Source organism: Triticum aestivum, chromosome 5A (assembly GCF_018294505.1).
Source record: "Triticum aestivum cultivar Chinese Spring chromosome 5A, IWGSC CS RefSeq v2.1, whole genome shotgun sequence".
In the NCBI taxonomy this organism is placed as follows: Eukaryota; Viridiplantae; Streptophyta; class Magnoliopsida; order Poales; family Poaceae; genus Triticum; species Triticum aestivum.
The window spans coordinates 633290448-633362536 of NC_057806.1; the positions used below are offsets into that span (position 1 = coordinate 633290448).

A 72089-nucleotide genomic window follows, 5' to 3' on the forward strand; every position below is an offset into this window, starting at 1 on the left:
AATCTGGGCTCACCATCGCTTCTTCATAGTTCGTAGGTTCATCATGATCTAGTAGCATGACTTCCAGAACAGGATTACCGTACCACTCTGGCGCGGATCTCACTCTGGTTGATCTACAAGGTTCAGTAGTATCTTGTTCTGAAGTTTCATGATCATCATCATTAGCTTCCTCACTAACTGGTGTAGGTGTCACTGAAACAGTTTTCTGTGATGCACTACTTTCCAATAAGGGAGCAGGTACAATTACCTCGTCAAGTTCTACTTTCCTCCCACTCACTTCTTCCGAGAGAAACTCCTTCTCCAGAAAGTTTCCGAATTTAGCAACAAAAGTCTTGCCTTCGGATTTATGATAGAAGGTGTATCCAATAATCTCCTTTGGATATCCTATGAAGACACATTTCTCCGATTTGGGTTCGAGCTTATCAGGTTGAAGTTTTTTCACATAAGCATCGCAGCCCCAAACTTTCAGAAACGACAACTTTGGTTTCTTGCCAAACCACAGTTCATAAGGCGTCGTCTCAATGGATTTTGATGGTGCCCTATTTAACGTGAATGCGGCTGTCTCTAGAGCGTATCCCCAAAACGATAGCGGTAAATCAGTAAGAGACATCATAGATCGCACCATATCTAGTAAAGTACGATTACGACGTTCAGACACACCATTGCGCTGTGGTGTTCCGGGTGGCGTGAGTTGCGAAACTATTCCACATTGTTTCAAATGTACACCAAACTTGTAACTCAAATATTCTCCTCCACGATCAGATCGTAGAAATTTTATTTTCATGTTACGATGATTTTCAACTTCACTCTGAAATTCTTTGAACTTTTCAAACGTTTCAGACTTATGTTTCATTAAGTAGATATACCCATATCTGCTTAAGTCATCTGTGAAGGTGAGAAAATAACGATATCCGCCACGAGCCTCAATATTCATCGGGCCACATACATCTGTATGTATGATTTCCAACAAATCTGTTGCTCTCTCCATAGTACCGGAGAACGGTGTTTTAGTCATCTTGCCCATGAGGCACGGTTCGCAAGTACCAAGTGATTCATAATCAAGTGGTTCCAAAAGTCCATCAGTATGGAGTTTCTTCATGCGCTTTACACCGATATGACCTAAACGGCAGTGCCACAAATAAGTTGCACTATCATTATCAACTCTGCATCTTTTGGCTTCAACACTATGAATATGTGTGTCACTACTATCGAGATTTAATAAAAATAGACCACTCTTTAAGGGTGCATGACCATAAAAGATATTACTCATATAAATAGAACAACTATTATTCTCAGATTTAAATGAATAACCGTCTCGCATCAAACAAGACCCAGATATAATGTTCATGCTTAACGCTGGCACCAAATAACAATTATTTAGGTCTAATATTAATCCCGAAGTTAGATGTAGAGGTAGCGTGCCGACTGCGATCACATCGACTTTGGAACCGTTTCCCACGCGCATCGTCACCTCGTCCTTAGCCAATCTTCGCTTAATCCGTAGTCCCTGTTTCGAGTTGCAAATATTAGCAACATAACCAGTATCAAATACCCAGGTGCTACTGCGAGCATTAGTAAGGTACACATCAATAACATGTATATCACATATACCTTTGTTCACCTTGCCATCCTTCTTATCTGCTAAATACTTGGGGCAGTTCCGCTTCCAGTGACCAGTCTGCTTGCAGTAGAAGCACTCAGTTTCAGGCTTAGGTCCAGGTTTGGGTTTCTTCTCTTGAGTAGCAACTTACTTGCCGTTCTTTTTGAAGTTCCCCTTCTTCTTCCCTTTGCCCTTTTTCTTGAAACTAGTGGTCTTGTTGACCATCAACACTTGATGCTCCTTCTTGATTTCTACCTCCGCAGCTTTTAGCATTGCGAAGAGCTCGGGAATAGTTTTATTCATCCCTTGCATATTATAGTTCATCACGAAGCTCTTGTAGCTTGGTGGCAGTGATTGGAGAATTCTGTCAATGACGCAATCATCTGGAAGATTAACTCCCAATTGAATCAAGTGATTATTATACCCAGACATTTTGAGTATATGCTCACTGACAGAACTTTTCTCCTCCATCTTGCAGCTATAGAACTTATTGGAGACTTCATATCTCTCAATCTGGGCATTTGCTTGAAATATTAACTTCAACTCCTGGAACATCTCATATGCTCCATGACGTTCAAAACGTCGTTGAAGTCCCGATTCTAAGCCGTAAAGCATGGCACACTGAACTATTGAGTAGTCATCAGCTTTGCTCTGCCAGACGTTCATAACATCCGGCGTTGCTCCAGCAGTAGGCCTGGCACCCAGCGGTGCTTCCAGGGCGTAATTCTTCTGTGCAGCAATGAGGATAATCCTCAAGTTACGGACCCAGTCCGTGTAATTGCTACCATCATCTTTCAACTTTGCTTTCTCAAGGAACGCATTAAAATTCAACGGAACAACAGCACGAGCCATCTATCTACAAACAAGTATAAACAAGCAAGATACTTATCAGGTACTAAGTTTCATGATAAATTTAAGTTCAGACAATTTACTTAAAGAACTCCCACTTAGATAGACATCCCTCTAATCCTCTAAGTGATTACGTGATCCAAATCAACTAAACCATGTCCGATCATCACGTGAGATGGAGTAGTTTCATTGGTGAACATTACTATGTTGATCATATCTACTATATGATTCACGCTCGACCTTTCGGTCTCCGTGTTCCGAGGCCATATCTGTATATGCTTGGCTCGTCAAGTTTAACCTGAGTATTCCGCGTGTGCAACTGTTTTGCACCCGTTGTATTTCAACGTAGAGCCTATCACACCAGATCATCACGTGGTGTCTCAGCACGAAGAACTTTCGCAATGGTGCATACTCAGGGAGAACACTTCTTGATAATTAGTGAGAGATCATCTTATAATGCTACCGTCAATCAAAGCAAGATAAGATGCATAAAAGATAAACATCACATGCAATCAATATAAGTGATATGATATGGTCATCATCATCTTGTGCTTGTGATCTCCATCTCCGAAGCACCGTCGTGATCACCATCGTCACCGGCGCGACACCTTGATCTCCATCGTAGCATCATTGTCGTCTCGCCAAGCTTGTGCTTCCACGACTATCACTACCTCTTAGTGATAAAGTAAAGCATTACAGCGCGATTGCATTGCATACAATAAAGCGACAACCATATGGCTCCTGCCAGTTGCCGATAACTTGGTTACAAAACATGATCATCTCATACAATAAAATTTAGCATCATGTCTTGACCATATCACATCACAACATGCCCTGCAAAAACAAGTTAGACGTCCTCTACTTTGTTGTTGCAAGTTTTACGTGGCTGCTACGGGCTTAAGCAAGAACCAATCTTACCTACGCATCAAAACCACAACGATAGTTTGTCAAGTTGGTGATGTTTTAACCTTCGCAAGGACCGGGTGTAGCCACACTCGATTCAACTAAAGTTGGAGAAACTGTCACCCGCAAGCCACCTATGTGCAAAGCACGTCGGGAGAACCGGTCTCGCGTAAGCGTACGCATAATGTCGGTCCGGGCCGCTTCGTCCAACAATACCGCCGAACCAAAGTATGACATGCTGGTAAGCAGTATGACTTATATCGCCCACAACTCACTTGTGTTCTACTCGTGCATATAACATCAACATATAAAACCTAGGCTCGGATGCCACTGTTGGGGAACGTAGTAATTTCAAAAAATTTCCTACGCACACGCAAGATCATGGTGATGCATAGCAACGAGAGGGGAGAGTATGATCTACGTACCCTTGTAGATCGACAACGGAAGCGTTTGGTTGATGTAGTCGTACGTCTCCACGGCCCGACCGATCAAGCACCGAAACTACGACACCTCCGAGTTCTAGCACACGTTCAGCTCGATGACGATCCCCGGACTCCGATCCAGCAAAGTGTCGGGGAAGAGTTCCGTCAGCACGACGGCGTGGTGACGATATTGATGTACTACCGTCGCAGGGCTTCGCCTAAGCACCGCTACAATATTATCGAGGACTATGGTGGAAGAGGGCACCGCACACGGCTAAGAGTAAGATCACGTGGATCAACTTGTGTGTCTAGGGGTGCCCCTGCCTCCATATATAAAGGTTCAAGAGGGGGAGGCCGACCGGCCATCATAGGGCGCGCCAGGAGGAGTCCTACTCCCTCCGGGAGTAGGACTTCTCCCCCAATCCTAGTTGGAATAGGATTCGCGAGGTGGGAAAAGAGAGAGAGAGAAGGAAGGGGGCGCCGGCCCCCTCTCTCCTTGTCCTATTCGGACTAGGGGGGAGGGGCGCGCGGCCCAACCCTGGCTGCCTCTCCTCTTCTTCCACTAAGGCCCATTAAGGCCCATGTACCTCCCGGGGGGTTCCGGTAACCTCCCGGTACTCCGGTAAAATCCCGATTTCACCCGGAACACTTCCGATATCCAAATATAGGCTTCCAATATATCAATCTTTATGTCTCAATCATTTCGAGACTCCTCGTCATGTCCGTGATCACATCCGTGACTCCGAACAAACTTCGGTACATCAAAATGCATAAACTCATAATATAACTGTCATCGTAACCTTAAGCGTGCGGACCCTATGGGTTCGAGAATAATGTAGACATGACCGAGACACGTCTCCGGTCAATAACCAATAGTGGAACCTGGATGCTCATATTGGATCCTACATATTCTACGAAGATCTTTATCGGTCAGACTGCATAACAACATACGTTGTTCCCTTTGTCATCGGTATGTTACTTGCCCGAGATTCGATCGTCGGTATCTCAATACCTAGTTCAATCTCGTTACCGGCAAGTCTCTTTACTCGTTCCGTAATACATCATCCGGCAACTAACTCATTAGTTGCAATGCTTGCAAGGCTTAAGTGATGTGCATTACCGAGAGGGCCCAGAGATACCTCTCCGACAATCGGAGTGACAAATCCTAATCTCGAAATACGCCAACCCAACAAGTACCTTCGGAGACACCTGTAGAGCACCTTTATAATCACCCAGTTATGTTGTGACGTTTGGTAGCACACAAAGTGTTCCTCCGGTAAACGGGAGTTGCATAATCTCATAGTCATAGGAACATGTATAAGTCATGAAGAAAGCAATAGCAACATACTAAACGATCGAGTGCTAAGCTAACGGAATGGGTCATGTCAATCACATCATTCTCCTAATGATGTGATCCCGTTAATCAAATGACAACCCATGTCAATGGCTAGGAAACTTAACCATCTTTGATCGACGAGCTAGTCAAGTAGAGGCATACTATTGACACTCTGTTTGTCTATGTATTCACACATGTATTATGTTTCCGGTTAATACAATTCTAGCATGAATAATAAATATTTATCATGATATAAGGAAATAAATAATAACTTTATTATTGCCTCTAGGGCATATTTCCTTCAGTTCTTTCCCTTGGGCTTGTGGGAATTGGAGTTCTTCTGATGCACCATGTTGGCCACAGAAGTTCCTTCGACCCCTTTTCCGTGCGAGTCCTTTGCCCTTGAATTCTGCTCAACACTCAGATGGCCAATGACATCCTCCACGGAGAATTCACGCCTCTGATGTTTCAGAGTGGTGGCAAAGTTCCTCCAGGAATTGGGAAGCTTAGCGATTATGCAGCCCGCGACAAACTTGCCCGGTAACTCGCACTTAAGAAGCTCAAGCTCCTTAACAATGCATATTATCTCATGAGCCTGCTCCAATACAGGACGGTTTTCAACCATCTTGTAATCATGGAACTGCTCTATAATATACATCTCGCTCCCTGCATCGGCAGCCCCGAACTTAGATTCGAGCGCCTCCCACAAGTCCTTGGCAGACCGCACATGCAAATATGCGTCAACCAACTTATCTCCAATCACGCTCAGAACTCCCCGAGGAACACGACAGTGGCCTCCTTGAACGCCTTCTCCTGATCAGGAGCGATCGTTCTTGTGGGAGTCACACCGGCGACCCAGAACATGTTCATGGCAGTGAGCCATAAGGTGGTTTTAGTCTGCCAACGCTTAAAGTACGTCCCCGTAAATGGCGACGGTTTCAGTGCAGCAGCAAAACCAGAATTTGAAAAACTCCTACACATATTAGGTTTTTGGATTGATAAGTAAATAGGCAATTTTCTGATTAAATTAATCCATGAATAAATCATGAGCATGACATTGTTAGTACTGCTACAACAGAAAGAAACATGAGAGGGATATGCGCGAGGGCCTCATCTCTTCTCAAGCTCCAATGGCATGAGGAAGAGAATCCCTTATAAACCACTCCAACTCTCCTTCCATTTCCGGGGTGGGACTAAACTTCCCACCACCTTGTCATGCCACCTACATGGGCCCTTAGAGATCAAATCTAAAATTGTCATATAGGCTCTAGGCCCATCTCATAGTTCAACAAATTTGTCATCATGGCGCCGATATAAATTACGATGAAATACTTCAGATTGTCTGGGAAAAAAAGATTTTTGACGTTTCTGAAGAAAAAGTGTGGCCTTGCGCTGATGCATGAATCGGGACCAGTTTCCCTTTCACTAGCTAGCACGTGCTCGTGTGATAGAATGCCGAGAAAGAACACGTGGTTCAATGAATTTTACCAGGGAGGTCGAGCTAGATCCATTCACCTGGGAAAATGGCGTCAAATCCACAAGGAAAATAAAAAGATTGCCCGGGCGAGGCCCAAAGACAGTGTATTTTTGTTTGCGTGTTTGGACGGTAGTTCGATGCTATGTACTGCCTACTGTGGACCTACTGTGTTGATTTCGCGGACCTGGGCACGTTGCAGCGTTGTACTGTAGCTGCACACATATGTGGGACCAGCAAGGCCTCTTTTGCGGTTGGACTAAAGAGACGCTACACACAAAGAGCAGATCACGCAAGATTTACCCGTGCTCGGGGCAGTGAATGATATGGCAGCAATGGCGGCACCTTGAAAAGATGATTCATCATCAGACCTTATCACACTTGTTTTGCAACACGAGTGCGCGTGAGAAGCTGTAGACGATGTCCGTCCCTCCATGTTGTGTGACAGTTCTTGTTCACAGGCATAGCTTACGTGTGTGATGACGTCCACGCCAGGGTTAAGCACGTGAGCGGCTGTCTCCAGGTATGAATGCCATGAAATGGCTTGAATCTCAATTTTTCGTGACTATGGCATGTAGGTGTACCCCTCCTTGCAGCATCGTCTTCCTCGACAAGTGGTGCCATAACACATGATGATTATGATTTGGTGGTGTTGTCCAGAATACCATAATTGATTTTTTTGGGTCAAAACCTTCGGTTTGGTCTTCAATGGTTGCACCTGGCAATGAGGGTGTTTACACATCGTGTCCTTGTTAAAGGCATTGCATTGGAGATTTCTCATACGCGCTTTTACATGGTGAAAACTCAAGATCTAACCATCAGTGTCTACCGGCGGCGGCAATTGTGTGTTGCTCCCTTTCTAGAGGCGTTGCTTTCGGAGAATCTTTCTCGTATTCGTAAGTTGTCGATGATGGTTGATGGTGTGGCTGCTTGTATGTTGCGCGTTATTGTCTAGTTGGCTCAACTTGTTTTTTCTTCTTCTTATGTCTATGTGCGACAAGTAATTCGTCGCGAAGTGAGCATTTATGTCTTGCCCTTTCCAATAAAAGTGTACAACCAAGATCGCTTGTTTCTTAGGCTAGTCATAGTGGGAGTAACTTAGGTAGTAACATAGCGCACTTCAAATTTTTTTGCTTATGTGGCATGTAGTTAATGAGAAGAAGGATGTTTAGAGTACATTAGCTCGTTTCGAGAGAAACTGACAGTTACATCCTATCAAAGGACTGGGTGTGTATTCAGTGCTCTGCCATCATAGCATCGCCATCACACGACGCTTCTTGCTGACTAAGGGGGTGTTTGTTTCCAGGGACTTTTTTATGTAGGGATTAGAAAAAATCCCTCTTAGAGACTTTTTTACCAAACGGGTGGGACTTTTTAGGGACTAAACTAGGCATTTGGGACTAAATGAAGAAGACTCTCAAGGAGAGTCTTTTTGGGACTTTTTCAACAATGCCCCTCCATGCACCCATTGGCCCGCCACCCCATGGTGTTGTTTGATTGTTATTTTTCTATATACTAGGGGCAACATAGTCATTTAATAACCTCTAGGAAGGGATTAGGGACTTTTTAGTCTCTGGAAACAAACAGTGAGGGACTTTTTAGGGACTAGGGAGTGCATGCCTACGGAGATTAGATTGAAACGAGACCGGCGGAACAACTTTAGATGGTGTTTGGTTCTCTAGTCCTAGGACTTTTTAGTCTCTAGAAACAAACGGTGTAGAGTGCCGTGGATGGGACGGCGGAGGCGGCCGACGCGGTGCGCTTGGCGAAGTGCCGCATGACGGGGAGGATGCGCGATGAGAGGGACAGCGGCTGGAACATCGTGACCGTGTGCTGTGCTGCCTCCCGCCACCGTTGGCGGTAGCTGCGGCAGAGAGGAGGTGGCACCGGAGGAATGCCGAGGCGTGTGCACACAACTTGTTCTGACATAATGCTAAAGAGAGGTGAGAGAGAGAGAGGAGGAAGAGTCAACACGCCTATGTGGCATTTTTTGCCAAGTCAGCTCGTGACGAGTGAGCCCCATCTGTCATAAACACGTTCATACGACCCTAATCTGCCAATCGGTGTTATTTGCAAAAAGATTACGCTAGGCATGATGTTTTCTGCCAAAAAAATGTATAGTAGTGTTTTCTGCTGTCCTAGCCTTCAATTCAATGTAGTGGTTTCTTGCAATTTACTCCAGCCAAGTTGAAGATTGATCCGCACGCAGAGGCAGTGCATTCTCGGAGGCCGGAGGGGACAAGCATGAGCGCTACAGTCATCCACCGGGAAAGAAGAAGAAAAAGAATGTCAAAGCACGAGCGAGGCCAAAATATAGTGTAGAGTGGTGTCGTAGGTCCATCCATCCAGGCAGCTTCCGTCGATCCACTTGAGCAAGACGAGACGAGGCGACCTACCGTAGCGACTCCACAAGCGTCGCTGTGTGGCCGGAGTCTTTCGCCGGCCTACGGCTAGCCGCCCACTCCACACCTCGTGGCCAATCGATCCACCCATCAGCCGCGCACCGCCATGCCACCGCGGCCTCACGTAGTACCACGGACGACGCCCCGTCATCTGATCGCGACGCCGATCGCATGACGGCACTGCGCTCGTCGCACGCACGCTCCTTCACGGGCAAGCCAAGCCAGCCCCAGATCGACGCACCAAGACAAATCGCCGTGTCGACCCCCCGTCCGATCACCTTCGCCGCCAAGAAACCGACGGTGAGTCCGTCCGTCCACCATAAGTAGGGCCGAGGTCTCGCCTCGATCACCACCAGACATTAATTTGCTTCCATCTCGTTTCGGTTCTGGGTTCTGGCCGGCACGGAGAGAAGAGAGAAGAGGAGAAGAGTTCGAGCTAGCCCGCCGGAGATGCGAGGGGTGGACGGGGCGGCGGCGGCGGCGGGGGTGTGGGGCGGGCTCAACTCCGGGGTGGTGCTCAGCATCATCGCGGTGCTGTGGACGGTGGTGTGGCAGAACCTGCAGCACCTGCAGCTGCAGCACTTCGTCAAGCGCAACCTCGGCCGCCACGCGCGCCGCCTCGCCGCGCTCGTCGACCCCTACCTCTCCGTCACCATCGCCGAGTACGACGGCGGGAGGATGCGCCGCGCCGAGGCCTTCGAGGAGGTCAAGGCCTACCTCGCCGCGGCCACCTCGCGCAGCGCGCGCCACCTCCGCGCCGAGGGAGCCCCGGACGCCGACCGCCTCGTGCTCAGCATGGTCGACGGCGAGGAGGTCCCCGACCAGCTGTTGCCCGAGGAGGGCGGCGGCGCGGTCTTCTGGTGGGCCTCCTCACGCCCGGCGCCGCCGCAGGACCGGCGCTGGGGCGGCGGCTGGGGAGGCGGGGACGAGGAGAACCGCCGCTTCTACCGCCTCTCCTTCCTCGACCGCCACCGCGAGCAGGTCCTCAACGCCTACCTCCCGCGCGTCCGCCGCCAGGGCCGCGCCGTCATGGTCCAGAACCGCCGCCGCAAGCTCTTCACCAACATCTCCTCCCACCAGTTCGGCGACGGCGGCTACGCCCGCTCCGCCTGGACGCACGTGCCGTTCCAGCACCCCAAGACGTTCGCCACGCTCGCCATGGACCCGGCCAGCAAGAAGGAGGTCATCGACGACCTCGACGCCTTCAAGGCCGGCAAGGAGTGGTACGAGCGCGTCGGCAAGGCGTGGAAGCGCGGCTACCTGCTACACGGCCCTCCCGGGACGGGCAAGTCGGCCATGATCGCCGCCATGGCGAACCACCTCGACTACGACGTGTACGACATCGAGCTCACCTCCGTGCACTCCAACACGGACCTCCGCAAGCTCTTCATCGGCACCACCAGCAAGTCCATCATCGTCATCGAGGACATCGACTGCTCCCTCGACCTCACCGGCGCGCGCGAAAAGAAGAAGGACGCCGCCCCCGAGGAGGTCGACAAGGCCAGCAAGGGCGACAAGAAGGGCGCGGCGGACGCGAGCAGCAAGGTGACGCTGTCGGGCCTGCTCAACTTCATCGACGGGCTGTGGTCGGCGTGCGGCGGCGAGCGGGTGATCGTGTTCACCACCAACCACCTGGAGAAGCTGGACCCGGCGCTCATCCGGAGGGGCCGCATGGACAAGCACATCGAGATGTCCTACTGCCGCGGGCCGGCGTTCGAGTTCCTCGCCAAGGCCTACCTGGGCGTGGACGAGCACGAGCTGTTCGGCGCCGTGGGCGCGCTGCTGCGGGAGGTGGACATGACGCCGGCGGACGTGGCCGAGAACCTGACGCCCAAGAGCGCGGAGGACGACGCGGGGTCGTGCCTCAGGGGGCTGGTGGCGGCGCTGGAGAAGGCCAGGGACGACAAGGCCAGCGGCGGCGGCGGCGGCAAGGAGGAGAAGCGGCCGGAGGAAGAAGACGGGGGAGCGGTTGCCGCCGTTGACAAGGAGTGATGGATCGGGCGAGTGAGTCAGAGTAGCTCAGGATGAGAATATCATGATGTCAGGCACATTATTGGAGATGACGTTTATTTCTACTACTCCAGCAAGTAATGATGACGCTTAGAATAATCAGACCCAGATTTGGATGTTGGCGGGAATGGAAAGGCTGGCGGCCACGTCTTCTATACCTGCTCATTTGGCATTGTTAAGCTTCGAAAATGCCAAATGGAGGCCGAATTTAAAAACTTCAAAATCAAACTTTCCAGTTTCAATTATTATTATTTTGAAAAAATACACATATGCCTGAAGATATAATATACATGTGTGTAAATTTTCAGGTCGAAATACCTTAAAAAGCTACATACAAAAGAAACAAATATGTGCCTTTTTAGCATATGTATTGTTCATCCTCAAAGTACTGGATTTTTTTTATGCAGCTCGCAATTCAAAGTATTTCATTCTAAAATTTTACACACATACACATTGCTTCCTTGTGTACTTGTGTATTTTTCAAAACTTTTGGAAACCGAAAAGGTTGAGTGTTGAATTTTTTGAAAATAAGGCCTCCATGGGCTCGGTCTCAAAGATGGCCTACTATGTAAGAAACTCCCAAAACTAGCAGCGGAGTGGGACGCGACTATCCGGCGAACCGACCTATACACTATGCTCAGTAATCAAATGTGTGTGTGTGGGGGGGGGGGGGGGGGCTGAGTATGTGCCCACTCGAATGGCCGTGTGAGCGACAACAAGAAGAACACACTCGCGCCAACATCGCCAATTCCAACTTGACACGACAAGAACAAGGATTTTCATGCTAAAATGCCATATCGAACCAATCTAAGTCCAGACCAGCAATTCAAAGAGAACATATCTAACATGAAGGCAACGATGAAAGTGTGTCACCGTTGGGTCCAACCTGTAAAGGTCATAGCACAAACTTTCACCTCGGACGTGTACTGTTGTTCCATGTAGGAGGAGAAGTGACCCTGTTGCCTACATCCGCCAAGTGGGCTTTGCTCATCGGTATCTTCTAATGGAACGAACAAATCTGGGTGGAGGAGGAGGCGGCAGTGGCGGCGGCTAGGGTTTCTTATAACTATACAGCTGACAACGGGCCATGAGCTGACACGTTCACCCACTGCAGGTCACATGTTCCGCAATAATTAAGTTCCGGTAAGAACATCTTCCCGTCGGAGAAGGCCAATTTGGCTCCCAGGCTTAGCTGCACCAGCTCCGATGAAACAAATTAAAACAAATATTAAAAAATTCTAAAAGTTTCAAATTTTTTTGTATGGTAGATAATTTGATTCGTGAGGTTCGCTGCAAATTTCAACTAGTTTGGACATTTGAGCATCTCACTGCAAAAAAGACAAAATCGGGGTCTGTAAAAAAGTTTATTGTTCACGAACTTATTTGACCCGATTTGTCTTTTTTGCCGAGAGCTACTTAGATATCCAAATAAGTTGAAATTTAGAGCGGACCTTACACATCAAATTATCTACCACAAAAAAAAATTAGATCTTTTTTTAATTTTTTTAGTATTTATTTTGAATTGTTTTCTAAGCGGAGCATCTGAGCCCGGGCTCAGATGCGGATTTTCCTTCCTGTCGTTAATAATGTACACAAAGAACTGCGGTGGCAGATCCAACGGATGTACACGGACCACCACTCTGTTTTTGGAGCAAATTTACAAGTAATAAGTATATATGAATCAAGGTAACAAAAGAAAAACAGTGTTTTTGAAATTATTATTTCACAGGCGCGCAAAAATTGATCCTCACCCCAACATTCTGCCAGCAGAATGCAGGTAGTATACACTACTAGGATGTGTGTTTGATGCTTCAGCCGCAGTTGGCGAGCCGCACGATGAGGTCGCGGAAGTACTTGGCGACGGCGGCCTTGTGCCACCGGAGCCGCTTCCACTTGCCGCCGAGCAGCACCGGGTGCAGCCCCAGGATGTGCTCCGGCATGAAGTCGTGCCTCGTCAGGATCCCCACCACCGGCGACCTCTGCATGCAAGCAATTATTTGTTTCATCATCAATTAACCCGACGGCACAATGAGCAAATTCCATGGCTGCTGCGCGAGGAAATGAAGAGCACTTACATCGCAGGCCTTGGGCACGACGAGGAGGTGGCGGAGGCCGACCTCGCGGAAGAGGATGAGCGCCTTGGCCAGCGACATGGTCTCCACGACGGTGTATGGCGACGCGTTGGTGAACGGGTGCAGGTCCACGTACATCCCCATCTCCTCCGGCGACAGCTCCACGCCGTCCACCGTGTCCTGCTTGCCGGAGCCGCGCTTGTCGAAGTCCTGCGCCTCGAACCTCGCCGCGATGCTGTACTCCTTGGGGTACCGCTCCTGCGCCGGCAGGAACTCCCGCTTCCGGAGGAGCACGAGCAGGTGCGCCCTGAGCACGAGGCCGTAGAGCACCGGCGCGGTGGAGAAGGGCGGCTCGTCGATCACCGGGAACGCGTGGTGGCCCGTGGTGCGGAGGACGTGCATGATGTGGCCCACCTTCTCCACGCCGTTGAAGCTCCGCAGCGGGCCGACCACCACGTCGCCCACGCTGAGCTGCCGCATGTAGGGCTCGGCGTGGCCGTCGAGGTACGGCAGCCCCTTGAGGCGCACGATGAGGTCGTAGATGCTGGCGTTGAAGGAGTCGGCGACGGTCTTGGAGATGAGCAGCACGAGCATCACCAGCGGCAGGAGGAGCAGGTTGTTGGTGAGCTCCACGATGATGACGCACACGGACACCGTCATGCGGAGCGTGCCGCCGAGGAAGGACGCCGAGCCGAGGATGGCCACCAGGCCGTGGTCGAGGCCGGAGTGCCTGCCCAGCAGCATGGCCACCAGGCGGCCGTAGGTGGCGCCGGTGAGGATGATGGGGACGAAGAGCCCCGACGGCGCCACCACGCCGTAGCTGAGCACGCCCAGCGCGTAGGAGGCCACGAAGAAGGCGAGCATGGAGCCCCGGTGGTAGACGTCGTTGGTGCCGGTGGCGTAGAGGTTGCGGATGGCGTCGTCGTTGATGTTGAGCATCAGGCTGGCCAGGTCGTTGTAGTGGTCCGGCGGGCAGTGGAACCGCCGGAACTTGTTGAGGGAGCCGCAGGCGCCGTTGGGCCCCGCGACGGGGCAGGGCCGGCACGGCGCGAACCATGGCATGCCGAACACGCAGCACGACGTGAGCACGGACACGGCCGCCGCCAGCAGCAGCTTGTGCGCGCGCCCGCGCTCGTTGACGACGCTGTAGACGCGGAGGACCTGCATCATGAGGAAGTTGTAGAAGGCGCCGAGGACGGCGCCGATGACGCCGATGAGAACGACGATGGGGATGTCCTTGAGGTGGTACGTCATGAGGTCCTCGAACAGCGTGCTCACGTCGTACATGATGAGCCCGCCCTTGCCGAACAGCCCGCACCGCCCCGACCCGCACAGCTCCACGAACAGCCTCAGCACCACGGCCACCACCGCCGTCGTGAAGAAGGAGCGCCAGATCAGCGCGCTCCGCCACCACGAGGAGAGGGACTCGAGAGCGAAGAGGACGCCGCCGACGGGTGCGCGGAACGCGGCGGAGACACCGGCGCCGGCGCCGATGGTGACGAGGTCGCGGCGGTCGCGGTCGTTCTTGAAGTAGCGTAGCCAGCGCCAGGTGAGGCCGTACCTGCGCGAGCCGCCCTGGCCGAAGATGGCAGCTATGCACGCGCCCGTGTGCACCATTGGCCCGGCCTTGCCGACGTGCAGCGACGATGACACGGCGGCTATGTTGCCGATGACCTGCACGCATGATACGATCGGAGTTCAGTTCAAGAGGTAAAAATCGTACATGCACGCACTTAGTTATTACTATTAGAAGCATAAGGCGAAATTCGAAAAAAAATGTAATATTGTGGGAGCAGAGTTTTTTTTAGCGTAAAAAATAGTTTTTTTTGTGCCAGAAAGAGAAGTGTTGTTTCCGGTTATTATTTTTGTGACTACTGTTGTTCTATGAAAGGTGGGTAATGGAATTTTTTGGACTCTCTGTACGCTCCAATTCAAAGTGTCAAACACAAATCGACAATCTTACATTGTGGGGATCAATTATATGTCAAATTCCATGACATATATCAACTAATCGCCACCAGTGGAATGGGTTAGAACGAGTGTATTTCTTCTTCTTGTTGGCCGTGACATATATGGGGATCAACTATATGTCAAGTTCCCCGCAAAAAAAAAACACTATATGTCAAGTTGCGTAAACACCGATTGGGCATTGATCTATTCATCTTCTTACTTTAGTCAATAGCTTTTTCCCATTGCTCTCAATTCAAAACCGGCCAAATTGACTGTTGACGCCACCTGTGGCCGGCGGTGCTCCCGTTCGGACATCGCCGCCTCATGTTGCGGTATCATCGCCCCGACCTTGCTTCTAAGCCCCCTTTTGAACCATTCTTCTCGGTATGGCAGCCCATCCCAAATCGTCGCCTCAAACTCCCCTTCATCGATGACGCATCTTCAGAGTCTTCCTCGCCTCCAGGTCGCTCCTGGCTCAGCCTCGCTGGCGCTCCCGCGCCTCGGTGTTGCTCGCTGCGATGCCCCCATCTCTGTCTTCGAGCTCTTCTCCTCTCATTTTTTTTTGAATCAAAATTGATTGTGTGTGCTATATTATAATAATAATAATAATAATAATAATAATAATAATAATAATAATAATAATAAGATTTGCACTGAAATGTCCAATTAGGTGGTCGGGGTGACTAACAAGTGTACTACTCCGACTGCTCCACTAAAGGGGACCCTGGGTCGGCGCCAGTGGTGGCGTCGGCCTCACGCGCGGCAACGGCTTCTACTACCTCAGGTGTGATTTGGACCCGTCAATCATTGGAGAGTACATGGGCTCGCGAAATGCCATCTCGTTGACGGCTGTTACTCGATGGGGGTCGGGGCAACACCTATCAGGGGAATTTGGGGGAGAAATGGATGTCAACGGCTAGGTTTATGGTTGATGAGGGCTGTTTGGGGTGCTTTTATAGTTGGGGAGAGGCGAATAGGTGGTGTGTCAATGGCTATGCCATGAATATGGGGAAATAAGAGCTTGGGTGTTTTTCTACTCTTGATCTGAAGGGCTAACTTTTTAGGGGTAACTCTCCAAATATTTGAGGGATTACATCCTGGGAAAAGGACTAGTTGGTAATTCTCTAAACAATATTTATGGCAGTAAATAACTAAGAATGCTCTTAGAATGAGGTTTTTTCGCCATGAGATATAATAATATAAGATCATCTAAAGCCGGACCCCTTATACTACCCCTACACATTCACGCGGATGGCCTGGTCAGTGACCGACCAAGAAATCACGACCCGGTCGCACCCATCATACCGGTCCTATAGGTCCAGGCTGACCAACACCCCTCATATCTAGCCCATATCTTGGTGTCGGGTACGGCCCACGCTGGCATATCGATATGGCCCACGTCGAATACGAACCTTGCTGGCCCAGCAAGACCCCACAAACATCCCCACCCTATCCACATCCAAACGAAACCCTAGCCACTTGCCACTCCACACCACTTCGAGTCCGCATCGCGCCATCCCCTATCTCCTCTCTGACGATGTCCGGCCTCCTTCGACATGTCGGGTAGCGGATCCGACTCTGACAAGTCCAAATCTGTCGATTGGACATCGTCTCATACGGGACGAGGAGGAGATGGTCGTCCGCCTGGCTCCCCGGCGCTCCTCGGAGGAATCCGCCCGACCGTGGACCAAGACGATCCGGATGAATCCATTGCGTCCGCGCAAGCGGCGCTTGGATCTGCCCCGCGACGGTAACTCAAGGTGTGTCACCGCGGCCAACAATCCCGGGTTAGCGATGCAACCCCTGTGGGAGAGCCTCGTCCTAGTGATGTTGGGCTCCGAGTCTGAGGTAAACGTCGGTAGATGACCGAACCATCGCTGCGCCGAGGAGCGGGCTGCCCACTGGGCAAGGGAGAGGACGTGGCGAACAACAGAGATAGTGGCTGTGTCAGACAGAACTGAGAATGCCCTCCGAGCTTGGATCATCGTGAAGCGGCAAGCTCGCATGGTTCGTGCCCTCCAAAAGGAGCAAATCCGAGAGGTTCGTGTCCTCGCCAGACTGCCCCCCCCCCTCTCCCCAAAAAAGGAATAGAAGGAGGAGGGCAGTGATGGATCTGACAGCTCTAACAATGAGCATATCTGACTGGATCCATTTTCCGTCATCTACCGTGAAAAAGACGGCAAGGACAAGGGAAGTCGTGCGTGAACTTTTTTCATAGCTCTAATATTCAGAACATGCCAAATTTTTATAGTCCGATGACATGTATAATGAATTAGCCGTATGCTATATGTGTGATCTTAGATGAAGTACATGACTTTATTACTTTTTAGGTTAATACTTTATATGGTTTAAAGATTTGTTAATGTAGTATTCGGTCGTGGACGTGGACATTTGAGGGATGGCCTATCACTGTTTATCGACGCGTGACGAATTTTTAGGGGCCGGATTTGCTAGATCCGACTATAGACCTCTAATCATCCTAAGATTTGTACGGGAACATCCCATTAGATGGTCGGGAGGAGGGACGGCTGACCCCAAACCAAGCAAACCATGTCCTCTTCTCTTCCCTGTCACTTTCAGTGAGATGGATATCTGACGATTCCAGCTCAAATGATTGATCCATTCTATATTTCCTATACCCTCCCCACCCAATAAGACAAGCCACGTCGGTGTTGAGTAAACGGATGACCAGATCCAAACAAACAAAAATTAAAGAATATATAATGCTACTAATTCATGATGTCCTTTGACTACAAGGAAGGCGCAGCAGCAGTAGAAATTATTTTCGCTCACATGGATCATAAACAATGGTGGGAACCTGCACAATCAATCATTCCTCCGATCGTGCAGGATTTGGAATCGATGGCGTCTCCTTTTATTTATTTTTGGATAAACCCGGTCTAGTAGGCAGGAGTACGTGCACAAGTGGCAGACGTGTATGGGTGGATGCAGATGGATGGATGGATCATTGGAGAAGAAGTAACCGAGGGACGTGGGTGGGTGGACGGATCATGTGCTCGGCCCTGGACGAATTGAAGAGGCGTGTGATATGCTGAGGTGGATGAGGATGTGGTCTCACCTTGACAGCGAGGGTCTTGAGCGAGAAGATGTTGGGCGCGTCCACGCCGTTGAGGTACGCCTTCACCTCCGGGATCCCCGACCCGCCGGCCGCCGGCGACACCGACGCCGTGATCGCCGACGCCAGCAGCAGCAGCGCCAGGTTCGCGCCGGCGAACACCCAGAAGGCCGTCCAGTAGCTGCGGAGCAGAGCCGATCTCGGACAGTCAGTCGGTCAGTCAGACACATGGTGAGCCTGAATGGAATATTGCTCACAGTGGAGACAAGCATAGATACAGAAGAACATTTGTCTTGGTGCATGCTCGGCGAAGAAAAAACAAAGGGAACAGACCTGGTGGAGTCCATGAGGGAGGAGACGGCGGCGTGCTTGAAGCCGGCGACGTTCTCGACGGCGAGGTTGATGAGGAAGCCGACGACGCCGGTGATGATGCCGATGGCGAAGCAGAAGGTCCACTTGAGCACCACGTACCACACCTGGTCCGCCTTGGCCCTCGTCCGCCAGTTCTGGTCGAACAGGTCGTTCTCGATGATCCTGCAGCGCAGGTTACATTCAGCAACAAGCTTGGCAGGTACTAGTCTAGATGAAAATGCCAGGTGGGGCAAAGAGTATGGAACATGAACACACGACAGCCCAACCCCAACGGAAGAAAACAAAAGGAGAGAGAGGCGCGCTAGATTCTTGATGATAAGACAAGAGGAAGCAGAGGACAGAAAGCATCACATGACAAATCTAATGAGCATGGCAACTGGAGGAACAAAACAAGAGAGGTTGTTGAGAGGACGATTGGACTCATTCGACCAAGGAGATCCAAGGTACTAGATGCTGGGCCGGTTCATGAAGAGGAGCCGCGCAATTGAATCAATCAACAAAAGGGATGAGAGTCGGGATGACAGGCCACGAGCTCAGGAGGCAGCTAGCTGGCTGGATCAATGGAGAATCCCGGCATGGAAGCGCGAAGAGGCGCTCCGGTCCAGTAGAGAGGGTGAACACATGAGGAGGCTGCGTTGCTTACTCGTAGTCGAGGCTCTCGATGGGGCAGGCCTTGGAGCCGACCATGGCCACCTGGGAGATGTTGTTGGTGGCGCTGCGGCGGAGGAGGGGCCGCGTGAGGGGCGGCCGCTGCTCCTCGTCCTCCGTGATGAGGTCCTCCCGCGGAGGAGCCGTGGACGCCATGCCCAGGAGGGAGGACAGAGGATGATTGGCAGACCAGGAGTCTTCTCTAGGGGGGGAAAGACACTAGTACTCAGAGGGAAAAAGAATTAGTTAGTTATAGGATCAGCATAAGAGGGAGCTCGTGTAAGCCGAGAGAGAAAACAAAAGCCAAAAGGCGTAAGAGAAGATAGCTGACTCGTCATCGTGGTCATCCTTGTAGGATGAGTGACGCTGAGCGAGGCTGAATTGGCTCTTGGCAAATCCATGTACGCCGTGAGCAAAGGCCGGAGGGACGTCACGGGATGGATCCGGCCAAGACGGCGGCGAGCGGAACGGGGAAATTCGGGAGCAGGCGACACAGATCGATCGCATGCGTCCGTCTCCGGTTTGATGCATGTGCTGTGTCTGTCCTATTGTCCTTCGTTCTTACTTCCTCCTTCCATCTATATGGGGCCTAATGCGTTTTTCAAGACTAACTTTAACCAAATATTAGAGCAATAATATATGACATGTAATTTACACAAAACATACCGCCAAATTTGTACGTGAAAAAGCTTCTAATGATATAATTTTCACATTATACATCTCATGTACTATTAACCTTATCAACAGTCAAAGACAGTCTTGAAAAACGCATTAGGCCTTTTATAGACAGAAAGAGGGAGTATCATTTTTCTGAGGACTGGAAATTCACGGCCAAGGCGGCTGGGATGGGAGGCCTTGCCAACGCCCTCTCGCCGGCCGAAGAGCCAACGCGTCAGCTCTTGAGCTTCTCTCTTGCTTTCATCTCACTCCTCGTAAACGGATCGTCAAACCCGTTAGGATGTTATATGCTACCCAAAGTATATTGTTCGATTTGTACTTGCAAGAGGTTTTCTAAGGTGTACTTTTTGTGACATATAGTTTATATCTTTTAGTTAAATTCATGATCAGACTTTGACTCAAAATAAAAATGGGCCTAACAAACACCGACGGAGCAAGTAGTTTACAGAGGGAGTAGTCAATTACAAGTGAGAAAACATACCGAGTCGCTCCACGAAAACATTATCGCCCTCACCAGGTGTGGGTTCTCAAAGCAAGTTCGTCCACAAGTGAACAATGGACTATGTCTTAAATTGTCGTTTGCATGGACAGGTTTTAGTAAATGTTGTTACCGGTACATGATGTCCTGCAAGTTACGGCTTAACCTTACCGATGACAGCTCGAAAGTCTTCGTGCACATCCCCTAAGGACCGACGCCCCATAGTAGCAATCGTCGTCATTGAACCCTTGAATCGATTTGAAGCGCCTAACACCAAATATCATCATCGTGCACACAAAACGAGAAACCCTAACCTCACCGCTCCAAAAATACGTCAGGAATCTACGTGTGCGCTCCGTCGTGATGGGCGAACTCAAGGTGAATAGAAGCCCGAAAGACCAATTTGTCTGAATGCCACCCCCGCGAGAGAAAAAAATATGCTAACCTACACTACTAGCCAAAACAGAGGCACCGGGATCCCTCCCCGCCACCGGCCTTCTGTCGTGGTGTGCGCTCCGTCGTGATGAACGAACTCAAGATGAATAGAAGCCCGAAAGACCAATGTGTCTGAATGCCACCCCCGTGAAAGGAAAAAAAATGCTAACCTACACTACTAGCCAAAACAGAGGCACCGAGATCCCTCCACGCCACCGGCCTTCTGAGCGGCAGGTAGTGGGGAGGAGACTCCATGAGCTCACCGACGAAACTCAGAATGGATGCCCTGGCGGTGTGCTCCAAGAACAAGTACGCGGCGGAAGGAAGGGAATAGCCAAATAGGTCTGCTGTCTCTACTCTTTCTTTACAGCCTCACTTTGATTTGGTGGGGAGTAGCAATTTTTACAGCAATCGGTCACCTTTTAATTTACGGTCATGGAAGAATCTGCACAAGCCGCACACAACAAATTGAAATGCATGTTTGGAAATATGATCGATCTCAAAGTTAGAAAAGAATACATGTAACTCATGTGCCACGCGATAGTAATGCTGGCGCGATTGCGCTGTACTTTTCGCTGGCCTCGGTATGCTCCACCACATTAAATTATCAGTTTGTCTAATTTATATCTAGATGTTTTTTAAGAATGTCACATCTAAGCTTCTAGAAATATATAATGCAGCAACAAGAAAAAAATAAAGCAAAAAAATAGACCACAAGCAGAGTGGACATGAGCTTAGATGTGACATTACTAAATTATTCTCACGTGCCAGCGACACCGAGCTTGGTAGCAATTGAAAACCACACCATTTTTTGGAAACAAAGTACGACGGGCCACGGATGCACATTTCACGCAGGACGGGACGTACCGAAGCAATTTTCAGTTACTACGAACAAGTTTCCAGCTTCCATCCCTCAAAAAAAGAAGTTTCCAGCTTCCAGGCGGCGCCAGCAGTTCAAAAGAAGAATTGCCGCATGCACCAGCAGTGTAGGCCGCCTCCTCACCTAAAAGCGACATACACAATGCCGGTCCTATAAGACTAGAGTACATGATCTCCAAATAAAAGAGCACGTACATGACTACATCGTGGAGGGGAGCCACACACGCTGCCAGACAGAAAAATGGACCGGACCGGCGCATCAATGGACGCCACCGGCGGCGTCCGAGTATCATACAGAAAGGTTCGAGAAATCCAGCCGCTGCACACAGGGACCATCTCCTCATCAGCTCCTGTCTTCCAGCAGTACTCCGCTTGATGGCGCGGTTGAGGGACGCATCACCAGCTCATGGACGCTCCTCCATCCCTGATTTTGTCTGCAATTCCACCAGAAGAAAAAGCTCTGGGCACCTGAATGTGCTGTAGAACATGTTTATTGACTGTTATTTGTGCGCCGTGGTCGTCTTCTGCTGTCAAGATCGCACTGGCGCACCGTCAAAACCACCAGCAGGTGCAATCAAATTAAGATGGAGGAATCTTCTCCCACCAACTTTGCTCTCTTCCCTGCCAGGAGCGTGCATCTTCACTATGTGAAGCAGGCGCTGCTCTTGACTTTTTATTGAGGTATTTGCACTGTCTAGTGCACCAGAGCCGGCATCTGGATCAGATGTGTTCAATTCACCTGGCTTTCCCAATCCGGAATCTTTACCAGAGCATCGCTGATGGTTCATATGGGGCCGGGCAGAACGCTTATTTCGCTTGATGCCTGTTTGGATTACATCCATGGATTTCAGCCTGGTCCCTTGAGGGCTGCGGCTTGGCAACCTTTTGGACCGTTGAATCCCCTCTTCATCTTCACTGCTCAAAGAATACTCCGCTTGGTCTTCTGATCGAAACTCTCCATCGTACTCTGAAGTACTTGCCTTGGGTTGTTTTCGACTTCTAAGATACTCCTCGTCATAGACAGCTTCACCCATGATATCGCCATCACTGTCAAAGTTCGTGTCGATGTCCGAGACATTCTCAACAAAGTCTGTTGTGTATCTTTGAGATCTTTTTCTTTGACGAGACCTATAATTTGAACAATGCATGTTTATATGCTGATATAAGCTTTGGCAAAGGATCAGCTCAACATCAAGAGTTAAAGGAGTTACCTACGATCAAGGGTCTCAGCCTTTTCCTCACCACCACTCCCTTGGTAGCTATATGACTTCAGTGGAGATTCTCCACGCCGTCCATTACATACAGGTGAGGGTCCAGCTAACGTACCATTACTTGATGCCTCTCGTGTTGGGACAAGTACTCCTCTGTTGGTAGTGGCAACCACATGAACAGGGTTCTCACTTTTCCTGTCAATATAAGAGTACAGAAACTTGTGTCATGAGTTTCGTTGTTTATAAAATATCCTTTAATGGAACTATGGAGCGTAGATGATTCACCTACTTTATTGCTTTTAGGGCCTCATTTATTGAACGGTCATAATCATCTGCATGGTAAGGAAAGAGTTTCTCGTTAGGAGAACAGTAAATCTGTATATACCTTTGATCTTGTTCCAATGGGAACTATGAACTATCCAATGCAAAAAATGGCATGGAAATATTATTTAGTCTAAAAGATTTTTATGTACAATTGCAGTGGTATCATAACTTCAGTAGAGGGGTTTATACAAGTTACTGGGAATAGCTTGCTGACATTTATTATTCATAAGTGCTGAGACATTACAGATGCCTTTCTTAAAGCATATCAGTAAGAACAGCTAATCAGCTACAGAAAGTGCATCCCAACTTAACTATTCTTCTGCGCATAATAAACTAGCGAGACAACAGATTTGCAACTATGTAACTAAGCTTAGCAGGTTCAGACATTATTGACATGACACTTATGTGCACAGTATTTCTCATATGAAGGTGTGGATGAAAGCCTTTATAGAAGCTAGCCCTAATTCAGGCCGCGCTCAACCAAAATAAAGATAAGAATCCTATTGCTAGGAAGTTAGCAATTAGTTTCTGTTTGATAGGCTACGATTAGTTTATGGTTGTTAAGGTACTCTACCCATCCAATGTACTGCCACATGCCATTTGAAGATAGGCAAGAATCAATAAACAAAAGAAGGTCATTCTCATCCCTGATCTCTTCTCTACCAAAGAAAGCTGTGCAGCCCTTCCATCTTCTCGATCATTACGGTGATGCTAAAGCATGAAATGCCAATGAAACATCTAATGTGAAGGGTTGGCTAAATGAACAAGAAACTATAACAGCCGGTAAACACGTAATGGAGGAAATGCTACCATATTAGGACAACTAATTAATAGCAGTGTCAACTTTAGTCTTAAGCTTACCGAAAGTATAGGTGACACGCTTTCTTTCACGATGGGAGCGGCCAGAGGTGAATCTATCAAATGTCAAGTAGCTATTAAGGAGAAGGGCTTCTCTTTGTTGCTTTTTTAGCAGCTTCTCCTTCTTCTGCAAGAGGATTTCTCACATGTTAAATAGGCAGTTATTGTACTCTAGGCAGATAATTTGAACTCCTTTAGAGGAGCAGTTGAATACCTTGTGAGTCTTTTCCATCTCTGGGAGATAATTGAGCTTCAACTTCTTTCCAAGTGAGACCTCTGTCCTGTTACTACTTGAAAAGAGTTTTTCCTACATATAAGATTGAAAGAAAATAACTAATATCAGTGAACTTCCATAGAATTTTCGTAAGAGTAAGAGATCTAAAACTACTTCACAAGAATATTTTATGCCATTTGATGCCAAAAGTTCGCATTTTTATTTGGGTAAGCTCTTCCAGTGCGTCTCTCACTAAAGTCAGTAACCTTTGATGTACTTGGGGACCTTGGTTATCTCTGCCCACAGCATTAGATGGTTGCAGATGTCGGAATATTACATAGGGCATTGTAAGGTGGACACCTGACAGAGCACACTTTTGCACATGCTCGTATCCTCCCTCCCTCTCAGTTATGTTGCACAACATGCACCAACAAATAGTTAAATACTGGAGTACATGTTGATGTTATCTAAATTGGTTCTGGAAGGCCCTTGATCACATCTGCCTTTAATTTAATCTTGTCGCGAACATATGTCACACAAGAATCAAAATCAGCAATATCTAAGAAAAGCAAGCCCAAGTGTGAATAGTTGCCACCAAGCTACTAATGATACACAAGCACAGAGATTGACCAATTAATTGATCCTGTTTCCATGCATGCTCAATATGCTTTTCAGAGAAAATCATGCCAGCACCATGCATCAGTAGCAACAGAAGATGTCAAATGATGCTCACAGAAAGCGCATTTGCCTTGTGGGTGCTACTGTGTGCGTGTAAGTGTGTCTGATTCAACTCCATTCAGAGGAACAATTCCAGGACTCCATTCAGTAACAGAGGACCTAAAAAATGCATATGATTAACTCGAAAGTTTAAACTTACTGCTGCTGCTTCAAATTCAACAAAGTTTGTCGCGACAGTCTCCCACTGATAGGATACAACTGGAACACCTAAGAACCCCTTTCGTTTAGATTTTCTTGTTTGCTCCTTCACATACTCCACTTGTCTAATTTCACGATATAATCGATGCCCGAGAATCGGATCTTCATCATACCTATAGTGCATTGGTTGATTAGAATTGACCTTGGTCACAACAAGGTGCTTAAGATTCATTTCAGAATTAAAAGTTGTCTTTTGCCCACCAGTATGAGATTCCATGGGAATCTCCCCCAATTCGTTCTTTAGAGAAATCACGGAGCTGATAACCCTTTTTTAGACAACTATCTACGAAGATCCGAACATCCTCTTGCTGCAAAATAACTGTATCCTATCAGTTAATATGTCAACAATTATTTATCAATCTTGAAGCACTCATGACCAGAAAACTTAACGATGACAGACATTTGCAGCTAGTTGTAGACATCTCTTAACAATTACAAACATGAAGATATTGGGAGCATTTACATGCTCACAGAGGTGTTGTACACACGTGGGAGATACAACAAAACACTTCCTGGGCCTTGCTAGGAACCACATATTTCATCCACACAGGATTACATCAAAAATATGTCATTAAATCCATTACCACTCACAGTTTAACATGTGGAGATGAAATATGTCCAGAAAGAGATGTGTAAAACAGCAGGTAATTCATGCCACTGTTCTAAACAGCGGTTAGTGAACATTCAGAGAATCACTAATCGCTTATGCAGATTAGCAGACTCGATATGCAATTGAGTAATGAATACATCAAGCAGGTGCACATGTAGATTGCAGAGCAATACTCAAATCACTGATCATATGTTTAGATAACTGTAAGTCGCATGCCCAGACCTATCACTAGGCTGCAAACATATGCATTATTAAATCTGACTTTTGCGAGTACATCAGGCAGCTTTTAATAACATATACGAACATTCCTATGTAATTGACCACAGATATTACTGACTATTTAGCAGGAGGCCGACTACAAGTAACCTTTCATAGATTAAATGCAGACGAAGCACCAACATTCATATGTTACCATTAGCTGCTAGATAAACAACCTAGAATGTGGGTTTTGTTTCATATGATAACATAACACTGTGAGGCTCACCACTATCACTGCAAATGTTCCACACGAAAATTAGGGGCACACACCTCACAACGTATGTCACATATTGCTTTCAGGATCATTAATCGAGTCGCTGGCTCAAGTTCCTTGTACGTTTCAATTTCCGCTCTGAGAAACGGAAAACAATAAGTCATCCAATATTCAATTGTAGCAAGGGATTCAGGTGAGGAATTGCTTGGGCACAGAACTCACCCATGTGAGGCAACGATTGGTAGATTGTCTTCTGCAACCTGAAGATCATGCCTTTATTTTTAGCTCATTAACCAAATGCAGCACTACCCCTATTGCAAAATTGTTCTTGACAATGAACAAATCACATACCAGATGCCACCAGTCCTTCAATTTTCTACATAACACAGTCACCCATTTTCCGTCTGCCATGGACATTCGAGCTACAGGAGGAATCGACTGCAAAATGCAAATAAGAAACACTAAGAAGCTATGTACTCCTGTAATATTTGACAAGCTTATCAATTATTATTTGAACACTGGTTCTATGGAGGAGAATGTGTGATGTTGTTGCAACATTTCCCAACATCAGGCTCACCCTTAATAGCGGCACATGCAAGCCTTCCAATGTGCCATTGGGCACTATGAGGGCGTCCTCCAGCTCCTCCGCCGTGAACTCCACCGCGATGTTGAGCAATGGCCGGAACACCTGCAGCTCCGGAGGCCGGAGCAGAGCAACCGCGCCGAGGGTCAAACTCCGAATGCTAAACCCTAAACCCTAGAGGAGAAGGCCCAGGCAGCGGAACGCGATCGGGAGCGCTCACCTGGAGGAAGTTGAGGACGGAGGCGAGCTCCCACATGCCCCGCAGCCTCCACCGCGGCAGCTCGCCGGGGTCCGCGGGCTCCGCGACGAGCGGCGTCACGACGCGGCATTGCGGCGCGTCCGGCTCCGGCTCCTCGGGCTCCTCCTCCGCGATCTTCCTCCGGCGGCCCGGGCCCGGCCGCCGCGGCGGGGGCGTGGGGTAGGGCGCGGACGGCGCGAGGGGGCGGCTGCACGCGCGCGGCGGGCGCGTCCTCCTCGCCGGCGGCGCGGCGGCCTCCGCCTCGGGCGGCGGGGGCTCGCGCGGAGGATCCTGCTCCGGCGGCGAGGAGGCGGCCATCTCCGGCGAGATTTTGGCGGCGGAGCGTCGGATCGGCGGCGAGGGGCAGGGGCGGGAGGGGAGGGGGCCGGGCCGGTCACGGGCTCACGGGGAAAAGGGGGAGGAGTGAGGGGGCAGAAAGGGGATTTCGCGTGGGGCGAGGTAACGGAAGCGCGTGGGCAAAAGCGGGATTTCGGGCGGGCCGGGGTTTTGGGGAGGGTTTCGGCCGGACCGGGTCATCATGCCCCAATCATCATCACAAGGTGACATAGATAGGGTGATCCCATTAAAAACCAAGTGCTAGTGCTGATGCTGCTATTGTTGTTGCTGCCGAGGGAACAATGTGCAAATCTCACAACCTTGAAGGATAAAAGTTTATGCTTTGAGTCGAAAATAAGGAAAAAAAAAGGTAATGATATCTTGCGAACACCCAGAAACACACGATCCACATCCAAATAACGGCACTACAGATATTGCACTGAAGAGTAAAGACTGTCATGATTTTTCTGAAAACGGTCGCCATCCATAGCACTAGAAATGCCGCCCCGCGTGTTCGTAAGTGCCATGTGTGCCAGCGAACGTTCGCCGGGGATTAGCGTCCCAAAAAACGCTAAAAAAAAGTGTAAAGCTTTGGCAAGAGACCTGCAAATGATATGTCCCATTCATCTAATCATCTTACAAATGCTTGCCGGTTGGAGAAACCAATGAAATATATGAGGAACAATCATGAATCCGCATATAAAAAAAATATCATGTTAGGCGGTCTGCAACCTTTCAAGTATATCTCCAAACTGATATTACTGATGATACCTTCATCTCCATCCAAGTTTCTTCTTCAAATGTGGATTATATTTTATAGGCCGAAACTATTATTTGCTGCTACTCCCTCCGCGTTGAAGAAATGTTGCCTTTTTCATGAATTACTAACTTTAAAGCCTTTGTTGCGAAAGATATCAGGCACAACTTCGGCCACTGAAGGAGCATGCCAATTTAAGCGGACATCCTCCAACCTTCATCCTATGTGACTTCAAAGTGAAAATCCTAGTTTCCACATCACATAGGTCCACGAAATCATGTTTTATAGACCAATCTATCCATGCTTAAAATTCAAACATTTGTTTATTAGGGTCTAAAGAAAAAATACGCTTTTCGATGTCCTCTAAAAGGCATTTTTAGGCGAACCAACCTGTGCTTAGATGGTTAGGAGGACAGTGGTATCCCCAGCTCATCATGAGTTCAAATCTTGTCGACTACGAGGGCCTGGTGCTCGCATTTATTTCAGAATTTCTGGCGATGTGCGTTCAGTGGGAGGGGGCGTTTCCGTCGACTACAAGACGCCTACGGTGACTTTGTAAATCTCAGGATGATATACCGGCTCAGTTTTTTAGAGGTGCTCATAAAACTATGATATGTGTGCGCATGTTTGTAAGGATGAATATATGCAAGTATATACTCCCTCTGGTTCTTTTTAGTCTGCATATAAGTTTTGTCTGAAGTTAAAGCATCTCTACTTTGATCAAAATTATAGAAAAAAGTATGAATATTCACAATGTCAAATTAACATTATTGGATTCATTATGAAATGTAGATTCATAGTATATATATTTGGTATTGTAGATGTTAATTTTTTTTAATATAAATTTGGTTAAAGTTTACAAAGTTTGACTTGATACAATTTTAATATGCAGAGTAAAAAGGACGGGAGGGAGCACCGTCTGTACTGCGTTAAGAAAACAAGGTTTTTGGCTGTTGGATACGCGGCGTCTGTATAAGTTTCCACGGCGGGCGTGGCTGTGAGCATCTGGGCACGGCGGGTGAGAGGAGACGGCCCGCTGCAGGCGCAGGGGGAGGATCCCCCATGGCGGCCAGGTAATTTTCAGTTGGAACAACCTCAAATCTCTCCGTTACTGACATGGCAAAAATGGATCTACACTGGAGCTAGATTCACGATCTAAAACCCGTGGTCAGAATAATTCCAGGCATTCTTGAAAAAATATTATTCCAAAGGTACTGGTTTTGGAAGTTCCAAGTTGGAGCATTGGTTCACGACATGGACAGCCAGAGTCAGACCATGGAGTTAATGCCCGTGAAAGGCTGTTTTCATTTTCCATTTTGATGATTGATAGCTGACTCATTTCTGCCCCTCAACCTTCACAGACCAGGTCTCTTCACGAGAGCCGACTCGTTCTGCTCCTCCTTCCAGATCCAATCCATGGCGATGTGTGCTACAACAAGCCTGCCAGCCATGAGAAAGACGATTCATAAACTGTATTGCCGCATCGATTCCTAAGAGGTATGCTGGGCTCAACCGTCACCATCTTTAAACCGTAATGAATTTTTGTAGTTGCTGTTAGACCTTTCAGCCTGAGCATTGATAGTTGTGGATGACACTAGGAGAGTTGGGACAATTTTCGTTGGTTTATTTCTCACACAATGCCATGCCAACCTGAGGGGTTGGGGTTACATATTTATAGGCTGCTAGCCAGCCAAGGCATATGCTAAGATGCTGCTAAGATGCCAGTCTAAGATGCTAGTCTAAGATGCTAGTCTAAGATGCTAACTGACAGTCCTTGATGGTCAAGAACAGAACTCTATCCTAACAGCCAGTCCTTGATGGTCCAGGACTTTATCCTCCTAACTGCCACAAGGACCATGTGCTGCAGCCCCACAAGGACCCTAGTACACAGACTTATCCATCATTCTCCCCCTAAGTCTTGTACGTCGTCTTGTGGGAGAGTTGAATCATCCCAATCCTGGAGCAAAGTTCGAGGAACTTGACCCTCCCAAGGGGCTTGGTGAGCAGGTCTGCGAGCTGATCCTTGGTGTTGATGTAGCTCGCCTCGATGCTCCCTTCTTCCACACAGTTGCGGATGAAGTGATACCTCAGTCGGATGTGCTTGCTCCGTTCGTGGAACACGGGGTTCTTTGCCAGGGCCAGGGCGGACTTGCTGTCCACCAGGAGTTGCACCGTTCTGGTGTCTTGAACGAGAAGATCACCAAGCAGTCGAGCAAGCCAGAGCGCCTGAGTACAGGCGGTGGAGGCCGCTATGTACTCAGCCTCACAGCTGGACAGGGCCACCACCTGCTGCTTGACTGATTGCCAGCTCACGAGACACTTGCCGAGGAAGAGGAGGATCCCGCTCGTGCTCTTGCTGGTGTCGATGTCGCCGGCGTGGTCGCTGTCGCTGTACCCGACGAAGTGTGCCGCCCCAGGGCACCTAGGGTAATGGAGGCCGTGGTCGAGGGTCCCTGCTATGTAGCGGACGATCCTCTTCACTGCCTGCTGGTGTTCCGACGTTGGTCGCTCCATGAACCGACTGACATAGCCGACGGAGAATGCCAAGTCCGGCCGTGTGTGAGTGAGGTAGCGAAGGCTCCCCACAAGGCGTCGGTACTGCGTAGCATCCACTTCCTCCGTCGTGCTGTCGCGACTTAGTTTCAGCCTCTCCTCCATCGGAGTGAGAGCTGGATGGCAGTCGGTGAGCCCAGCTAGCTCAACGATGCGTTTGGCGTAGGCGGACTGTCGAAGCGCGATCCCGGAGTGGTCCTGGTGCACCTCAATCCCTAGATAGAAGGAGAGGAGCCCCAGGTCACTCATCTGGAACGTGGCCTTCATGTCTTCCTTGAACGCCGCCACCTCTGCATCTTTGGTGCCGGTGATCACCAGGTCGTCAACGTAGACGCCCACCAGCAGGGCATTTCCTCCACTCCCCCGTCGGTAGACGGCAGCCTCATGCGGGCTCTGCTCGAAACCCATCTTCTTCAGCGTGGAGTCCAGCTTGGCGTTCCACGCCCTGGGTGCCTGCCGCAGGCCATAGAGAGCCTTGCGCAGGCGGAGCACCTTGCCCTCCTGGCCGGGAATCGTAAACCCCGATGGCTGATGCACGTAGACTTCCTCCTTCAAGTCGCCATTGAGGAATGCCGACTTAACGTCCATGTGGTGGACACGCCAGCCCTCCTGGGCAGCCAGCGCAAGGAGAAGTCGCACGGACTCCATCCGTGCCACGGGAGCGAAAGCGTCGTCGAAGTCGACTCCTTCCTGCTGCAAGAAGCCTCGGGCCACCAAACGAGCCTTGTGCTTGATGATGGCGCCGGCTCCATCCCTCTTCAGCTTGAACACCCACTTAAGGGTGATTGCGCGGTGACCTCGAGGGAGATCAGCAAGCTCCCAGGTGCGGTTTTGCTCGACCGCATCCATCTCCAACTTCATCGCGGCGCGCCATGCCGCGTCTCTCTCGGCCTCTGCAAAGGACCGTGGTTCGCCGTCTTCACACACGAGCTGTAGCTGCGCCTCCAGGTCACGTGGCACCAGTCCTGGCACCGGCTGGTCGCCGAGCACATTATCCATCGTACGGTACCGCAGCGGTTCGCCTCCATACCATGCGTCGACCCGCTCCTCGTCGTGAGTGAGCGGGGAAGCGAACTTCATCGGGTTGTGCTCTGCGTGAGCTGGTGCTGATGAAGACGAGCCCGGAGTGGCGACCGCCGGGGCTGGAGTATGCGGCGTCGCTGGTTGTGGTGTCGTCGGTGTAGCAGGCGCCGGAGTCGATGTAGTTTTGGGGGCCGGGGTAGACGTGCCCGGTGAAGAGGAGCTGCTTGCTCCCCCAGCTTCCTTGAAGTGAGCGTACTCGACAATGAAGTCGTCATACGTCGGCGTCGAGCCGTCGTCCACCGCCTTGTCCCATTGCCACCCTCGCCCTTCGTTGAACATGACGTCTCGCGCTGTGCGCACACGTTGTGTCTTTGGGTCGAGGATGCGGTAGGCCTTTGAGCCCTCCGCGTAGCCGATGAAGACTCCCGGAGTGCTCCTGTCGTCGAGCTTGCCGATGTGGCCGAGCTCCTTGGCGAACGCAAGGCAGCCAAAGACCCGCAAATGAGAGACCGCCGGCTTCCGCCCATGCCAGGCCTCGTACGGAGTTCTGCCGTCGAGTGCCTTAGTAGGAGAGCGGTTGAGGATGTAGACGGCCGTTAGCACCGCCTCTCCCCAGAAGACAGCCGGCATCCCTCTCTGCTTGAGGAGAGCCCGAGCCATCCCCACAACCGTCTGGTTGCGCCGCTCGACGACGCCGTTTTGCTGCGGGCTGTACGACGCGGAGTAGTGGCGCTGGATGCCCTCATCGGCGCAGTACGACGCGAATTCAGCCGTCGTGAACTCGCCGCCGTTGTCAGTGCGCAACACGCGCAATTTGCGGCCGCTCTCCGCCTCCACACCAACCTGCGCGCGCCTGATGGCGTCCGCCGCTTCTCCCTTACTGCCGAGGATCATCACCCACATGTAGCGGGAGAGATCGTCGACGAGCAGCAGGAAGTAGCGTCGACCTCCTGGTGTGGCTGGCGTCACCGGGCCGCACAGGTCTCCGTGCACGAGCTCCAGCTTCTCCTTAGCCCGAAAACTCGCCTGTTGGGGAAAGGGGAGTCGTCTCTGCTTTGTCAGTACGCAGATGTCGCAGAACTGCTCCACATGGTCGAGGCATGGCAGGCCTCGCACCATCTCCTTGGCACTTAGACGCTTCAGGGCCTCAAAGTGAAGGTGCCCAAAGCGCTCATGCCACTGCCACGCCTCGTCGTCTCGACGGACAGCGAGACAGACCGGTTGTGCCACCTGCACATCAAGGACGTAGAGTCGATTTTCACCTCTGGGCACCTTGGCGAGAAGGCGACGCTGGCGATCCCAGATGCGTAGGACCCCATGCTCAATCAGCACGCGTGAGCCGTTCTCATCCAGCTGTCCCAAGCTGATGATGGAATTCCTTAGCGCGGGGATGTAGTAGACACCGGTGAGCAGCCGGTGCTCTCCCATCTTGGTGGTGAAGATGACGGAGCCGACGCCCTTTATCTCCACAGCGGAGGCATCCCCGAACTTGACGGAGCCTCGCGCATCGGAGTCGAGCTCGGCGAAGAATTCCCTTCGACCGGTCATGTGGTGGGTGGCGCCGGTGTCGAGGCACCACCCCGTAGCCTTGTCCTTCCCGGAGCCATTGCCGAGAAGAGCATGTGCTTTTGGCTCATCGAGGTGGATGAAAGCCTTTGCGACTGGAGTCGCCGAGGGTAGCTCAATGCTCGCATGCGCCATGAACAGAGCCGTCTCCTCCTTCTTCGCCTGTGCGACGTGAGCCTGGCCTTGTCGTGGTTGCCGACACTCATTGGCCCAATGGCCAAACCGGCCACAGTTGTGGCAACTGTTGTCTTGTGCCGGCCTGGGCTTGCCAGCGGCACCGTCCTTGGCGCCTCCGCGGGCGTCACCTTCGGCACGTCCTTGTGCCCTGCCCGGGGGGCCTCTTCGCGCCTTACGCTGCTTGCCACGCTTGCGGCCGCCCGTCGAGGAGGAAGGCTCCCCCTTCTTCTTGTCACCAAGGCTGGGATCCCACTACTCCCGAGTTAGGAGCAGCTTCCCGCCGGTGGTGACGGGCCCCGAGGGGGGCTGTGGCTCGTCGGTGTCGACGACCTTGAGTCGACCTATCGCCTCCTCGATCGTCATCGTGGAGAGGTCCAACAACGACTCGATCGAGCGAGCCATCTGCTTGTACTTCTCGGGAATGCACCGAAAAAGCTTCTTGACAGCTCTCTCCTCGGTGTAGGTGGCATCGCCAAACTTCACCATCTTCTGCAGCAGAGTGTTGAGACGGAGAGCAAAGTCATCAACGTCCTCACCTGGCTTGAAGCCCAGGTTCTCCCACTCCTTACGAAGTGCCTGCAGGGTGGACTTGCGAGCACGGTCGCTGCCGATGCGTGCTGCGGCGATGGCGTCCCAAGCCTCCTTGGCAGTCCGCTTGTTGGAAAGCGAGAACTGCATCTCGGGCGGGACTGCGGCAATGAGGGCGTCCAGCGCCCGTCGATCCTCTAGGTGGTCGACGTTGCTGTCCTGGACTGCCTCCCACATGCGCCGCACCTGGAGCCTGACCTTCATGATCCCGGCCCACTCGACGTAGTTGGTTTTAGTGAGGGTAGGCCACCCAACACTGGAACCAACATCCCTGACCACAGTCCGGACCTCGTAGAGGCCGCGGTCCTGGTCGTTGCAGCCGCCGTCGCGGTGCGCGCCTCCACCTGGAGCGCGGGCGTGCTCGGCTGCCCACTGCGCCGTCCGCTCCTGCGCCACTTTGGCGTGATCTGCGTCGGCGCCGTCGTCCGCAGGCTCGGAGCTGCTGGAGCTGCCGGGGCTGCCGCGGAGTGCCTTGGCATCCGCCGTAGCCTCACGGGCTGCTTCTGCTGCTGCTGCTGCTTCTACCTCCGCCCTGGCTGCTTCTACCTCCGCTCTGGCTGCTGCCAGCTCCGCTGCAGCCAGCCTCGACACTCTTGCCGCCGCAGCAGCCGCTGCTACAGCCGCTCGCTCACGCTCCTCTGCCACGGCGCGCTCGGCCTCTTGCCGGCGCCGCATGCTCGAGATAGCCGTGTGCTGAGAGCGACCTGCAGACATGGCTCGCTGCAGGGGGACTGTTGCGTGAAGAGGAGGCTGATGAAGACGAGCTGCTGCTCGACAGTCCGGAGGGAGGAAGGTAACCAGAGGCAGACGGAGCAGCTGCTGCTACCGACTTGGGCTGCTCACAGGAAATGCTCAGGGTGCAGGTTAACGAGGCTCTGATACCACTTGTTAGACCTTTCAGCCTGAGCATTGATAGTTGTGGATGACACTAGGAGAGTTGGGACAATTTTCGTTGGTTTATTTCTCACACAATGCCATGCCAACCTGAGGGGTTGGGGATACATATTTATAGGCTGCTAGCCAGCCAAGGCATATGCTAAGATGCTGCTAAGATGCCAGTCTAAGATGCTAGTCTAAGATGCTAGTCTAAGATGCTAACTGACAGTCCTTGATGGTCAAGAACAGAACTCTATCCTAACAGCCAGTCCTTGATGGTCCAGGACTTTATCCTCCTAACTGCCACAAGGACCATGTGCTGCAGCCCCACAAGGACCCTAGTACACAGACTTATCCATCAGTTGCTTCAGTGGGTAGCTTTCCACAGGTTTGCATTTTGACATTCCAGATCTTTGGTTCTATGCATCAATTGGTTTCCACCTGTCCTGCTAGTGTTATCCATTCTCCCTGTCAGAAAGCACTTGACTGCTTTTCGTTTGGTTTGCACCTGGATGCAGAATTACCCAGTGCCTACCCTGAAGCTCCAGTTACTACCACGGCAGAACTCAACAATAATGATTAATTTTGCTATCTCCTACCCACAGTCTCGCCCTTCCCTTGTGGGTGCAATTCCCTCCATTGATGAAGTCCACCAACAAAATTAAACAATTTTGTGCAAATTACTGAAGAACCAACCTAGGAAAACGCAAAGGCACAGTGTCTCACTGCATAGATGAAAGAAGAGTTTGTACAAGCCCTAAGAAGGGCGACACCTGGTGATTACAACACGACGCCTCTAATCGCTAGACACCTACTCACCTAGGTTTATTATAATTAAACCAGACAATATTTATTCTTCATCATCTAGAGAACATGGTCTATGATTAAATTGGCGAAAATCGAGCACTCTTATTCTTTCATTTACGTGTTGGGCTCAAATCGACTCATACCCCATCTTTGGTCAACTTCCTACCCTTCGGCAGCCAGAGGAGATCTTTTATGAAAAACTATTTTGTATACGCACGTCAATGTTTTTGTCAGTACGTGGACATCTTATATGACCACAAATCACTTGCCAATCATTGATTCTGCAAATTACTTCTATGTTGTTGATAACTCTGGTTATCTGAGATCTGAGTTTCACATTTTTGGCAACTATTTTTCAGGTCAAGTTGATGCATCCAGCATGTACTAGTCAAGGCTAACTGGTATACGCAGTCTTTGCTACTTTTCTTTCATATAAGATGGACCTTCGAGAAAGTATGGTACCAGATATGATCCAAAGGGATGACAGATCAAAGTGGTTATCACATAGCAATCATAACATAAAATCCTTCACAGAGGATGAGATAAGAAGAATTACCAGCAACTATGAAACTATCATTGGAAAAGGCGGCTTCGAAGAAGTTTGCAAAGGTGTTCTCCAAGATGGAAGAACAGTTGCAGTCAAGAGATTTATCCATAATGAAGAGGAAAATTTTGCCAAAGAGCTGAAAGTCCACTGTGAAATCAACCACAAGAATGTAGTTACGCTCATAGGCTACTGTGCCGAGGAAAATGCCCTAATGATTGTCAGTGAGTACATATCCAAAGGGAATCTCAGCGATGTTCTTCATCATGAATGCATTCCCATCACGTTGGATACACGACTGCGGATCGCGGTGGAGTGTTCAGAGGCACTGTGTTACATGCATTCACAAATGTATACTCAGGTCATTCATGGTGATATCAAGCCTGCCAATATACTATTAGATGACAACTTCAATGCAAAAGTATCCGACTTTGGAATATCAAGACTTGTGAACACAGACTCGACCCTTTTCACTGATCGTGTAATAGGGAGCATAGGTTACACGGACCCTTTGTTTGCCCGCAGCGGGCATCTCACCTAGAAGAGTGATGTTTACAGTTTCGGAATTGTTCTGGTTGAATTGATCACAAAGAAAAAGGCAACAACAAGAAATGGGGGGACCAGCATAGTTGAATGTTTCACCCAAGCTCTTGCGACAGGGAAGAGAAGGGTGAGAGATCTGTTCGATGTTGAAATCTCAAGCCAGAACAACATGAAGGTTCTTGAAGGGGTTGCAGAGCTGGCAGGACAATGTTTGAGGATGGAGATGGATAGACGCCCTGAGATGACAGACGTGGCAGAATGTCTTCGGGCACTTAAGAAAACTCAAGTTCAAGGAAAACAAACACCAACTATTTTTCCTTGGGGGTGGAGGAACAAGCCAGCTGCTCTAAACAACCAGCAATCTTCTAGCTCAGTCACGCAACAATCTTTGCCACCCAGCTTGTGCCGCCATTTCTCACTTAGGGAGTTGAAATCTGCGACAAGAAACTTTGATAACTCACACCTTCTTGGTCAGGGTATACATCGTAGAGTTTACTATGGAGTGATTTATGGGGGTCCAACCAAGGTGGCTGTCAAACGTGGCAGTGTTGACTATGATGGAAGTGACTTCCAGACAGAGATAGCGATGATGGCAAAGCTCCGTCACGATCATCTCGTACCATTGGTCGGTTACTGCAAAGAGGAAAACGAGATGATACTGATCTACGATTACATGGCTCGTGGCACCCTGCGTGAGAACCTTTACGCTAACAACACCGAGGAGCCACCTCTTAGTTGGAGGCAGCGTTTAGAGATTTGCATAGGTGCTGCTCATGCCCTGCATTACCTTCACGAGTGTTCCTTCATCCCCAATTATGTGTCGACGACGAACATTCTCCTGGATGAGAGATTGGTTGCGAAGGTTCCATGTGAAGTCTCGGTGCCGCATAATCTCACACGTACAATATATAAGGATTACGTCGATCCTCAGTTTTACCGCTCTTGCAAACTCACAGAGAAATCCCATGTATATTCCTTTGGTGTTGTGCTATTTGAGGTTTTGTGTGCACGGGCTGCTTATGATCTCAATCTCCCAATTATATTATGTGACGGAGAAAGTACAAAACTGGTTCTTCTTTGCTTCTCGTCCTGAATAAGGTATCATTGATCGTACTAGCACCTTGTTTCTTCTCAACTTTAGGGTGCAGAAGAAGCTGAATGGAAAGCTGAAGCAGCTCAGAAGCGAGCAGGCAGACATATGCATGGCTTCAGGAGCGGTGCAAATGATGAATGACCAAGAGCTGTTCCAGCATGAACCCTCTGGGTGTTTCACAATTACTACATTTGTTGAGACGGTCAAATTTGTGGATTTTTTTTTCGATGGAACTACGAGCGAAATTCGGCCTTATACCCTATCCAATAAAAGAGAACCAGAGTTCTTTACTGAACCTTTTTCGGTGGGAAGAAGCTTTTTATCAGAGCATCTTCTTGGCGTTGTAGAACCAACTTTGGAAAGACGAGAACCGTCCCAAAGATCCAAGTCCATCCGATCTCAGGCGACACCAAACATACAGGGTAACCCGATAAACCAACTGCTCTGCTACTCAGGGAACATGCATAAATCCGCAGTATTCATGAAGAGAAGCCTGTGAGAAGTTCAAGCTTTGGAAACTAAACAAAAAAACTCAAAAAAGAAAATGTTTTTAAGCTTTCACATCCTGACAGGTTTCATGAAAAAAAATCAGTTCCGCGTTCATCTTACGAATGATTATCGGCTACAGAAATCCATGGGATACATGAAAGTCGTGAATACACGAGGAACCGTCCTTAATCCGAAGGCCAAAACAAAAAAGCACTGCGCACAGCGGTCTCCCTAAATGTATGTCTGATGTCTCCACCAGCAATTACAGCTCCAAAAGCTAGGAAAAAAACTACTCCCTCCACTCCATAATATAAGAGCATTCTTTGGAGGGACTATTATTAACTGAACTATAGAGGGTAACACAATTCCACAGAAGTGAGAATCGTGACTTAGCATACCTCAATTTGATGTTCCAAAGCTTGGACATAATTAATTATCTTATCAAGGACTTATGCTTTGCCGATAACCTGACCAAGGAAGAAAAAGCTTCCCAAAGAAAATCATTTACAGAAACAGAACTATAGGGAAGACCTAGAGCTTGCTGATTTATTTTATTTTTTTGGAAAAGGGGGACTTCCCCGGCCTCTGCATCGGAAAGATGCATACGGCCACCTTTATTAAAAAAACAAAAAGGTTCAACACAAGTCTAAAATTCTCAAAAAAAGCAGCTCACAGAGCGCTGAAGAAGCAAAACAAATGCCACAGCCGGACGGCAAGAGAAAGATAGGAAAACTAATTGCCTATCCTATTACATGACCGCCATCCAAACCGGCTGAAGATATCCCGTGCAACCATCTCCCATCGGATAGATCCAGTAACCAAACGCTCCCTGGCCTCCGTCGGAGTGAGTAATGACCACATACGGATCAACGCAATGGCTCGGAATATAACCTGCAAAAAATGAGTGTTGGATGTTCTGTTAAAGACTAAATCATTTCTGCAATTCCATATAGCCCATAATAACGCACATACTCCAACACGAATGTGTCTCGCTGTACGGGGCTCAATCCCATCCAACCACGTTCCGAATAATGTATTAATATTCTGTGGAGGAGTAATATTAAAGGCTATTGTCACTGACTGCCATAAATTTTTTGCCGTAGGACAATCGAGAAAGAGGTGTTTAATAGTTTCATCTGTATCACAAAAGCTACACCGACTAGATCCATTCCAGTTGCATTTAATCAAGTTGTCCTTAGTTAAAATGATTTGTTTATGCACAAATCACATGAACACTTTAACTCTCAAAGGGACTTTGACTTGCCATACATGTTTCGACTTTGGAATAGAACTAGAGTTAATGATATCCACGTACATAGATTTAACCGTAAAAACTCCATTTGTCGTAAGCTTCCAACATAACCGATCTGGGCGCTGAGAAAGTTGAACCTCCATCAGTCTTCTCACAAGATGGAGCCAAGCTTCCCAACGGTTACCGGCTAAAGCTCTCCTGAAGCTTACATGTAGAGGCGTGGACTGACACACCGTCTGAACGGTCGCATCTCTTCATTGAACAATACTGTAGAGAGAAGGATGCTGAACCGCCAATGGCGTATCCCCTAGCCAGGTATCCTCCCAGAACCTTGTAGACGTACCATTACCGATAACCACCTTGGCCCGGTTAAAGAATAGCGACTTAACTCGCATCAGGCCTTTCCAGAAAGGCGAATCCGTCGGCCTCACCGTCACCTGGGATAAGGTCTTGGAATGAAGATACTTATTACGCAGAATCTGGGCCCAAGTGGCTTCGGTCTCTCGCGAAAGCTTATATAGCCATTTATTGAGGAGGCATTTGTTCTTAACCTCCAGATTTTCGATCCCGAGACCCCCTTGGTCCTTAGGTCGACAAATAATGTCCCATCTAGCTAATCTATACTTTCTCTTCAATTCATCGCTTTGCCAGAAGAAACGAGATCGATAGAAATCGAGTCTTTTCCGAACACCCACTGGTACTTCGAAAAAAGACAGAAGGAACATGGACATACTAGTGAGCACCGAATTAATAAGAACTAACCGGCCTCCATATGACATCAGTTTGCCTTTCCAACATCCCAATTTCTTCTCAAAACGATCCTCAATGCACTTCCATTCGCTATTTGTTAGCCTAGAGCTTGATGATGATACAAAGATAAATACATATGGTACATTAGTGGGACATAATGGAAACGTAAGAAATATTGGGTGCTTGTTGAGATTAAAATGCACCTTATTACATCCAGGGACAATATCTTGAAGAATTTTCACCTGCTCGGGTATTTTTTCACGCCATGCTTGTGAAAATAAGTACAACTTTTAGTTAGGCTATGGCTTTCAGTTGCTTGACCCCATCTTGCCCTCGCATGGATGAAATCTTGCTTTGGTGGCTTTGGCCGAGGAGGATTTTGGGTGGGGTTGAGGTAACATAAGCGCGTGGGAGGTGGGGAGGGGGAGGGGGGAGCAGCGTTGCCGCATCCGCTGGGACAGGGGTAAAGGGGGGATTTCATGTGGCTCGGGTTTGGGGCAGGGTTTTGGCCGGACCAGGTCATCATAACTCAATCATTTGAGAAAGAAACTTGGAAAGATAAATAAACAAGTCATAAATTTTACACTTCTATTATTTTTAGAAGAAAACAATTGAAAAGTGTAAAGCTTTGACCAAAGACTTGAAAGAAGTTGGTTCCATTCATCTTATAAATAATTGTCGGCTACATAAATAAATACATGAGGAATCCTCTATTCCTAAGCGGTTATAACCCACTACCCAATTCCTCTCCATACAACAATGACACATCACCAAGTCATGCATGTAGTCATAATTTGCCTTTTTACAATAATTTGTTCATGCAAAACATGGCACATCATTAACTCATGCCTGTTATTAGTTTAAGTTTATTTAGCACTTTTTATGCATTTTTGATAAGACTCACACAACAATGCATATGGCATCTTCTAGTAGTCATGAATCCATAGGTAAAAAAAGCAGCCCGCTAGGCGATCTACAACTTTGAGTTGTATCAGTGATGCCTTCGTCTTCATCCAAGGTTTTTTTCAAAGAGGGTTCCCTCCGATTTCACCACTGAGTTTGCAACTACTAAAAGAAAAGAAAAGAAAATCAACCATAAGGCTAGATAACCTGGGCACCCTATCATCAGTTGACTACTATATCAACCAAGCCAAAAGCTCCAGGATGCCGTCACCAGGCCCCCAATAAGGCAAGCAACGTTTGTGACCCTGTTGTGAATATATTACAAGTTTTAGAGACAAAATAAGCAACGAAAATGATGAGTGTTTCTTAAGCAGGTCAGCTACATTTGATCTTCATTGGCAAGTTGACTGCATCATCTCCAGGCCAAAGCACTATTGTATTCGCAGCACACCAAAAGTCCACCCTTGTACCACCTTAAAGACTTCATTTGTTGTTAGTCCTAGAACTCTTACGACCCACTTTAGCCTTCTTTTCATTTCCCGTTTTAACAGTCCAATCACCCAGCCATCTAGCGATCATGTTAATGGGGGCATAAGGGTCAATAAATTTTTTTATTATATAAAAAGAGTTCCATTTCTAATCTTCCAGATTGTCCAGAAGGCCACATAAATCTCAGCAAATGCCAAGTGCTTATCATCAAAATGGAATTTTTGCAACCAATTCCCAAGAAAAAGCATCAATGTTATCAGGGATATCAAGAAGGTTAAAATCACATTTTATAATGTTCCAAAGCATTCTAGCCAAGGAACATTTCATAAAAGAGGCGATTATTTGGTTCATCCATCCCACAAAAAGGGCAAGCCCTGCTACCAATCCACACCCTTCCAATCAAATTGAGTTTTGTCAAAATACTTTTTCTTAGGGCTAAGTACATCAAAATTTTGATCCTTGGAGGAATGTTGGTTTTCCATATAAACTTGTGTGGAAGTTCAACACCATTTTCTATCAAGTTCCTAAAATATGATTTAACTGTGTATACACCATTTTTGTTAGAGTACATTTAACAATACCTTTTTCATTATGGAGAGTAACACTAGAGCATACCTCCTTAATATGATTCCACAGTTTAAAAGAATTACCAATTAGAATCCTTCTGAACTGAATTTGATGAAGCCCTTTCACCAGCAAATCAACAACATACATGTTTTTGTTAAAACATATGTTATATAGTCTAGGGAAATTATGCTAGCGGGGTTTATCCCCTTTCCACAAATCCTCCCAAAAACCTTACATTCTTCCCACTACTAACACCAAATTTACAAAGAGAAAAGAAATGGTCCTTACATTTCAGTAATCCTTTCCGGAATTGTGAATCTCCTTGTCTGTGTTTGATCCCAGTAAGGCACCGATTTCTTTGGCATTTCCTAGTCGGGATTTCCAGCTCTTGTGGTGGAAACTCTGCATTTCGCTTATTCCATATTGTCCACGAGGTGAGCATGGCGAGGTATGCGAGGGCCTTTCTATTTTGTACAGAAGCGTCCGACATATGTCAATCTACCAATCCTTGATGGAATGCTTTAGGTGCAAAGGGGAGGTATCGATGCTCACAATTTGTAACCAATCTTGGATCATATCACATGGTCTAATGGAGAACCGACACTTAAAGAACAGTTGGTCAACTGATTCTTGCTCACGCTTGCAAATAGGGCAAAGGCCAAAGTTTGACCATCCTATTTTGGCCAACCTATGTGATGTCCATATCCTTTTTTGCACGAACAACCATGTAAAGAACTTGACCTTTGGTAGATCACATGCCTTCCAAACCGCATGGACCATAGGGGAGCCTGTGGCACTTAAGAATTGTGATAACCCACAAGTATAGGGAATCAATTGTAGCCTCTTTTGATAAGTAAGAGTGTCGAACCCATTGAGGAGCTAAAGGTAGAACAAATATTCCCTCAAGTTCTATCGATCACCGATACAACTCTACGCACGCTTAACGTTCGCTTTACCTAGAAAAATTATGAAACTAGAAGTACTTTGTAGGTGTTTTTGGATAGGTTGGCAAGATAATAAAGAGCACGTAAATAAAAAGTAGGGAATTTTTAGATAAATAAACAATAAAGTTAGTATAGCGAGTGTCGAAAAGTGGTGGTAGGAGTTGCGAAATTGTCCCTAAGCAATTGACTACTTTCCTAGACCGATAGCAAGTTTTATGTGGGAGAGGCCACTGCTAGCATGTCATCCCTGACTTGGAATTCTATAACAAGCATCCGCAACTACTAACGTTCACTAAGGTAAAACCCAACCATAGCATTAAGATATATTGGTCCCCCTTCAATCCCGTATGCATCAATTTATATGCTAGGTTGAAGCTTCTGTCACTCTTGCCCTTCAATACATAGTCCTATCAACATACAACTAACCCTATGGTGTGATCCACGCGCGCACTCATATGATGGGCACCAAAGGACAGCAACATAACCACAAGCAATTTAAACCAATCATAGCAATTTACCAATTACCGATAGGACAACGAAAATCTACTTAGGCATCATAAGATGGCAACACATCTGTAACGCCCTCGATGCGGCTATATCTCCCACGTGTCGAAGCACGACTTAGAGGCATAACCGCATTGAAACAAGTGTCGCAAGTGAGGTAATCTTCACACAACCCATGTAATACATAAGGGAAAGAGATACATAGTTGGCTTACAATCGCCACTTCACACAATACATGAATAAAGCATTACATCAACCAGATACAAACAAGGCCCGACTACGGAACCAAAATAAAAGAAGACTACGCAAATGAGAGCGAGAAGAGAAGGCAAAAGCACGGTCGAACAACTATGATCAAGAAGTGATCCTAGAACAACCTACGTCAAGCATTACTCCAACACCGTGTTCACTTCCCGGACTCCACCGAGAAGAGACCATCATGGTTACACACGCGGTTGATGTATTTTAATTAAGATCAACTTCAGGTTTTCTACAACCGGACATTAACAAATTCCCATCTGCCCATAACCGCGGGCACGGCTTTCGAAAGTTCAATCCCTGCAGGGGTGTCCCAACTTAGCCCATCACAAGCTCTCATGGTCAACGAAGGATATTCCTTCTCCCAAGACAATCCGATAGACTCGGCATCCCGGTTACAAGATGATAACCCACAAGTATAGGGGATCAATTGTAGCCTCTTTCGATAAGTAAGAGTGTCAAACCCAACGAGGAGCTAAAGGTAGAACAAATATTCCCTCAAGTTCTATCGACCATCGATACAACTCTACGCACGCTTGACGTTCGCTTTACCGAAAACAAGTACGAAACTAGAAGTACTTTATAGGTGTTTTTGGGTAAGCTTGCAAGAAAGTAAAGAACACGAAAATAAAAGCTAGGGGCTGTTTAGATGAAGACACAACTAAATTAGTTTTAGTAAAGAGCTTTTGTCAACAAGAAAGTTATTTGTCCCTAGGCAATCGATAACTAGACCGGTAAACATTATTGCAATTTTATTTGAGGGAGAGGCATAAGCTAACATACTTTCTCTACTTGGATCATATGCACTTATGATTGGAACTCTAGGAAGCATCCGCAACTACTAAAGATTCATTAAGGTAAAACCCAACCATAGCATTAAAGTATCAAGTCCCCTTTATCCCATATGCAAACAAGCTACTTACTCGGGTGTGTGCTTCTGTCACTCACGCCACCCACCATAAGCAAATCATAAGCATATTGCAAACCCTACAGCGGGAATCCCTCACGCTTGCGCGACACGGAGAGCACCATAGGACAGCACCAATAATAAAACATACAACTCAAACCAATCACGATCATCAAATAGCCATTAGGACAAAACAGATCTACTCAAACATCATAGGATAGCCATACATCATTGGGAAATAATATATAGCGTTGAGAACCATGTTTAAGTAGAGATTACAGCGGGTAAGAGAGAGGTTACACCGTTGCATAGAGGGGGGAAGAGTTGGTGATGATGGCGGTGAAGTTGTTGGTGAAGATCGCGGTGATGATGATGGCCCCCGGTGGCACTCCGGTGCCACCAGAAGCGAGGGGGAGAGAGCCCCCCTCCTTCTTCTTCTTCCTTGACCTCCTCCCTAGATGGGAGAAGGGTTTCCCCTCTGGTCCATGGCCTCCATGGCGTGGGAGGGGCGAGAGCCCCTCCGAGATTGGATCTATCTCTCTGTCTCTCTCTGGTTCTGCGTTCTGTTCTGGCTCTGTTTCACCATTTCGTATATATATAGAGATCCGTAACTCCGATTGGCCTGAAACCTTCGCCGTGTTTTTTCCCCGAATATTAGCTTTCTTGCGGCAAAAGAAGAGCATCAACCGCCTTACGGTGGGCTCACGAGGGTAGGGGCGCGCCCTAGGGGGGGCGCCCCCCTGTCTCGTGACCACCTCGGGCACTGGTTCGCGTTGATTTTCCTTCTGAATTTTCCATATTTTCCAAAAATATGCTCCGTCTGTTTTATCTCGTTTGGACTCTGTTTGATATGGATATTCTGCGAAACCAAAAACATGCAACAGACAGGAACTGGCACTGGGCACTGGATCAATATGTTAGTCCCAAAAATAATATAAAAAGTTGCCAAAAAGTATATGAAAGTTGAATAATATTGGCATGGAACAATCAAAAATTATAGATACGACGGAGACGTATCAGCATCCCCAAGCTTAATTCCTGCTCGTCCTCGAGTAGGTAAATGATAAAAAAAATAATTTTTGATGTGGAATGCTACCTAGCATAATCTTGATCATATTTCTAATCATGGCATGAATATTAAGACACGAGTGATTCAAAGCAATAATCTATCCTTTGACATAAAAATAATAATACTTCAAGCATACCAACCAAGCAATTATGTCTTATTGAAATAACATAGCCAAAGAAAGATCATCCCTACAAAATCATATAGTCTGGCTATGCTCCATCTTCACCACATAAAGCATTCACATCATGCACAACCCCGATAACAAGCCAAGCAATTGTTTCATACTTTTGACGTTCTCAAACCTTTTCAACTTTCACGCAATACATGAGCGTGAGCCATGGACATAACACTATAGGTGGAATAGAATATGATGGTGGAGAAGACAAAAAGGAGAAGATAGTCTCACATCAACTAGGCGTATCAATGGGCTATGGAGATGCCCATCAATAGATATCAATGTGAGTGAGTAGGGATTGCCATGCAACGGATGCACTAGAGCTATAAATGTATGAAAGCTCAACAAAAGAAACTAGTGGGTGTGCATCCAACTCGCTTGCTCACGAAGACCTAGGGTACTTGAGGAGGCTCATCATTGGAATATACAAGCCAAGTTCTATAATGAAAGATTCCCACTAGTATATGAAAGTGACAACATAGGAGACTCTCTATCATGAAGATCATGGTGCTACTTTGAAGCACAAGTGTGGTAAAAGGATAGTAGCATTGTCCCTTTTATTTTTTTATTTTTTTATTTGGCCTCTCTTTTTTCCTTTTTTGGCCTTTCTTTTTTATTTGGCCTTTCTTTCTCTTTTTGGGACAATGCTCTATTGAATGATGATCATCACACTTCTATTTATTTAGAACTCGATGATACAACTCGATACTAGAACAAAGATGACTCTATATGAATGCCTCCAGCAGTGTACCGGGATGTGCAGTGATCTAGCGTAGCAATGACATCAAAAAACAGACAAGCCATGAAAACATCATGCTAGCTACCTTACGAGCATGCAAAGCAATATGGCAATAAATGCTCAAGTCATGTATATGATGATGATGGAAGTTGCATGGCAATATATCTCGGAATGGCTATGGAAATTCCATGATAGATAGGTATGGTGGCTATTTTGAGGAAGGTATATGGTGGGTTTATGGTACCGGCGAAAGTTGCGCGGTACTAGAGAGTCTAGCAATGATGGAAGGGTGATAGTGCGTATAATCCATGGACTCAACATTAGTCATAAAAAACTCACATACTTATTGCAAAAATCTATTAGTCATCGAAACAAAGTACTATGCGCATGCTCCTAGGGGGATAGATTGGTAGGAAAAGACCATCGCTTGTCCCCGACCGCCACTCATAAGGAAGACAATCAATAAACACCTCATGCTCCGACTTCGTTACATAACAGTTCACCATACATGCATGCTACGGGAATTGCAAACCTCAACACAAGTATTTCTCAATTTCACAATTACTCGACTAGCATGACTCTAATATCACCATCTTTATATTGCAAAACTATTGCAAGGAATCAAACATATCATATTCAGCGATCTACAAGTTTATGTAGGATTTTATGACTAACCATGTGAATGAACAGTTCCTATCATCTCTCTAAATAGATATAAGTGAAGCACGAGAGTTTAATTCTTTCTACAAAAGATATGCCCGTGCTCTAACAAATATAAGTGAAGCAAAAGAGCATTCTACAAATGGCGGTTGTCTATGTAAAGAGAAACAAGCAATCCAAACTTCAAATGATATAAGTGAAGCACATGAAGCATTCTATAAAGTCACCAAGGACCATCTCATACCAGCATGGTGCATAAAAAAACCTAAATGCAAAAGACGCTCCAAGACTTGCACATATCGCATGAACGAAACGAATCCGAAAACATACCGATATTTGTTGAAGAAAGAGGGGATGCCTCCCCAGCATCCCAAAGCTTAGACGCTTGAGTCTCCTTGAATATTTACTTGGGGTGCCTCGGGCACCCCCAAGCTTGAGCTCTTGCCTCTCTTCCTTCTTCTCACATCGAAACCTTCTCAGTCATCGAACACTTCATCCACACAAAACTTCAACAGAAAACTCGGTAAGCTCCGTTAGTATAATAAAGCAAATCACTACTCTAAGTACTGTTGCAAACCAATGCATATTTTGTTTTTGCATTGTGTCTACTGTAATATAAGTTTTTCATGGCTTAATCCACTGATGTAAATTGATAGGTTCATCAAAACAAGCAAGCTATGCGTCAAAAACAGAATCTGTCTAAAACAGAACAGTCTGTAGCAATCTGAACATTCACCATACTTATGATACTTGAAAAATTCTACCAAAATTAGGAAAAATAAAAAATTTGTATAGGAAGACAGTACAAAAAGAATCAGAACTATTTGACGTTCCAGCTAAAAATGTAAAATCGTGCACTACAGCCAAAGTTTCTGTCCTGCACCGTACAAGCCATCAAGCAAATGTAAACATCCTAAAGGCAAACATTGGCACATTATTTTTATAATACAATGAAATTGTACAAGGGGATAATTATTTTTGTTGAAAGGTTTCTGTAATTAAGATTCACAAAGTTCCCATGGGCATGAACAAAGTTCAAGGACGTCCCCCACTTTCACAATGCTCGTATCTCTCACTTTCACTTTTCTTTTTGAAAAAGTTTTGGGTTCCCCTCTTTATTTTTGTTGTTTTTAAACTATATGAAAGCACTCAACAGAAATAAATGACTCTCTAAAACTTCCGGGTTGTCTCCCTGGCAGCGTTTTCTTTAAAGCCATTAAGCTAGGCATATAGTGCTCGAGTAGTGAATCCACCCGGATCCCAAGGTATATCAAAGCCAATTTTAATTAACAATGATTTGTAATTTAGTAGTGAGCACAAAGTAAAATATATCATGTAACAACAAAGTCTAACTCTCTTGCTGTGCATCGGCATGTCATAAAAGAACAATTCATGCACACAAAGTAAAGGCCAATGCATAGTATAAACAGTTTCTTGCAATTTTATCGTATTGGAAACATAGAGAGGTGGAGATATAGTTCCTCTCTCATAATAATTGCAAGTAGGAGCAGCAAGCACATGCATATTATATTCATCAAAATCATCATGTGTAGTAGTAAAAGGCAACCCATCAATATAATCCTTAATAAGTGCAAACTTCTCCGATATAGTGTAGTCGGGAGAATTCAAAAAGATAATAGGACTATCATGTGTGGGTGCAATAGCAACAATTTCATGTTTAACATAAGGAACTATAGCAAGTTCATCTCCATAAGCATAATTCATATTGGCATCTTGGCCACAAGCATCATCAAAAAGGGATATTTCAAGAGAATCAAAGGGATCATAACAATCATCATAGCAATCATCCTTCGGTAAGTATGAAGGGAAATTAAACAATGTATGAGTTGAAGAGTTACTCTCATTAGAAGGTGGGCACGGGTAGCTAATCCGCTCTTCCTCCTTTTGTTCTTCGCTCTCCTCATCATCCTTTTCATCCAATGAGCTCACAGTTTCATCAATTTCTTCTTCCATAGACTCCTGCAAAATATTAGTCTCTTCTTGGACAGCAGAGTAGTACTCAATATATGGTTCAACATAGGCATTAGAAGCATAATTATCATAGCAATATTTAAATATGGCAAAAATTTCAGATTTGTGAAGAGTAGCATCATACTTTTCAATCAAAGAAGCAATTTCAAAAGCACCCTTAAAAGCAACAAATTCTTCAATTTGTTGAACATCATAGTAATTATAAACACCCTTAGCATATGAAGATAAGATTCCATTATCAATAAACTCACATTGGTAGGGAAGGTGTTTCTTAGGGTTTTCAGAACAACAAGTAAAATCATATATTTCACATAAATTCCAAGCATAGCATTGCAAATGTTGAATTTGACCCCATAATAGTTTTCCTTTTTCAGATATACGGTGTCGCACATAACAAGCATGCTCATCTAAAGATTTGCCCTCAACTAAGCTAGTTGGGGTTTCGGCATGAGCACAAAGGGATCAAAGATGATCCAAGTAATAAGCTTCAACAGTGTGATAGATTTTGATTGGTTCTTCAACCATTGGTTCAGTAGGTACAACTATTTTTTTTGGTATTTTGCGTTTCCTACCCATAACTAAAGATAGAAAACAACTAAGAATAGCAAATAAAAATTACTTAGTGATAAAGCAAACAAGCACACACGAGAATATTCACCCCACGCTATTGCTCCCCGGCAACGGCGCCAGAAAAAGGTCTTGATAACCCACAAGTATAGGGGATCAATTGTAGCCTCTTTCGATAAGTAAGAGTGTCGAACCCAACGAGGAGCTAAAGGTAGAACAAATATTCCCTCAAGTTCTATCGACCACCGATACAACTCTACGCACGCTTGACGTTCGCTTTACCAGAAAAAAGTATGAAACTAGAAGTACTTTGTAGGTGTTTTTGGGTAAGCTTGCAAGAAAGTAAAGAACATGAAAATAAAAGCTAGGGGCTGTTTAGATGAAGACACAACTAAATTAGTTTTAGTAAAGAGCTTTTGTCAACAAGAAAGTTATTTGTCCCTAGGCAATCGATAACTAGACCGGTAATCATTATTGCAATTTTATTTGAGGGAGAGGCATAAGCTAACATACTTTCTCTACTTGGATCATATGCACTTATGATTGGAACTCTAGCAAACATCCGCAACTACTAAAGATTCATTAAGGTAAAACCCAACCATAGCATTAAAGTATCAAGTCCCCTTTATCCCATACGCAAACAACCTACTTACTCGGGTGTGTGCTTCTGTCACTCACGCCACCCATCATAAGCAAATCATAAGCATATTGCAAACCCTACAGCGGGAATCCCTCACGCTTGCGCGACACGGAGAGCACCGTAGGACAACACCAATAATAAAACATACAACTCAAACCAATCACGATCATCAAATAGCCATTAGGACAAAACAGATCTACTCAAACATCATAGGATAGCCATACATCATTGGGAAATAATATATAGCGTTGAGCACCATGTTTAAGTAGAGATTACAGCGGGTAAGAGACACTACAAGAAATATGTCAACTTATGACCTTCTGTCAGTGACCCTCGAAGAATTGGTCATAAATTTACAACCATTTTAGACCAATTGGTCAAAAGCTGTCTGGGGGGCTCTAAACCCTAAACCATAACGACCATTTTGGTCAGAAAGGTCATAATTTCATTAGAGGAAATGGTCATAAAGCAAACAGCGCTAGTCCGCTGCCTTATTTCTAGTTGTTAACGACTAATATAGATGGTCATAGCCTTATAAATTGTGGTGGGTTGCTATGACTAGGCGCCATCTCATCAGTTTTGCCTATGTGTCATGTCCATGTGGCAGTTTTTGCCCTAGGTTGTGAAGCAACCTATATTTCTGTCATTCCCAAAATTCCCAAAAAAATCTCATAAATTCTTCAGGCCATATCTTCGTCAAATATGTAAAAACCTTCCTTGCCTAGTTCACAAATAATTCAAAAATATTCATTTTTCTATTCTGTTCAGAACAACAGTTTGTGAAGGAAGTACCACTTTGGCATGTCCAAATAGTATCCATTTTCTACAGTGCTTTCCTATGCCCAAATAACCATCCTCCACCAAATTCCAGCTCAATCCATTTATTATTTTGAGCCGAGCTTCAACATTCGTAGTCATGTCCAGTGTGGTAGTTTGCAAAGCAAGTACCACCTAGGCTCCTCCTTTTGAGCTGAAAATTTGTGAAGACAGTCTTCTTAGTAACAGATCACCCTCAGCCAAAACTCACGCCCATTAGCCATGTATATTTCCCATACCGCTAATCAAACACTTGGCTGCTAATTCATGTTTGAGCATCGATCGGTCTCCTCGTGAGAATCTTATGTTGTAATTTTCTTCCTAGCACCTACCTAGGGAGTGCCCAACCCACTAGACATGCCTAGGCCGCCCAGAACACATGGCAACACCACGGTCACGCGGTGACCACGTGGCGGGCATGCGAGTTTACGCGCTCTAGAGTTGGGGCCCTCGGCCACCACCCAAACCTCGACGCATCGCCACCAAACCATGTATTTATGATTAAATAGGTACTTATGTAACTAGAAATGATTTTTAGAAAAAATAAATAGCAAACTATGAGGCAGCTGCAGTTCAAATTTGACCCGCTTCCAGCTGAATCGGCGGAAATTTGTCTTTTTCACAAGAGGTGTATAAAAACATTTTACACCCAATAATCTTGTCAATTGTACATTAAATATGTCCTAGTATTTTAGAAAATTGATTTATTTTGCAACAATTATTTGGTAGGTCCTTCACAAAAAAAACCCTTCTTTTGGGCACTCAACAATGGAGAATGGTTTTTTCGTCCAAAGAAAATGAAAACTTCCTTAGGCAACATTGTTTGCCATTCCAATATGCACCCTTATGCACAATATGAGATCATTTGAACAAACTATGCCATGGATGTGGCCATAAGATTGATCATTTGGCTTGAAAGCCATTGATCTCCACACGTGATAGCTCGTTCTTGAGAACACTTTTTTAAAAGAATTGCCGTATTACAAGTTTGTTATTTTTCCTAGGAACTTGGCCACATATAATGACACAATGCGAAGGTTTCCCAATTTTTTGATTTCTTTTGAATTTTTTATGCCCGTTTCAAAATGCGGTCAAAACGGTGGGAATGACCGTTCCTAGCTAGTGGTTGAATCTTGGAACTTTTTTGGTGTTTCTATGATTAAATAGATACTTATGTACCTAGAAATGATTTTTAAAAAAAATAAAGAGCAAACTACAAGGTAGCTACAGTTCAAATTTGACCCGCTTCCAACTGAATCGGCGGAAATTTGTCTTTTTCATGAGAGGTGGATCAAAACTTTTTACACCCAACCATTTGGTCAATTGTGAATTAAATATGGCCTAGTATTTTAGAAAAATGATTTGGTCCAATTTTGCAACAATTATTTGGTAGGTCCTTCACAAAAAAACCTCCTTTTAGGCACTCAAAAAATGGAAAATGGTTTTTTCATCCAAAGAAAGTGACAACTTCCTTAGGCAATGTTGCTTGCCATTCCAATATGCACCCTTGTGCACAATATAAGATCATTTGAACAAACTATGCCATGGATGTGGCCATAAGATTGATCATTTGGCATGAAAGCCATTGATCTCCACACGTGATAGCTCGTTTCTGAGAACACTTTTTAAAATAATTGCCGTATTACAAGTTTATTATTTTTCCTAGGAACTTGGCCACATATAATGACACAATGCGAAGGTTTCCCAATTTTTTTATATTTTTTTAATTTTTTATGCCCGTTTCAAAATGCGGTCAAAACGGCGGGAATGACCGTTCCTAGCTAGTGGTTGAATCTTGGAATTTTTCTGGTGTTTCTATGATTAAATAGATACTTATGTACCTAGAAATGATTTTTATAAAAAATAAAGAGCAAACTATGAGGCAGCTGTAGTTCAAATTTAACCCGCTTCCAGCTGAATCAGCGGAATTTGTCTTTTTCACCAGAGGTAGATCAAAACTTTTGACACCCAACCATTTGGTCAATTGTGCATTAAACATGGCATAGTATTTTAGAAAATTTATTTGGTCCAATTTTGCAACAATTATTTGGTAGGTCCTTCACAAAAAAACCTCCTTTTGGGCACTCAAAAAATGGAAAATGGTTTTTTCGTCCAAAGAAAATGAAATCTTCCTTAGGCAACATTGTTTGCCATTCCAATATGCACCCTTGTGCACAATATGAGATCATTTGAACAAACTATGCCATGGATGTGGCCATAAGATTGATCATTTGGCTTGAAAGCCATTGATCTCCACACGTGATAGCTCGTTTCTGAGAACACTTTTTTAAAATAATTGCCGTATTACAAGTTTGTTATTTTTCCTACGAACTTGGCCACATATAATGACACAATGCGAAGGTTTCCCAATTTTTTGATTTTTTTTGAATTTTTTATGCCCATTTCAAAATGCGTCAAAACGGCGGGAATGACCGTTCCTAGCTAGTGGTTGAATCTTGGATTTTTTGGTGTTTCTATGATTAAATAGATACTTATGTACCTAGAAATGATTTTTGTAAAAAATAAAGAGCAAACTATGAGGCAGCTGCATTTCTTTTTCACCAGAGGTGGATCAAAACTTTTGACACCCAACCATTTGGTCAATTGTGCATTAAACATGGCATAGTATTTTAGAAAATTGATTTGGTCCAATTTTGCAACAAATATATTGTAGGTCCTTCACAAAAAAACTAATTTTGGGCTCTCGAAAAATGATTGTCTTAAAAAACACTCATTTTGGATAATACCTTTTAGAGATATTTGTATTATTCAAAGTTTGTTATTTTTACTGAAACGTAGATCACACTTGGTGACACAATGCTAAGGGTTTTCTTTTCTATTTATTTATATAAATTTTCTGGGCCGTAAAAAAGCTGACATGATTTAGCATCTTATTTTTAATCGATCACGACCAATTTAAATGGTCATAACACCATCGAAGAGATACTGCGTTGTGATTGGTCCAAAAACATATCACGCGGATCATGGATTAAGTACCGTCGGATGCTCCGGATCGAACGGTAGCCCTCGGTAGCCCTCGTCGCTCTCATCCCCCTCCCGAATCACCCCGTGCCCCTCTCATCCCTCTCACCCTCGTCCACCCACAAAACCCTAGCACATCTCTCGTATGCCGCCGCCGCTCCCTTCTCCCCCTCGCCGCCGCTCCCTTCTCCCACCCGCCGCCACTACCTTCTCCCCACCGCTGCCGCTCCCTTTTCCCCACCACCGGTCCTTCACGCACGCGCTCCCCAGAATAGACTCCACCCATCTCGCGCTCCCCAGATCCATCTGGAGCCGCCTTCTCGCGCTCCCCAAATCCGTCTTGATCCGCCTCCCCCTCGACTCGACCCGCCTCCACCCACCTCCTACCTCCTCCCTCTCACTCCTCCGCCCGCCCGCACGCACCCGACCATCCTCTCCCCCGCGATGAGCGCCGCGCCAAGGAGCGGGGAGGGCAGCCAGGCGGCCGGAATGCCCGCACAGAAGAGCCTGCACTCGTCGCTCGACGCGGACGACGGCCACGTCCAGGAGGAGGAGGTTGCCGCTGTCGCCAGGGCCGCCGGCTCCGGCACGGAGGGCGGTGGCGCAGGCGTCCAGAGGGCGGCCAACACGGGCTCTGTTGAGCTGGCCAAGGACGGTGCCGGTGAGAGCACTGCTTCCAGCGACGCGTGCCGCTGACTCATCTCCCACCACGCGATGTCCGCCAGTTCAGGTTGCTTTGATTTGATGCTTTTGCTTGTTTTGTAGGCGTTAGGCATATGATTTAGGATCTGTTTCATCTCCTCTTCCTTCGTCATGAGTTGATCCGGTTTCTGGCCTTGTTTCTCGTGGTTTTGCAGCATGGATCCATTCACCAAGAAGAAGTGGTATGAAAAATTAATCCAGTACTGTTTAATTAAGAAGAAGTGGCCTTACTGTTATGTTTATCTGTCCTATGAATTTGGATGCTTGGTACTCCATTTTACTACTGCTCTGTTCCGTGATCTCCCACTAATCTTCTTCGTGATTGTGGAGCCCGGTCGTTTGGTGCGATCCTATGTGTGTATGGAAACCTGATGTTGATCTTTATAAGATCTTCAGCAGATGTTGATCTCTTCTCTGTAGTTGCCTACCTAGCTAGCTCGATCTGCATTCAGGTGTTTTCATGCATTGCAGGAGCTTTTTTCTTAATGGTTATGCATGTTTAGCTAGTTCTTGCAGCGAGGCATATTTGTGATGCTAGTTTAGATCGACGTCCATGGCAGGAGCTTGGTGCTTGCTCAACGACCATGGTGTCCACGCGTACGCATGCATGGTTTACCAACTGCTGCTCTCAGGCATAGCTGGATTTCTGTTGTGCTTCCCCTCCATTTCAAACTAGCCTCGCCTCGTTGCTAGCTGACGGTGCGTGCTAGCTGCATGCATGTACATGCATCTTCTGGAATAGAGTGATTGGTTTGAATTCAAGTGCAGAATATAGGCAAATGGGTGCTAGCTGTACATATTAATTGCCTCCGTTCAGTGTCGATTTCTTCAGTGTACTACTGCTAGTGTCGATTGATGCATTGGTTTGAGTTTGATTTAGTCAGGCAGGTTTAGTAATTCATTTTTTAGATTATTTTGACATGGGTTTGATGAACTATGTAATACTCCCTCTGTCTCAAAATATAAAACGTCTTTTGCTCTAAATATTATCCAGTACTATTGCCTACATGCTTCTAGCGGCTGATGCTTTTAATTTTGCTTAGTTTTTATGCTTCAGGTCGCTTCCTCCATGACACCCCGATCCGGGCGGCGCCAGCAGCGATGGCGATCGACAATCGAGTGTGCCTAACTCTGCATCTATAACTGGTCTGTCTTCTTTGGACGGTCAGCTGCTTCCTCCCCACATTGAAATCTCGACCCCTTTCTTGTTGATGGACTCTTTGACTGATTCGTATGTGCATGGATGCAGGGTGCAGGTGCTCTACTACGCGCTACTCCGGACGGGTCACCTGGACATATGTTCTGGTTGTTTTTGAGCTACTTCCACTTTTTTAGCCGATTGACTACTGGCTTATTTTATAATGCAACGATGACTACTGCACTGCACCTATATTTGGCTAGCTCACTTAGACTGGCTATTCTTCTGCTCTTTTGATGGCATATATATCAACTATCAAGCAATGAAGCAATGCTCCCCTTTGCCTTGGCATGTGTGCAAACTGTGTGTTATGTATTTTGTTCTAGTGGTACTATATAAGCCTGCATGTACAGATGTGTATGCCAATGCCTGCATGAACAAAAACTTTTACAAGGTTCTGGTTGCTTTGATAGTACACTGTATGTTCTACATTATATTTCTATATCTATATAATTTAGTTTAAGAAAGTAACTTAAGGATGTGTATCCCTTTTTATAATTCCTCTACACTACTCAATCGCTATCTGCCTCTAATTATTATAGTGACATCACTTATGGGTACAATGCTGAATTCTTGAGAACCTGCAGTAATCATCATATTTTTAGCTATCTTAATTCTTTTGTGTGATGCACATTATTGGTGTTAATCCACCACCCGTTTGGCCACTGTAATATTTACATAGTATTTTTTTGATGTCCTAGTAGTAATGCCACTGTAGTATTTACATAGTAGTTTGTCTATTACTTGTATCCAGATTTTATATCCTGCCCTATGCCCTTGTCGACTTGCTTAGGTACATAATTGTTATGTCTTGCAATCTGGTATTGATGATTGTCAATGTATTCATGTATACCCTTCTAGTGTACCTTGTATGTGACCCTGCTGATTTGTATATCAATGCTTTGTTTCCAATAGATGTATGTTGATACCTGATTCCTTAAAACTTCACTGTTGCAGTAGCATTTTCCTTAGTGCATAGATGTATGAGCCATCACTTATGCTTGAAACCTTGCTCTCTTTCCCAGGAACCATCATGGTCTGCGTCACTACTGGGGCGTGTGTATCCGTGATCAGCACACCAAGACTACCGGCAGGAGAGGGAAGACTGTTGGTGTCTCCAAGAAGCGATAAACTGCTTCACAAAGATCCCTGCATAGCTTCACTACTACTGTGTTGGTCCATTTCCAGAATCTTAAGGAGTGTTCTTGTTTAGACGATTACCTTGGATGATGCTTTTGCTTGGGGAGAGGCTCAAGAAGATCAGGTATAAACTCCTCCCCCTCTCGTTTGTTTTTGTTTCATACAGTTTGGTGGTTGATACATTACTGTGCAAGTTCTATGGTAGGTGAGTTCTTTTTGTTGCTGCAAGCATTGACACAATATGTCATGTGCAGGGAGCTTTGCATCCGAGTTTTGGCCATCCTCTACAGCAAGGAGCTCTCAGCCAAAGGAGCAAGCAGCGCTGCTAGTTCCTTGAGGCCAGATCGAGTAAGATGGCGCACCATGGCGTGTGGTGGCGTATTTTGCTTCCGAGAACAATACTGTTTATTTTAAGTGAGATGTACTTGTCTAGTGCTTGGTAAAAAAATTGAAGGATGAAGTATCATGTACTGTCTATGTTGTAGTGAGCTGTAGTAGGAGTGTAATGAAATTTTATCTGCTGTTGTATGTGCTATTTTCCTTTAATGTGTTGTGTACATTTTACTTGAACAGTAAATTCTCTAGAAAAACGTTCTTACTGGACCTGATAGTGGTCACGTCCCAAATATACTTGTACTATTAAGATGCCATGGCCCAAAATAACCTGAGCTGAAAAGCTATTCAGAATAACTATAAGCAGGCCTCAACTCAAATAGAAAATAGAAACGAAAAGGAAATGGACTATTTGGAAAGGTAAAGGCCCATGATAGAACAGGCCCAAAAAAATCCAGGAAAAAAAAATCATAAATGGGCTGAATTGTTGGGCTAGACCCATGTAGAAAACCGAATTGGACCGGGCTGAATCTTGTGCCACATCAGCTTGCCACGCTGGATGCCTACGTGGCCTGGGGAGGTTGCTAGTGACCAAAACAGAACAATAGGCTTATTTTGGTCGTAAACGTCTTCGACCATTCCAGAAGGAAGGTCGCTATAGTCAGTTTATGACCGCCAGCTTTTGACCTTCTGTTTTTGGTCACAAAAAGGTCGCAAATGAAAAACCATGACCTTTCAGTGACCAATAGTGGTGGTCACAAGTTGACATATTTCTTGTAGTGAGAGAGGTTACACCGTTGCATAGAGGGGGGAAGAGTTGGTGATGATGGCGGTGAAGTTGTTGGTGAAGATCGCGGTGATGATGATGGCCCCCGGTGGCACTCCGGTGCCACCGGAAGCGAGGGGGAGAGAGCCCCCTCCTTCTTCTTCCTTGACCTCCTCCCTAGATGGGAGAAGGGTTTCCCCTCTGGTCCATGGCCTCCATGGCGTGGGAGGGGCGAGAGCCCCTCCGAGATTGGATCTATCTCTCTGTCTCTCTCTGGTTATGCGTTCTGTTCTGGCTCTGTTTCACTGTTTCATATATATATGGAGATCCGTAACTCCGATTGGCCTGAAACCTTCGCCGTGATTTTTTTCCGAATATTAGCTTTGTTGCGGCAAAAGAAGATCGTCAACCGCCTTACGGTGGGCTCACCAGGGTAGGGGCGTGCCCCCTGTCTCGTGACCACCTCGGGCACTGGTTCGCGTTGATTTTTCCTTCTGAATTTTCCATATTTTCCAAAAATAAGCTCCGTCTGTTTTTATCCCGTATGGACTGCGTTTGATATGGATATTCTGCGAAACCAAAAACATGCAACAGACAAGAACTAGCACTGGGCACTGGATCAATATGTTAGTCCCAAAAATAATATAAAAAGTTGCCAAAAAGTATATGAAAGTTGAATAATATTGGCATGGAACAATCAAAAATTATAGATACGACGGAGACGTATCACAAGACATCCTCGACAATGGTAAAACAAGTCCAGCAAAGCCGCCCGAATGTGCCGATAAATCTTGATAGGAGCTGCACATATCTCGTTCTCAGGGCACACTCAGATGAGACATCCTACGAGTAAAACCAACCCTCAAGTTGCCCCGAGGTGGCCCCGCAGTCTACTCGGTTCGGACCAACACTCAGAGGAGCACTGGCCCGGGGGGTTAAAATAAGATGACCCTCGGGAGCGCGATTCCCAAGGGAAAAGTAGGTGGTGGTGAGGCAAATAGTAAAACCAAGATTGGGCCTTGCTGGAGGAGTTTTATTCAAAGCGAACTGTCAAGGGGTTCCCATTATAACCCAACCGTATAAGGAACGCAAAATCCGGGAACATAACACCGATATGACGGAAACTAGGGCGGCAAGAGTGGAACAAAACACCAGGCATAAGGCCGAGCCTTCCACCCTTTACCAAGTGTATAGATGCATTAATTAAATAAGAGATATTGTGATATCCCAATAAAAGTCCATGTTCCAACAAGGAACAAACTCCAATCTTCACTTGCAACTAGCAACGCTATAAGAGGGGCTGAGCAAGCGGTAACATAGCCAAACAACGGTTTGCTAGGACAAGGTGGGTTAGAGGCTTGGCTTAACAATATGGGAGGCATGATAAGCAAGTGGTAGGTATCGCAGCATAGGCATAGCAATAGAGCGAGCATCTAGCAAGCAAAGATAGAAGTGATTTCGAGGGTATGGTCATCTTGCCTGATATCCCGCAAGGAAGAAGAACGAGTCCATGAAGAAGACAAATGGACGTTGCCAACGGATCCTCACAAACGCAACATTACCGGATTACTGAGAAGAAGTACACCGGAAAGAAAGAAAACAACATAGTAAACAAACATCACATAAGCATGGCACTATGCGCAAACAAGTATGATGCATGTCCGGTTTAATGAGGCATGGCATGGCAAAATGCACAAACAACCCTACAAATCAAGTGGAGCTCAATATGCAACGGAGTTGCATATTGAAGAAAACACCACATGACTTATTTAGTTCCCTCTCGTTTATGTACCCAACAAGATTAAATGTTGTTAGCATGGCAAGAGGTGAAGCATAATGAAACTATCTATCTAGGCAAGTTTAAATGAGGCCAGAACAACAAAACAACAAGTTCGGAAACTCCTCATGTGCATATTTTGGTTATGGTACTGTTCTGCCCTAAACACAATTTTAGGGTTGTTAAACATACAAGATGAATGCACCATGTTAAACTAGGCATTTTTCCACCACATTTACATATAAAGATTATTAAGTTCCAAGTTACGGTTATTTAGTTATGAATTAAAGCATTTTAGCATGGCACAGGAGCAAATTAAAGCAAACATCATTTTAAGCATTTTAAACATGGATGAGAGTGGAAAATTATGAAACTATGTAAAATTCTAAGCAACTTTCATATTAAGTTTGTTTTAATCCGATGCACGGCTCAACAGTTATTAAATGCAAGATGCTTGGGGGGTTTTCTGCAAAACTGTTAATTCGGGAAAATAGCTAAAATCATTCGGCAGGAAAAAAAACAAATACTGGGCTGAAACCGTAGGCGGCTGGGCGCTCACCAAGGCCCAAGGCCTGAGTCAGTGGAGATGCTGGGCTTCTGCTGAACAGGGACGAAGCCCACTAGGCCAGGTCAACGGGCGCACTCGCTCGTTCCTGGACAGAACGAGAAGCAGGCCCGGAGGTGTTCGTACTCCTTTGAACGCAGGGAAGGTAGCGGCGCGGTCCATGTCGTTCCCGCACGACGAAGCAGGGAAGGCCGGCGAGGGACTTGGCGCGGGGTGACGGCTTCCTGCCGACAACGTGCGCGGGTCTGGGCGGCGCGGGGCGACAGAGTTCCTTCGGTGAGGACTCGGCGACGAGGGTCAACGTGAGGCGGCAGCGCTCGCTCGAGGAGCAGAGGAGAACAGGCAACGGTGGCGACGCGATGCGACAGGCGCTCCGGTGAGCTGAGGAGGTCCGACAACGACGGGGATGGCCGGAACCCGACGGACTCGTGGGGATGCGATGGTGGTGCTCCATGAGGAAATCCATGGCGGCGGACGCGGATGATCTAGGACGATGTTGCGAGGCGAGGGAGGCAGGCGCGCATGCGTTCGAAGCTGAGGTGGCTGGTGGCGCCGGTCGACGGGGTTAGCACGGAAACGACACGGCGGCTCGAAGACGGACTTGTCGTGAGCGAGCAGGACAGCCGCAGTACTCACCATGAACGAAGAAGACGGGCGGTGCAGGACAACCGCGTGAACGAGGCCAGCTCGGGTGCGGCTGAAGGAAATTTGCCCTAGAGGCAATAATAAAGTTATTATTTATTTCCTTGTATCATGATAAATGTTTATTATTCATGCTAGAATTGTATTAACCGGAAACATAATACATGTGTGAATACATAGACAAACAGAGTGTCACTAGTATGCCTCTACTTGACTAGCTTGTTGATCAAAGATGGTTATGTTTCCTAACCATAGACATGAGTTGTTTGGTTAACAGGATCACATCATTAGGAGAATGATGTGATTGACTTGACCCATTCCATTAGCTTAGCACTTGATCGTTTAGTTTGTTGCTATTGCTTTCTTCATAACTTATATATGTTCCTATGACTATGAGATTATGCAACTCCCGCTTATCGGAGGAACACTTTGTGTGCTACCAAACATCACAACGTAACTGGGTGATTATAAAGGTGCTCTACAGGTGTCTCCGAAGGTATTTGTTGGGTTGGCGTATTTCGAGATTAGGAATTGTCACTCTGATTGTCGGAGAGGTATCTCTGGGCCCTCTCGGTAATGCACATCACTCAAGCATTGCAAGCATTGCAACTAATAAGTTAGTTGCGGGATGATGTATTACGGAACGAGTAAAGAGACTTGCCGGTAACGAGATTGAACTAGGTATTGAGATACCGACGATCGAATCTCGGGCAGGTAACATACCGATGACAAAGGGAACAATGTATATTGTTATGCGGTCTGACCGATAAAGATCTTCGTAGAATATGTAGGAGCCAATATGAGCATCCAGGTTCCACTATTGGTTATTGACCGGAGACGTGTCTCGGTCATGTCTACATAGTTCTCGAACCCGTAGGGTCCGCACACTTAAAGTTCGGTGACGATCATAATTAGGGTTTTTGTGTTTTGATGTACCGAAGGTTGTTCGGTGTCCCGGATGTGATCACGGACATGACGAGGAGTCTCGAAATGGTCGAGACATAAAGATTGATATATTGGAAGCCTATATTTGGATATCGGAAACGTTCCGGGTGAAATCGGGATTTTACCGGAGTACCGGGGGGTTATCGGAACTCCCCCGAGGGTTATTGGGCCTACATGGGCCCTAAGGGAGAAGAGGAGGGCCGACCAGGGTAGGCCGCACGCCCCCTCCCCCTAGTCTGAATAGGACAAGGAAGGGGGGCGGCGCCCCCTTTCCTCTTTCTCCCTTCCCCCTTCCTTTTCCAACAAGGCAAGAGGGGGGAGTCCTACTCCCGGTGGGAGTAGGACTCCTCCAGGCGCACCCCTTGGGCCGGCCGCACCTCCCCCTCTCCCTCCTTTATATACGGGGGCAAGGGGGCACCCCATGACACACAAGTTGATCTTCGTGATCGTTTCTTAGCCGTGTGCGGTGCCCCCTTCCACCATATTCCACCTCGGTCATATCGTAGCGGTGCTTAGGCGAAGCCCTGCGTCGGTAGAATATCATCACCGTCATCATGTCGTCGTGCTGATGAAACTCTCCCTCAACACTTTGCTGATCGGAGCTCGAGGGACGTCACCGAGTTGAACGTGTGCAGAACTCGGAGGTGCCGTACATTCGGTACTTGGATCGGTTGGATCGGGAAGACGTACGACTACTTCCTCTATGTTGTGTCAACGCTTCCGTTGCCGGTCTACGAGGGTACGTAGACAACACTCTCCCCTCTCGTTGATATGCATCACCATGATCTTGCGTGTGCATAGGAATTTTTTTGAAATTACTATGTTCCCCAACAGCGGCCGTGGCATCTCTGACGGCAGCGGAGGCAAACGGCGGCGGGGACGGAGCTGCAGCAGGCTTCAGCGAGGAGGCGTCGGAGATGGCTGGATCCGAAGCCAGGGCGACGGTGGAGCTCCGTTCTGACTTCTGAGGTAGCCCGCGGGCGGAGACGAGGCAGGGTCCTGGTTCAGGGAGAGAGATGTGAGAGGAGGGACTAGAATGCAGGGGAAGGGAAGGAAGGAGCGACGCAGGGCTCATCTGCTGGATCGGTCGGCCGGCGACGAGGCAGACGCGGAGCTTGTGTGATAGCAGACGAGCTCGGGGCGAAGGATGAAGATGGGAGGCTGGTGCCTTGGAGGCGCTGGGTACGACTGAGGATGGTGGTTCGCTGCTATGATTTGGGCGGTGCTGAAAAACAGGGAGGGGGCGGAGAGGATTTGGATCGGGAGGAGATCCCGAGGAAGAAAGGAGTAGGTGGCCAGCGGCGGCGCGATGGGACAAGAGGGCTAGAATTTAGGGTTTGACTAAATTGGACTAGGGGTTGTTTATATAGGGTAGGTGACTTGGGTTAGGGGGTTATTCGGTCCGTCCGATCGTAATCAGGCGGTCGAGAATAAATTGGTAGGGAATCCAAAAAAACAAAACGGAGATATTTTGCAGATGTTTTGGGATGATCCGGACACATCGGTGGCGATAGTCCGGGTCAGGTTCGGGACAACTTACGGACGCGCGCGAGGGGGTGCTGCGGGCTGACGAGAGAGGTTAGGTTGGACCTGGCGGTAGGTAGTGAGCTGTGTAGACGGTCTCGTGCTGAGAGAAGAGAAGAGAGGGAGGCCCGACGACTGTTTTCGGAGACCGAAAACGTCTGACGAAGAGACCGGCTATACTGCCGCCATAGTTATCCGTTGGGCTATCAAACAGACTCCAAATGCGATGAAACTTGACAGGCGGTCTATCTACACTAAAATAAGACCGCATGCCAACTTTCAACCCATTCCTAGAACATTTTCCGGCCACTTATAAAATAATAATTCGGACATGCCGCGGGCGCGTGCAAGTGTGTCTGGGCTCAGAACGGACAACGGATGGAACCGGGGGAACCCGGACGGATGCAAGTTTTGAAAACTTGATGATGCAATGCACATGATGACATGACAAGATGCAGCACGCAAGCAAATGCCATGGCTGTTGGAAATATGCCCTAGAGGCAATAATAAATTGATTATTATTATATTTCCTTGTTCATGATAATCGTTTATTATCCATGCTAGAATTGTATTGATAGGAAACTCAGATACATGTGTGGATACATAGACAACACCATGTCCCTAGTAAGCCTCTAGTTGACTAGCTCGTTAATCAATAGATGGTTACGGTTTCCTGACCATGGACATTGGATGTCGTTGATAACGGGATCACATCATTAGGAGAATGATGTGATGGACAAGACCCAATCCTAAGCCTAGCACAAGATCATGTAGTTCGTATGCTAAAGCTTTTCTAATGTCAAGTATCATTTCCTTAGACCGTGAGATTGTGCAACTCCCGGATACCGTAGGAGTGCTTTGGGTGTGCCAAACGTCACAACGTAACTGGGTGGCTATAAAGGTACACTACGGGTATCTCTGAAAGTGTCTGTTGGGTTGGCACGAATCGAGATTGGGATTTTGTCACTCCGTGTAAACGGAGAGGTATCTCTGGGCCCACTCGGTAGGACATCATCATAATGTGCACAATGTGACCAAGGGGTTGATCACGGGATGATGTGTTACGGAACGAGTAAAGAGACTTGCCGGTAACGAGATTGAACAAGGTATCGGTATACCGACGATCGAATCTCGGGCAAGTACCATACCGCTAGACAAAGGGAATTGTATACGGGATTGATTGAGTCCTTGACATCGTGGTTCATCCGATGAGATCATCGTGGAACATGTGGGAGCCAACATGGGTATCCAGATCCCGCTGTTGGTTATTGACCGGAGAACATCTCGGTCATGACTACATGTCTCCCGAACCCGTAGGGTCTACACACTTAAGGTTCGATGACGCTAGGGTTATAAAGGAAGTTTGTATGTGGTTACCGAATGTTGTTCGGAGTCCCGGATGAGATCCCGGACGTCACGAGGAGTTCCGGAATGGTCCGGAGGTAAAGATTTATATATAGGAAGTCCTGTTTCGGCCATCGGGACAAGTTTCGGGGTCATCGGTATTGTACCGGGACCACCGGAAGGGTCCCGGGGGCCCACCGGGTGGGGCCACCTGCCCCGGGGGGCCACATGGGCTGTAGGGGGTGCGCCTTGGCCTACATGGGCCAAGGGCACCAGCCCCTAGAGGCCCATGCGCCAAGATATAGGAAAAAGGGGAGAGTCCTAAAGGGGGAAGGCACCTCCGAGGTGCCTTGGGGAGGATGGACTCCTCCCCCCCTCTTAGCCGCACCCCTTCCTTGGAGGAAGGGGCAAGGCTGCGCCTCCCCCCTCTCCCCTGCCCCTATATATAGTGGAGGGGAGGGAGGGCATCCATACCTGAGCCCTTGGCGCCTCCCTCCCTCCCGTGACACCTCCTCCTCTCCCGTAGGTGCTTGGCGAAGCCCTGCAGGATTGCCACGCTCCTCCATCACCACCACGCCGTTGTGCTGCTGCTGGATGGAGTCTTCCTCAACCTCTCCCTCTCTCCTTGCTGGATCAAGGCGTGGGAGACATCGTCGAGCTGTACGTGTGTTGAACGCGGAGGTGCCGTCCGTTCGGCACTAGGATCATCGGTGATCTGAATCACGACGAGTACGACTCCATCAACCCCGTTCACTTGAACGCTTCCGCTTAGCGATCTACAAGGGTATGTAGATGCACTCTCCTTTCTACTCGTTGCTGGTCTCTCCATAGATAGATCTTGGTGATACGTAGGAAAATTTTTGAATTTCTGCTACGTTCCCCAACAGTGGCATCATGAGCTAGGTCTATTGCGTAGATTCTTTGCACGAGTAGAACACAAAGTAGTTGTGGGCGTCGATATTGTTCAATATGCTTGCCGTTACTAGTCTTATCTTGATTCGGCGGCATCGTGGGATGAAGCGGCCCGGACCAACCTTACACGTACGCTTACGTGAGACCGGTTCCACCGACAAACATGCACTAGTTGCATAAGGTGGCTGGCGGGTGTCTGTCTCTCCCACTTTAGTCGGATCGGATTCGATGAAAAGGGTCCTTATGAAGGGTAAATAGCAATTGGCATATCACGTTGTGGTTCATGCGTAGGTAAGAAACGTTCTTGCTAGAAACCCATAGCAGCCACGTAAAACATGCAAACAACAATTAGAGGACGTCTAACTTGTTTTTGCAGGGTATGCTATGTGATGTGATATGGCCAAAAAGGATGTGATGAATGATATATGTGATGTATGAGATTGATCATGTTCTTGTAATAGGAATCACGACTTGCATGTCGATGAGTATGACAACCGGCAGGAGCCATAGGAGTTGTCTTTATTTATTTGTGACCTGCGTGTCAACTTAAACGTCATGTAATTACTTTACTTTATTGCTAACCGTTAGCCATAGTAGTAGAAGTAATAGTTGGCGAGGCAACTTCATGAAGACACGATGATGGAGATCATGATGATGGAGATCATGGTGTCATGCCGGTGACGATGATGATCATGGAGCCCCGAAGATGGAGATCAAAAGGAGCAAAGTGATGATGGCCATATCATGTCACTATTTGATTGCATGTGATGTTTATCATGTTTATACATCTTATTTGCTTAGAACGACGGTAGTAAATAAGATGATCCCTTACAACAATTTCAAGAAGTGTTCTCCCCTAACTGTGCACCGTTGCGACAGTTCGTGTTTCGAAGCACCACGTGATGATCGGGTGTTAGATTCTAACGTTCACATACAACGGGTGTAAGACAGATTTACACACGCGAAACACTTAGGGTTAACTTGACGAGCCTAGCATGTACAGACATGGCCTCGGAACACGGAGACCGAAAGGTCGAACATGAGTCGTATAGAAGATACGATCAACATGAAGATGTTCACCGATGATGACTAGTCCGTCTCACGTGATGATCGGACACGGCCTAGTTTGACTCGGATCATGTAATCACTTAGATGACTAGAGGGATGTCTATCTGAGTGGGAGTTCATAAGATGAACTTAATTATCCTGAACATAGTCAAAAGGTTTTTGCAAATTATGTCGTAGCTCACGCTATAGTTCTACTGTTTAGATATGTTCCTAGAGAAAAATTAGTTGAAAGTTGATAGTAGCAATTATGCGGACTAGGTCCGTAAACTGAGGATTGTCCTCATTGCTTCATAGAAGGCTTATGTCCTTAATGCACCGCTCAGTGTGCTGAACCTCGAACGTTGTCTGTGGTTGTTGCGAACATCTGACATACACGTTTTGATAACTACGTGATAGTTCAGTTAAACGGTTTAGAGTTGAGGCACCAAAGACGTTTTTGAAACATCGCGAAACATATGAGATGTTTTGAGGGCTGAAATTGGGATTTCAGGCTCGTGCCCATGTCAAGAGGTATAAGACCTCCGATGACTTTCTTAACCTGCAAACTAAGGAGAAAAGCTCAATTGTTGAGCTTGTGCTCAGATTGTCTGAGTACAACAATCATTTGAATCGAGTGGGAGTTGATCTTCCAGATAAGACAGTGATGGTTCTCCAAAGTCATTGCCACCAAGCTGTTAGAGCTTCGTGATGAACTATAACATATCAGGGATAGATATGATGATCCTTGAGGTATTCGCGATGTTTGACACCGCGAAAGTAGAAATCAAGAAGGAGCATCAATTGTTGATGGTTGGTGAAACCACTAGTTTCAAGAAGGGCAAGGGCAAGAAGGGATACTTCATGAAACGGCAAATCAGCTGCTGCTCTAGTGAAGAAACCCAAGGTAAAACCCAAACCCGAGACTAAGTGCTTCTGTAATAAGGGGAACAACCACTAGAGCAGAATTACCCTAGATACTTGGTAGATAAGAAGGCTGGCAAGGTCGATAGAAGTATATTGGATATACATTGTGTTAATGTGTACTTTGCTAGTACTCCTAGTAGCACCAGGGTATTAGATACCGGTTCGGTTGCTAAGTGTTAGTAACTCGAAACAAAAGGCTACGGAATAAACGGAGACTAGCTAAAGGTGAGCTGACGATATGTGTTGGAAGTTTTTCCAAGCTTGATATGATCAAGCATCGCACGCTCCCTCTACCAAAGAGATTGGTGTTAAACCTAAATAATTGTTATTTGGTGTTTGCGTTGAGCATAGACATGATTGGATTACGTCTATCGCAATACGGTTATTCATTTAAGGAGAATAATGGTTACTCTGTTTATTTGAATAATACCTTCAATGGTCTTACACCTAAAATGAATGGTTTATTAAATCTCGATCGTAGTGATACACATGTTCATGCCAAAAGATAGTAATGATAGTACCACCTACTTGTGGCACTGCCACGTAAGTCATATCGGTATAAAACGCATGAAGAAGCTCCATATTGATGGATCTTTGGGCTCACTCGTTTTTGAAAAGTTTGAGACATGCGAACCATGTCTATTGGTGTATATGCATGAAGAAACTCCATGCAAATGGACCGTTTTGACTCACTTGATTTTGAATCACTTGGGACATGCAAATCATACCACATGGGCAAGATGACTGAAAAGCCTCGTTTTCAGTAAGATGGAACAAGATAGCAACTTGTTGGAAGTAATACATTTTGATGTGTGCAGTCCAATGAGTGCTGAGGCATGTAGTGGATATTGTTATGTTCTTACTTCACAGATAATTTGAGTGGATGTTGAGTACATTTACTTGATGAATCATGAGTCTGAATTATTGAAAGGTTCAAGTAATTTCAGTGTGAAGTTGAAAGATCGTCGTGACAAGAGGATAAAATATCTATGATATGATCATAGAGATGAATATCTGAATTACGAGTTTGGCACAAAATTAAGACATTGTGGAAATTGTTTCACAACTGATACAGCCTGGAACACCATAGTGTGATGGTGTGTCCGAACATCATAGTTGCACCCTATTGGATATGGTGCATACCATGATGTCTCTTATCGAATTACCACTATCGTTCATGGGTTAGGCATTAGAAACAACCACATTCACTTTAAATAGGGCACCACGTAATTCCGATGAGATGACACCGTATGAATTATGGTTTAGAGAAACCTAAGTTGTCGTTTCTTAAAGTTTGGGGCTGCGACGCTTATGTGAAAAAGTTTCAGGATTAAGCTCGAACCCAAAGCGGATAAAATACATCTTCATAGGACACCCAAAACAGTTGGGTATACCTCCTAATTCAGATCCGAAAGCAATATGAATTGTTTCTAGAATCGGGTCCTTTCTCGAGGAAAGGTTTCTCTCGAAAGAATTGAGTGGGAGGATGGTGGAGACTTGATGAGGTTATTGAACCGTCACTTCAACAAGTGTGTAGCAGGGCACAGGAAGTTGTTCCTGTGGCACCTACACCAATTGAAGTGGAAGCTTATGATAGTGATCATGAAGTTTCGGATCAAGTCACTACCGAACCTCGTAGGGTGACAAGGATACGTACTACTTCAGAGTGGTACAGTAATCCTGTCTTGAAGGTCATGTTGCTAGACAACAATGAACCTACGAGCTATGGAGAAGCGATGGTGGGCCCAAATTCCGACAAATGGTTAGAAGCCATAAAATCCGAGATAGGATCCATGTATGAAAACAAAGTGTAGACTTTGGCAGAACAACTCGATGGTCGTAAGGCTGTTGAGTGCAGATGGATTTTGAAAGGAAGACAGACAATGATGGTAAGTGTCACCATTGAGAAAGCTCGACTTGTCGTTAAGATGTTTTTCGACAAGTTCAAGGAGTTGACTACGATGAGACTTTCTCACTCGTAGCGATGCTAAGAGTCTGTTGGAATTATATTAGCAATTACTGCATTATTTATGAAATCTTGCAGATAGGATGTCAAAACATTGTTTCCTCGACGATTTTTGAGGAAAGGTTGTATGTGATACAACCGGAAGGTTTTGTCCATCCTGAAATATGCTAATAAGTATGCAAAGCTCCAGCAATCCTTCTGAGGACTGGAGTGAGCATCTCGGAGTTGGAATGTATGCTTTGATGATGATCAAAGATTTTGGGTGTATACAAAGTTTATGAGAAACTTGTATTTCCAAAGAAGTGAGTGGGAGCACTATAGAATTTCTGATGAGTATATGTTGTTGACATATTAATGATCGGAAATGACGTAGAATTTCTGGAAAGCATAAAGGGTTATTTGGAAAGTGTTTTCAATGGAAAACCTGGATTAAGCTACTTGAACATTGAGCATCAAGATCTATAAGGATAGATCAAAACGCTTAATAGTACTTTCAAATGAGCACATGCCTTGACGTGATCTTGAAGGTGTTCAAGATGGATCAGTCAAAGAAGGAGTTCTTGCCTGAGTTGTAAGGTATGAAGTTAAGACTTAAAGCTCGACCATGGCAGAATAGAGAGAAAGGAACGAAGGTCGTCCCCTATGCTTAAGACATAGGCTCTACAGTATGCTATGCTGTGTACCGCACCTGAAGTGTGCCTTGCCATGAGTCAGTCAAGGGGTACAAGAGTGATCCAAGAATGGATCACAGGACAGCGGTCAAAGTTATCCTTAGTAACTAGTGGACTAAGGAATTTTCTCGATTATGGAGGTGGTAAAGGGGTTCGTCGTAAAGGGTTACGTCGATGCAAGCTTAACACCTATCCGGATAGCTCTGAGTAGAGATACCGGATACGTATAATGGAGCAACAATTTAGAATAGCTCCAAGTAGAACAGTTATTTGGAATAGCTCCAAATAGAACGTGGTAGCTGCATCTAGGAGATGACATAGAGATTTGTAAAGCACACACGGATCTGAAAGGTTCAGACCCGTTGACTATAACCTCTCTCACAAGCATAACATGATCAAACCCAGAACTCATCGAGTGTTAATCACATGGTAAATGTGAACTAGATTATTGACTCTAGTAAACTCTTTGGGTGTTAGTCACATGGGGATGTGACCTTGAGTGTTAATCACATATCGATGTGAACTAGATTATTGACTCTAGTGCAAGTGGGAGACTGTTGGAAATATGCCCTAGAGGCAATAATAAATTGATTATTATTATATTTCCTTGTTCATGATAATCGTTTATTATCCATGCTAGAATTGTATTGATAGGAAACTCAGATACATGTGTGGATACATAGACAACACCATGTCCCTAGTAAGCCTCTAGTTGACTAGCTCGTTAATCAATAGATGGTTACGGTTTCCTGACCATGGACATTGGATGTCGTTGATAACGGGATCACATCATTAGGAGAATGATGTGATGGACAAGACCCAATCCTAAGCCTAGCACAAGATCATGTAGTTCGTATGCTAAAGCTTTTCTAATGTCAAGTATCATTTCCTTAGACCATGAGATTGTGCAACTCCCGGATACCGTAGGAGTGCTTTGGGTGTGCCAAACGTCACAACGTAACTGGGTGGCTATAAAGGTACACTACGGGTATCTCTGAAAGTGTCTGTTGGGTTGGCACGAATCGAGATTGGGATTT

The 72089-nt window shown here is 46.6% G+C and overlaps 2 protein-coding genes and 1 pseudogene across 2 annotated transcripts; 2 read left to right on the forward strand and 1 right to left on the reverse strand.

Moving 5' to 3' along the window:
• The first annotated feature begins 8901 nt into the window (after nucleotides 1-8901).
• LOC123105488 (AAA-ATPase At3g28510) lies at nucleotides 8902-11153 on the forward strand. Its single transcript, XM_044527569.1, has 2 exons — nucleotides 8902-9286; nucleotides 9400-11153. Exon 2 carries the CDS (start codon nucleotides 9437-9439, stop codon nucleotides 10976-10978), a length of 1542 nt encoding a protein of 513 aa, XP_044383504.1. The 5' UTR covers nucleotides 8902-9286; nucleotides 9400-9436; the 3' UTR covers nucleotides 10979-11153.
• A 1467-nt stretch (nucleotides 11154-12620) lies between these two features.
• LOC123105489 (putative chloride channel-like protein CLC-g) lies at nucleotides 12621-19464 on the reverse strand. The gene is made up of 6 exons (XM_044527571.1): nucleotides 19446-19464; nucleotides 19110-19333; nucleotides 18428-18628; nucleotides 18098-18275; nucleotides 13072-14742; nucleotides 12621-12975 (listed from the first exon to the last, which is right to left on the reverse strand). The coding sequence occupies exons 2-6, from the start codon at nucleotides 19268-19270 to the stop codon at nucleotides 12808-12810; spliced, it is 2379 nt and encodes a 792-aa protein (XP_044383506.1). The 5' UTR covers nucleotides 19271-19333; nucleotides 19446-19464; the 3' UTR covers nucleotides 12621-12807.
• Nucleotides 19465-29182: 9718 nt separating this feature from the next.
• On the forward strand, nucleotides 29183-38044 carry LOC123105490 (putative wall-associated receptor kinase-like 16; annotated as a pseudogene).
• Nucleotides 38045-72089: the final 34045 nt, after the last annotated feature.

What these genes read in the sequence shown, in the direction of transcription:
- LOC123105488 (XM_044527569.1), top strand. Translation starts at nt 9,437, where the DNA reads ATGCGAGGGGTGGACGGGGCGGCGGCGGCGGCGGGGGTGTGGGGCGGG.
- LOC123105489 (XM_044527571.1), bottom strand. Translation starts at nt 19,270, where the DNA reads ATGGCGTCCACGGCTCCTCCGCGGGAGGACCTCATCACGGAGGACGAG. An exon ending in TCCCTCATGGACTCCACCAG is followed by an intron (nt 18,276 to 18,427) that starts GTCTGTTCCCTT and finishes TCTGCTCCGCAG; the next exon opens with CTACTGGACGGCCTTCTGGG. An exon ending in TCGTGCCCAAGGCCTGCGAT is followed by an intron (nt 12,976 to 13,071) that starts GTAAGTGCTCTT and finishes GCTTGCATGCAG; the next exon opens with AGGTCGCCGGTGGTGGGGAT.